We start from the raw sequence: 72,089 nt of genomic DNA, 5'->3' as shown, positions 1-72,089 counted from the left end.
ATACAATGTATTTACTTGCATTATTAGCAATAAAATATTTTTATATAAAAACTATATTTTCTATAAAAAACTATTTAAATTCTCAACATTAAACTCAAAATTTAACAATTATTCTGTTAGTTTAATTGGTGGCCAACAGTGTGTGGCTTATTTGTAACACTCTGTTACAACTAACCCCAATGTGTCGTGTTTTCCACAAAACTAGCAGGCAGGCAGAGTGTTTCTTACATCTTTTAAAATGGTTCCATCTTTTAGCCTAGAAGATAGTAATCGCAACAAAGTAAGATTTTACGTTCTTACTTTCACCGTTTTTTTTTATTTTTTATAAAAAATATTGACTGTTTCTCAACAAATTTTTCTGAACTTTTTCCATAACTGGCAGGAAGACGTCTGATGACACCTCGGTGAAAACCTTGGAAGCATGCCATGGTTAACCCTGAGTAAATACAATAAAATTTTGTGTTACATTTTACCCAGCCCTCCCATAGTTGGCAGTTCATTTCGCTGTAACAATTCCTGATTAATAAGGAACTTGTCCCAATCACCAGCGATCCTATTCTTGTGGATTGCTGGTAAAATCACAGCTTACTAAAGAGCTACAAATCTGCTGTTAGATGGACTATAGATCCAGTCATGCACCACACACACACATCTGTTTCGGATCACAACTGATAACACTCACACAGTTGGGAGCCACTCAAAGACTGATAACAAGGAATGTAGCTTGTAGCGGTAGTTCTACTAGGAATACCTAATGCCACATTACTCATCACAATCAGTTCCAAGCAATAGCCACAAGACACAAGGAATACCTAATGCCATGTCACTGATCATAATCAGTTCCAACCAATAGCCAAGAGACACAAGGAATATAAGCTGTCTATTCATTTCATTCATTTGATTGCAGGCACCGACGCAGACGTTCACCCACCGTCCTTCCCACCACCACCAGGTTGGCACTGTCCAGGTGGGAAGGCTCCGCGCCTGCCTTCGTCCTCAGCAGACGTAATTGGATCTAAAAGCTCCCAAACCAAGCTACGGTTGGGGTCTTCGCCAAAGAATCTATCCTATGCTCCAGATCCTATGCTTTGTCACATAATACTCATCAATATAAGTAATTCAGTATCATAATAATCTCCCTGGTCTTTCTGGTACACCTATTTAAACCGCACACAAGTGTATCAGTGCTGAGTCTTGTTTGATGCGTTTTCCTTGTCTTGCCATGTTTCTTTACGTTGCTCGCTGTCTGCCTTTTGACAATCCACCATTTTTATGACCACAAGTCTGGATTGCCTATTTAAATCTGCTTGCCCCTGACCATTCTCTGCATAATAAACTTACATTTGGATCCACACCTCCCTTGTCAGCATCCCCTTTACATTACAGGGTTAAGCCGCATAAAAATTAATGAATGAATGTGTTATTATTTGCTTAATTATTTTGACAAATTTAATAAGATTGAACCTAAAACACTTTGTAACAAATATGGCAGCTTACCATTCATCCGCCCACCAGAGGGAGCTCTCTCCCGAATATTGACTGGGTACTTCCCCTGTGGTATTTTCTGGTAGCCACCATATATAAGCACGCAACTTATGTCTGTTCTTTGCGAAGCATTGCCAGTTTCACTGCCTACTAGGCAATTTCCTACTACTGCCTCCATGTCTTCACCTACGGCTCCCTCACACACTTGATGTCCCCAAAGAAATCCCAAAAATTGTGTTGTTTTAGCTTATATTAAATACATAATTTGAACAAGCAGCAAAATCTATAATTTTTTTCAGTGCAAATGTTAATCTTTAAATATTTGCACTTTCAGGAAACCCTCATAGTCATTCAAATAATAGCAGTGAACATCAACATTTAATATAATTTAACTAGTTAAGTTGCTGAGAAAAACCCACTCTTGCATTGCATTGCTCCCTTACACTTGCTTTACAAACCTGTTGTTCTACCTCCTGTTGTTGTTGTTGTTGTTATTGTTGTTGCTACACTCCAAATCCCATCATAGCCCATCTGCTCTATTACCCTCCATTTGGATGTCCATCTTGGTCCTCCATTTAGAATCTCCGTTTTCTAGCAAAATGGGTTTGTTGTCTTGTGCCGTAGCCGGTCTGAGTAATTATACTTAGCAGCGCATGGCTCGCTGGTTGCACTTCACATGCAATCGGGGACCTCTAAGCCTTGCAGACCATGTGATGGAAAACTTCTGCAAGGGCACAAACAGGAAGCAAATATTACTGTGCGCCTGAGCCGCTGCCAACATGAGCAAGAACTTAATTTGGGCTGTAAAATCTACTTGTCGGTATAAGCTGCTTTCTCGCTTCTCGGCTCAGGCTTGCATTGTATGCTTTTTTTTTAAAAGGCAGGCAGGCAGGCGAGCAAAAAAAAAAAAAAAAAAGGAATCTTTGAAATAACAAATTACTTTGAAAAGCTCAAATAGCAGTTCAATTAGAAGTGGAGTGCCAGGTAGTCCTGCTGTGTAATTGGGCACCATCTCTTTACGTGAGTCAGCAATTTATGGCAGTCTCACAACTAACGATTTACTGCTATCCCTCACAGCGGGCGCAGACACGAGCCGAACGAGAGCGAGGTAGTCTGTGACCGGCGGATAAGCACTACCTTAAATTCGGCCATTGCTACATTGGAAGTGAGAAGCCCAAATTCAATCTTATTTCGCCCGCGCATTGGTGTTTAATGATGTGGTGTAAAAATAAATGAATCAATACTCCTGCCCGCATGTCTCTGTTCCCACCAGAGTAAACAGTTAGGGAATAATTGAATGAGTGCCTCTCAGACTGAGACAAATGACTCTCATCTGTGACTGATTGTACTTACCAGCCCCTGCTCCTTCTCTTCTTTCGTTTGCTGCCCCGTTCCCTGTCCTCTGACTAATGTTAAAATTCAAATCAGCATTATTGGCAGCCGAACAAATAATTCGGTGCCAAATGTTTTGGATTCGCTCTCTTCCGAGACGAGCTGCAGAAATGAAGCATTGCTTGAAGAGAACATAATTATTGCTACTCATTTTTATTAATTTGGCCCTTGAGAAAGTTTTTGAAGATATTTCATGTCTAGCTAAAACCGTGTTGACTTCTCCCACAGGGTTTTGGTTAATTAGCATTAATCCATGTGTAGCCAGGGTCAATCCCGGTGCTTTAAGAAAGGCTGCAAAAAATGGACAGAATAAAGAAGCTCCTGTTATTTTTTTTGCTATCCCTGCGGATTTAAGCTCTGGCAAACGGAAAACCTCCTGCTGTATACATAGTTTGGGGGCACCAACCGAAAACAAATTGCCAGTGGAGAAGGAAAAATAGACTTAATACAAAATGTGTCTTCTTAAATAATACTGCTTCTGCAGTAGATGCATCTTCAGCCGGCAGAATAAAATATATGAATGCTGATTGACAACAGCAATGTTTGTAGCCTGCAAGATTCAAACTTATTCATTAATTTTCCTCGGCTTAGTCACTTATTTATCAGGGGTCACCACAGCAGAATGAACCACCAACTATTCCAACATATGTTTTGCGCTGCAGATGCCCTTTCAGCCACAACCCAGTACTGGAAAACACGCATAAACTATCACTTTCACACACATTCATGCACTACCAATTTAGTTATTCTAATTTACCTATAGCACGTGTTGTTAGGAATCCCACACGAACATTGAGAGAACAAGCTAATTCTTTATAGGAATGCCAACTGGTCCAGCAAGGACTCGAACTAGTGACCTTTTTGTGCTAACCACTGAGCCACTGTGCCGTCCCAAGTTTGAAACTATTTTTAGTAAAAAATAAAAAAAGAGACAATGAGATTATTTTCTTATGGGGTCAGTAAGGTTTTGTTTTTAAAGAAAATATGATCATTTCATTCAACAAATAGACTTTTGGCATAATGTTTTATTGTCATATTAAAAAAATAAACTAAGCTAATATTTATCTCTATCAACGAATCAAGTAATCTGCTGTCAACCCCTGAAGCATTACATTTATGAACTGAACAAATCATTACATATGAATAAAAATACTTTAGAAATATATATATATATATATATATATATATATATATATATATATATATATATATATATATATATATATATATATATATATATATAAATATATATATATATACAAAGATATAGTTCACCTAAAAAAAAAAAAATATATATATATATATATATATATATATATATATATATATATATATATATACATTTTTTTTAAATATATATATATATATATATATATATATATATATATATATATATATATATATATATATATATATTTTTTTTTTTTTTAAATATATATATATATATACATACGTATATATAAAATATATATATTTTTTTAAATATATATATTTACTGACCATTTTCACACAAATTTTATAATTATTAATTTCATACTTTGAGGTTATTTTTTTCTGTTGAGCACAAAAACTTATTCAAAAATCTTGGAAATCAACTAGGATAGGGTATATGCAAAAGCATGCTAACGGGACTTTTAATTTGCCTTAAACCTGGGTTAACTGCTTTCGGTGAACTGTATGCCAATGCAAAAAACGGCGCGTATAAGGTCTGTTTTCTTTAGAAATTATCAATCTCCACATGCTGAGTGATATCCGATATAAAGTGGGTCTCAGATTGTACAAGAAGCACTGCATTAAAGTACATTTCCCCCCGCCATGTCTTTATTATTTGAGCATTTATTTTACTCCAGTACATTCAATGGAGCTTCTGCGCTAACATGCCGATTCTGACGGGCGTGTGTGACTAAACGGCTTTTTGTCTTGTTTTACGCTTGATCAACTAAATGAATGCCAAAGTCTGTTTAACTGATTGTATTTTGATCACATTACAACATCGATGCTGTAAAAGGAATCATATAAAATGGAAAAAAAACTGACAATAACAGGTCACCAGAAGTTCATCAGCATGGGAAGAACACTAGCTCTGCATATACACTATAAACATCCAGACTATATATTTTTCTATAAAAAATGCTATGAGCATAATACCATGCAAGTCAGTGGCTACTGGTGTCCAACTTTTTTATAATCTTCTTTTATGTTAGATAATATAACAGAAACTAGAACAAATGGAGGATGAGGAAATTATGACAGAATTTTTATTTCTTTATTTCTTTAAACTGATATTTTTTAAGCAACGGTTAAGATGAACTCAGCAACACGGTGGCGCAGTGGCGGTTCATTCCACTGTGGCAACCCCTGATTAATAAAGGGACTAAGCCGAAAAGAAAGTAAATCAAGATAAACTCAAGGTAAAGTAAAAACCCTTTATTATTGCTCTACATATCCATTCATAGAATATGGATATACAAACACTATAGATGTACAAAAGAGAGCTTTTCTGCTTGTTCTCTCATTCATTTTCTTCTTTTCGGCTTAGTCCCTTTATTAATCAGTGGTCGCCACAGCAGAAAGAACTGCCAAATTATCCATAATATGTTTTATGCACCAGATGCCCTTCCAGGCACAACCCATCACTAGGAAGCATCCATAAACACTCTTTTAAACACATACACTACTGACAATTTAGTTTATTTAATTCATCTGTTCAGCATGTCTTTGGACTTTGGAGGAAACCGGAGCACCGGGAGGAAACCCACATGAACACGAGGAGAACATGCAAACTCCACGCAGAAATGCCAACTGACCAGCCGGACCAGCAGCCTTCTTGCTGTTAGGTGATTGTGCTACCCATTGCTCCACCGTGATGCCCCTTTTCTGCTTGCTCATTATGGAAATCCCTTTTTATTTGGCGACTACTTTGTGCCTGCCCTGCTTTTGACTGGAGAAAATGTCATCACAGACTTTCCTTGAAAGGGATTTTGTTATTAGTCTTTAAATCTGGAGCCAGAATTACAAGACAAATTAGACCCCAATCCTATAAAAATGCAAATGAGAGTGGAAAGTTCTGTGGGTGGGTAAACTGTAAACATAACTGTGGTTTTTTATTGCAATTTTTTATTACCAATGCCTTTGGCCCTGTTTTCACCTTTCACTTTGTTTCAACTAATATTTACGGTGGTCGAGAGAGCTTAACGTGCTGCAATTAAAAAAAAAGAGAAAATATTTTCATCACTTTGACAGCACACGTACTAAAAATCGTCACAACACAAACACAATTATCACACAATGCAAACAGTTGATAAAATATGCTGCATTTCTTTACAACACAGCAGAAATTTACCAAGGTGACTGTAAAACGTGACGGACCAAGCTATTTAGGTTATGGTTATTTAGTCTAATAAATACAAAAGACATGGGGGTCCCACTTTATATTAAGTGGCCTTAACTAATATATACTTACATAGGAATTAATAGTTTGTTACAATGTACTTATTGTGTAAATACATGTATTTACTGTGTACTTATGCTTGATTAAATACATGTATGTAATTACATCTGTAATTAACTTTTGTAATTACATTTGTAAATACACTGTTGACCATCCCTTACACCTTAACCCACCCTTAAACCTACCCATACCACCAAACCTGTCCATAACCCAACCTCTATACCAACTCAAAAGCACCACAAGTGTTCTCAAATACATTATAAACACAGTAAGTACATTGTATTTATTTTTCTGATGTAAGTACATAGTAGTTAAGGACACTTAATATAAAGTGGGACCGACATGGGAATCAGGATATTAAAATAAACAAAAAAGTCACCTTTCAAAGATCACCTTCACTGAGCAATCATCACAGCACAGCAGAGTCTATCACATTTGTGGGTCACCTTGAAACAGTTTCATTGTGTTTCGTTCTTTGTGCGGGCTTTTTAATGTGCATGCGTTAACAGATGAAGATTTATTCTCAATTTGCTGGTGTTTTTTTGTAATTGCATGTGTTTGCCTTAACTGCAGCATGTTAAGCTTTGTCGGCCACCATAAGTATTATCTTTTAGTGATCTGATTACAAGTGATCAGGTGACATTATCGCATACATCTTGAATTAACATGTGGTCTTAGGTGTCACTTGAGGCCACTTTTGTCCAGATTTCATCAAGACCTTCCCCATTATATCTTCATGCTGTTCGTCATTTTTGCAGGAGCACTCAGTGCAACACATACAGTAAGTGTGCAGAATGAACTGAGTACTGAGTGCAGAATGAACACACCCATGTTATGTAGTTTACGAGAGAACCAAAGGGAAGACGTGTGAAAAAAAATTAATGTAGTTGCTGCGAACTGTGATTTTTATGGTAATTCATGTGTTGTGATGTTTAATAACATTTTTACATTTTTAATACTTTGTTTTAGTTTTCTTACTCAAATAACATTAATATTTTTGGTCAGAAGACGAGTAGTAGGTATAGTTGTTTAAATTCAATCACATAAACATTACCAATATCAAATCAATCAAATTATATGCTTCTTTAACTTTGTTTTAAGACTGCCCACAGCACTGAATATTCCCTTATGTGTTTGCTAAATGGTAATGTCATTCCCCAATATTAGTGGGCGGTATAAACTGCACTACTCTGTTACGGTGTGGTGGGCCTCAAAACTGCTGGAATTTGAATCCTAGATTAATGTCAGAAAAAAAAAAGAAATAAAGAAAAGTTTTGTTTTTGTAACCCCTTTTATTACAGTGGACTCACAATACTTACACACATTTCTGTCCCAACATTTGATTTGATTTTGTATATTGAAACGAAGTGAAAACAAAGGTGATTTTTTTCAGCCCATCAGAAAAAATGAAGGTTTTAAGGATTAAGGACCTTACGTCCTTGCATGTATAGAATCAAATTGTCCACAAGAACATAGGTAATTTTAGAACTACACTTTTTTTCCTGTGAGGTTCACTGTTTGTCCACACAAAAGCGGAGTATGGGGTGACTGAAACCTAAACTTTCTGAAAACTCTGGGTCAGGGTGAAGATTTTCCAGAACGTGGAAGATGCAAGTAAACTTTTGCAGTAAACGTATCACATATTCTACATTGTTTAACTTCTGGACCATAATCCACTTCTGTTCTCATCTTAGAATTGACTTGTATGGATTTTACTCAAAAAAATACTTAGGGCCCTATCATACACGCGGCGCAATGTGGCGCAAGATACGACGCAATTGTTATTTGCTACTTTCAGCTCGGCGCAAGAGTCGAATGCATTTGCGCTCATATGTGCTCCCATAGGCGTTGTGGTCTAAAAAAGCAGGCGTGTTTTGGCACGTTGCTATTTTGAGAAACTATAATAGCCTGTTCTTTAGACCAGAACAAAGCCGGTCTATTGTCTGGCGCAGATGGCGCCTGGCTTATACACAGTTTGATACACACAAGATGTAGAGCAATACGCAAATATAATATATATATATAAAATAAGGATATTTTTATATAGGATATAAATATAAAGGATTAAAATATTACAAAACATATTATTTTTTAGCCTACATGAATTTAAAAACCACTGCCTTCCAACTACTTTCTTCATCTCGGGGGGCTTTTTCAGTTCATTCAATTTGCTTTTGTATAATGTTATTATTATTAGCAATATTATTTATTATATCTATATTTATATTTGTTTTAGTGAAAACAAGCTTAGATTTGTCCACCTGTCAGGTTTTAGACCATATTCGGCATAGCATATGTATTTGGATATAAGTCAGGTTTTTCAACACACTTCGTTAATAATGTTCATTTAATCGTTTGTTGGAAATTAGAACTGAATTTAGAAATATTTTTTAAAACAAATCTTTGCGCTTAACAAACGAAATTAATTATTTATAGATTAATTGATGTCTGTGCGCACAAGGTTTCCCTATCCATGAGAGCAAAGTGAAACTAGATTATGATATGCCTTATCTCTCATGCTCGTGCAGTAGATGCTCTGTTTAACTGTTTTCTTGGCAGTGAAATGCTCAGTTTTTCCACTTCCACTTACTTTATGTCATCTAAATAGCAAATGCGCTCATGGCGCAACGCAACTGGCTCTTAAAGGGAATGGGAGATGAGACTCTGATTGGTTTATTCTCAAAACACACCTATAACTCATTAAGAAAATAAACTCAACCCTTTTGGACCATGTGCCATGGCAAAAACGCATTCTGACACGCCCTGAAAGCATTTGTGCCCTGCGTTTTGCGCTTTGCGCATGGACCGTCAAATTAGAGCCCTTGATTGCCCATTTGGTGTGAACCCAGCATAAAAGAGTCATTATCTCCCCCTGTTTGTACGGCTTGCCCTTAACACACAGTGCCTTTTGCCATTTTTATGTGGACAGAGATTTTTTTTTTAAAAAAGCCAAACAAGGAAAACTTGTGGACATGGCCTTAGATGACTTATACAAATTCAATAAACAAATCTCCACCGTGATTGGTTCTAGTTGTCATGAGCTCAGTACACTTGCTAAAATTAAACACTTTCTCACTCATAATACTTTGGAGATGACCAAATCACATAACATATTTATTATTGCAACTCTTTTTATTGTGGTATCACCAATATAGAGAAAATTGGATATTTCGCACAAGGCTAACATTTAAAGATTCAGACTTGTGATCAAAAGGCCACAGGTTTGAATCCCGACACTGGCAGGAATTGTAGATTGGGGGAGTGAAGAACAAGTGCTCTCACGACTCTCATTACCACAACTGAGATGATTCAGCAAGGCACAGATCCCCCAACTGCTCCCTAATTGCCACAGTAATGGCTGCCCACTGATGTGGGTGTGTTTACAATGTGTGTGTGTGTGCACTTGGATAGGTTAAATACAGAGCATACAGTACATTTTGAGTATGGGTCATCGTACTTGGCCACATGTCACGACTTTCACAGAACTCAAATTACTCATCTTCATTTCCACACTGTGGCTAGATTAATTTCAGAATCAACCACTCTAGCCTGACTATTTTTTAGTTGCTTTTAAAAACTTGTTTTCATTGCCCGATTAGTAATTGTCGATAATAATAATAACAATAATATTTACAATATTGTATATATATGTATTACATATATGTATATATATATGTAAGGAATTATTATTATTATTATTATTATTATCTACAATTACTAATCGGGCAATGAAAACAAGTTTTTAAAAGCAACTAAAAAAATAGTTAGGCTAGGGGGTTTTGATTCTGAAATTAATCTAGCTCACTGAGCAGTTTAGAGTCCCTGTCACTATACTGGGGCATTAGGACCCACACAGACCACAGGTTGAGCGACCCCTGCTAGCAAGCTAGCTTTCCTATGTGGTAGATAAACCATCCTGGGAGGGGCTGAAAGGAGACAACAATAAATGCAGTGTTAATGTTTGTGAAAGGTGCTTCAGACTACCCAATTGCCTGATTGAATGATGTTCCATTGCCCAGGCTTCTGTAAACTTTATTCAGGTCATATAATAAAAGATTGAATTTATCTAATGCCACTGACTGATTTTTTGAGCACAGGGAGGACTTGGGGAAAGTCTATGACTTCAGATGCAGCTCTCCATTCAACACATGACCAGTCATAAATAAAGGAGAAAGCAGAAACTTGACTACCTCTGGTCATGCCAAAATGCAACCCTAATGCTGAGTTCAGACGGCATGATTTTCCAAGTAGTCACATCACAGATGTTTTCACACTGTATGATTATCTGGGTTAGCATTTTGTCGCTGCTGTGTTCACATTGCAAGATGGGGCGGCAGGGGGATTCACACTGCATGACATTACAATAGGATTGATGGAAACTTTGTCTTGGTCCACAAACTATGTTGCACATCCAAACACGTGAGTAGTGACATGAAAACAATGTGAGGGTATGTAGTAAATCTTTTAGCCTTTAGTGGGTACTTATTTTGCTCTTTTAGCTTTTGAAGGGAAATAGTTATTTCTCTCTGACCTTTTTCTTTTTTTGACCTGATTGTGGCATTGCCAACATCGGCTCATTTTGAAAATGTAGACCTATATATACATTTCTGCATTGCAAAAAATAATTTTCTTACTTAGATTATTTTTGTCTTGTTTTTAGTCCAAATATCTACAAATTCTTAAATCAAGAAGCATTTTCTAGACAAGCAAAACATATTGTCTTGTTTTAAGAAATAATATGCCAAAATGAAGTTAGTTTTTTCTCAAATCAAGCAAAATAATCTGCCAAAGGGGTAAGCAAAATAATCTTGTTTTTCGATTTGTGGTAAAATTATTTTGCTTACCTAATTGGCAGATTATTTAGCTTGATTTAAGGAAAAACTCGCTTCATTTCGGCATATTATTTCTTAAAACAAGACAATATGTTTTGCTTGTCTAGAAAATGCTTCTTGATTTAAGAACTTTTAGATATTTGGACTAGAAACAAGACAAAAAATCTAAGTAAGAAAAGCATTTTTTTGCAGTGTGGAAATCCCGAAATATGTAGCCAGAAGTTTGTATGGCTGCATTTCGTCTTTAAAAAACTGCCACAGGGAAATATCATGCTTTTTACACTTACTAGCTGATCTCCATATAGACGGCTTTCCCACTGTTACCAGTTTGTCCAGTAGCTTGCCACATATGTCGCTAGACTTGAGACACAGAGAGAAGTTGAACCCTACAACGGGGTTCAGAGTTTGAGTCTGGTTAAGAACGGTTCCAAAAAACAGGTATGACAAAAACAAAAGCCAAAAAATAAAATAAACAAGTAAAAAACAGGGTGAGAATGTGGTAAAACTGTGGTAATAATCAGGGGGGTTTTCTTTTTCTGGACTGCTCCTGATAACACTGTCAGTTGGGATTAGGGAAGTGGGTCAGTCGATCACTCAGTCAGTCAGTCAGTCATTCAGTCAGTGTACTCTGGTGGATTTGCTTGAGAACAGCAGGCACGGATGTCACTCGCGAGAGAAATATGAGATCTCAACAAGCATACACAGTGGCCTCTGGTGGATTCGTGAAAACAAAAACTGCAAAGAAACATAACGTCTGGGATGTATTTGGCACTCACCAGAAGTAGGAGCATGTTTTCAGAATGAGCCTGAGTTGGGTATTGTTCAGATCACACGTCAAACAGACAGGTGCTTCTGCCAATTTTAATATTTAACATTTCTTGTGTATATATGGACTAAAAAGAGCCCTTTCTCAACAGAAGCCGTGCTTGTTGATATTGTAGTCTATACCTTTGTAACTCCTTCCCAACTTCTAGCTGGCGTGGATGCTGCTCTCTCATTAGCTATAGGTAATCACTGATGTTAGTATCAATCTGAACACATTTTACATGATATGAATTGCCAACAGGTCTAGATATTTAGCCTACCAAATATCTCACGGGTTTTGACAACTCATTTGCAATTCTCTCAGATCGTGTCCTTGATAGTTCACACTGTTTGATTGGTACTGTACCAAATTACCTTTAAGGTAACGGTTCTCAATTACGATCTTCTGGCCCTTACCCCGTCCTTAACCAGTTAAACTTTGCTGTTATTTTGGGATTTACAGTTGGATTTTACCTACCCAAGTTTAGACGCTTCCCAAATCCACATGCAGAAGTTTACATGCAAAAATTTGGTATAATTTTTTAAGAAAACCCTTTGACGTTTCATAAAACACTATTGAAAGTGTTTACAATAACTGTATATGTTTTCTGTGTTATAATAAACACCTAAAAACTAGGCATTTTGTGTGTTTTTTTAATAAATTCAAATTTGAAAGTGTACCTTTCAGGTTCTAGCATGCTGTAATTAATTTTGGTGGTTCCTGCACATGTCTGTAATCATAGAAAAAAAGAAAAATGTCTCTACCATAATCTATGCAAAAGTTATTGCATTCCAACTGATGAGAGCTGCTATACAAGCCACAGGGACCGATCATTGTTTTCATATTTCATCATTCTTTTGTTTGATCAAACATAATTCACTATGTTTGGACCACGTCAGACATATAAAAGAATTACTTATGCACATCACCTCAAAAACAGAGGAGAAATGGCCCTGAAGTGCATAAGGTAAGAGATGACAACTGTCTGTGGTGTACAATATTATAAATAGTAAAATTATATTAATATCAACACCAACACTCTCGCAGATTCAGTCTTTGCCTAGCGACATAAAAAAGCGCACCACTCTTCTTTATTTCTTTTCAATAAAAAGGGCAGTGTGGTGAGCCTTGCAATTATGGAATATAAATGTGCGTTCCCTGTCATCTGCCCCTTACACTTTTTCCCATTCAAAACTATAGTGACATGAGTGACATGTCTTGTGTCTTGTCTATTCTATAGTTCTTATTGTTACCTGAGCAAGCAATGATTTGCCAGTGATTTTAGGCATTTTGTCACCTTAGAATTATAAGGTTCTATCTGACATTTTTGTCAAAATTGAGTTATTCAGATATACTTATATAAGACAACTTATTTACATTATGTGATTTGTTTGAAGTTGTTTACATTTTAAGACTTTTTATTTAAAAAACAAAAAAGGTTTATCTACAAAGTTGAACTCTAGCTATAAGGTTCTATCTGTGAGCCAATCAGCATTTTTAATGCACGCACGAGGACTAATCAGGATCAGTTTTCTTTGTCATTTCGCCGGACTGCTCCATTGACAGCGGGAAACACCAGGGCCCGGTTTTTCAAAAGTAATCCACTAGGATTTTGGATAAGGGATTGGATCAAATCTTGAAAATGGGTTTTTCAAAAGAAAAAAAACGGATTACGTAATCGGATTAGATCACGTAATCCAATCTTGGTTTTGATCCGGACCAAATCTTTGTTTGGGTTTTTCAGACCTTTTTTGTAGGATCTGGGTCACTTTGATCCAAAAAACCTGGATTAAACTGATCCCATCAGAAGGGTGGATTTAGCGTGGATTTTATGCCCAAAATGTAATGAAAACTTCAAAAATGTATTAAATAATATTATTTTTGGATCATGCAGTATCTTACAAAATATACTATTTATTGATAAGGTTTTAATTGTATTTGTTCATCTGTCAGGCTGTAGTGAGTATTGGCTTTAACGTATTCAGCCTTTCAGTAGGCCTACAGCAAAGTAGAAAGAGTTTGGCCTCATAAAATAATCCCCCAAACAGCTGTCAAAACTGACCAAAAACAATCAATTTTATTCTTTCACTAAATGATATATATATATATTCTTCACAATGGAAAATATTTTTCTTTTTAGAATATTTATTAGTGATGCATGCAATGATTACAGAATAACAAAAAAATGCAAAGAATGGCAATCGCTGATTTTTTAAAATCTCGTTCAACAATTGCAAAAAGAGACTGAAAGGGCAGAAGCACAGCTTCATCTGGCAGAGAAACAAGCTGCTCTCTCCACATCAGATGAGGAAGTCTGAACTTATTGTGGAGTTTTTGACATTCAGTCTTTTTTTATTTACATCTATATTTGAAACTTATTATAAATATCCTCAATGTACAGTGTTGTAGGTCTCAGATGAGCGGACTGCTTAAAGAGGATGGGGTGGGCTTTTTCTTGTTTTCATTATTTATTATTATTTTAATAATTATTAAATTTTCTTAGTTTTCATTTCAAATAAAAATAAAGATATATTGACCCCACGCTGGCTATTCTACTCTTTACATATCTATAGTTCTACATTGTGATGTCCTATCCTGTTTGAGTACTGGTTATCCAGATTTAGTGATCCTGAAAAGTTCCTATCCGGATCAGATTGATCCAATCCGATGTTGCTTTGAAAAACTGGCTCAAAAAGTAAGCTGGATTACGTGATCACGGATCGCAAAAACAGGATTACTAAATCCGGATCAATTTTATCCGGATTAAACCTTTTGAAAAACCGGGCCCAGGAAGACAAAAATCACACAAAATTAGAGTCTGCTAAATAATGCCGCACCACACAAAATTGAGGTGTGTGAAAAGGTAATGATTTAGTAGCATTTCTTGATATTGAGATTCATTCATTTTCTTTTCAGCTTAGTCTCTTTACTAATCTGGGGTCACAACCACCAACTTATCCAGCATATATTTTACGCAGCGGATGCCCTTAAAGCTGCCAACCATCACTGAAAAACACCCATACACACTCAATCACATACATACACTACGGCCAATTTTAACTTACCCAATTCACCTGTACCACATGTATTTGGACTTGTGGGGGAAACCGGAGCACCCGGAGGAAACCCACAGCAAAACGGAGAGTACATGCAAACTCCACACAGAAATGCCAACTGACCCAGCTGAGGCTCGAACCAGCGTTTTTCTTGCTGTAAGGCTATCGTGCTACCCACTGTGGCACCGCGTCTCAGACATTTAGATGAAATGTTACATTTTATATTGTTAAAAAAGAGATGAATATTAAAAATATATATATATACATTAAATGCGAAATATATTTATTTATTTACATATAGTCAGTGAAACACTTTTCATTGTTTATTAAACTTATTTGGTCATCGTCTGTTTCTTTTTAAGTCTTAAAATTTAATATTAAGCCTTAAAGGGCAATTACTTAATTTATTCATGGGGCATATAATTCAATAATTCATATAAAGCATAAAATGTCATAAATATTAGCATAATAGTTAGATAAAATTAACATCCGCACTGGAAAAAAAAAATAGCACAACCTTGTTAGCTTAATTTGAACAAGAAAAAATATTCATCCTAAAACATAAAATGTTATAGAAACCAATATGTAACTTTCTCAAGCATCAACATATTGTTACAACACCAATTTATATGTTTTTGGATTGCATTTCTTGAAAAATAATGCAGAAATGAATGATCTGATAGAACCTTATAATTCCAAGCAGAAAATGACTTTTCAGAATGAGAAGGTTCTATTGACATTTACCGTGTTTTTTTTACTCCAATTTGCAAGTGTAAAAGAACTTTGATCATTTGCATTTAGAGAACCCTTAGGGTCTCTGTCATGTTAAAGGGTCACGAAACACCAAAACACATTTTTTGAGCTGTTGACAGTCGCATATGTGTCCCACACTGCTAAAAACACTATTAGGACACCTATATTTCACTAAAAAGTGTAAATTGGTTGTTTTTGCGTTATTTCAAGCAAATTCGTACTTCCTGTTTGAAACAAATTTTTGAAGCTGCGTCACGGTCATGACATAATAGCGTGTATTCCAGCGTGCAGACTGGTCGTCTGTGCCAGAGTGAGTCTTATTACGTCTTACAGTGTGTTGCATTAATGCATGAGTAAGGCTTGGTTCAAACCAATCAGCGTGCTCTATTGTGCAACTTTATTAATATTTATTAGTGTCACCGCGTTTACGCCACAGAAACGCCACGTTGTGTTGGCAAAACAACCGTGAAGTGTTGCTTTTATAGTTTGCTGCCATTAAGTTTCGTTTTCATTTTCTTTCTGTGAGAGCTCAGCTGGATCACGTGTGGATTAACAGTGTACGCGACGCTCGACAACAATAACTTACGTGTCTAAGGAGGAACATTGTTTACCTGAGAGCTGTTCTCATCTGCAAACGCTGAAATTCGGATTCGTTTGTAACGTTAGTCTTCTCTTCATAAAGACGCGGCTCTAGTTGCTGGTGATTGTCCTGTCTCTACAGATTTGGTAAGTGAGCGACCAGTGCTCTCTGTTTATTCAGTTTGTTCGTATCGAATTAATTTAACTATTGCACTGAGTGCAAACATAGCACCGCATTTTGTGACCGGAATAACACACGCGGCTTTCTGACGCTACCTGCCGTGTGCATCTAAGTTTCCGGGAAATGCAGAGTTTTTTTTTCTCTCATTCGCCGTGCGCAATCAAACATTGCATGAAAAATACACGCTTAGAGCAGTTCCTCGAATCAAATATCGCGTTTGTCGCGAGGGGCATGAATGAATTCCCTGAATGAAAGAGCCAATCTGCAGTTAAAGTCCAACATTTAATAATTTGGCAAATAATTCGATTACAGATGTCCAGGTAGGTTAAACACCATCACTTTCTCATGTGTGTGTATTTTGACTGAAACTCGCGCGTGCCCAAATAGACACTCCCACACCATCCCACTTTAGTTCCTCCGACACTCCCCCCTAAACAGAGCTGGACACGCCCACTTTTCTGACTTTTTCCAAAGTAGAGGTGTGAAAACACCCTGCTGAAACGAGGGGGTTTCATGGCCCTTTAATGTATGAAAGAGAACTGTTACACACTTTGTTTGCTATATGGAATGCAAAAACTTTGAAGCTCAATATCTCAAAATCATTCAGAATGCAGATAGAACCTTATAATTTTAAGGTCTGCGATTTCTCAAAATCGGTGAGTCAAATTTGTGGCTAAAGGAACTCACCATAACCCTAAAATCTAACATTCAATTTTAAAAAGTTCCAACTTACAAATCTGAACTGAAAACAATCTGTCATCAACCTTGCTATTATTTTAACTACTAATATACATCTGTTAGACAGGGTGATGTTTGATCTTTGATTGCGAATGCCCCTCAATAGCTACTTTCACCTCAGCTACTGCAAGAGCTGTCATAAAATGATTGAAGGATAATAGGTAAATGTCAGTTAGAGGGAAGAGCTGCAAACGTTAATGCAAATACGAGGTCAGACGCTGCAGGCGTTCAGGAAAACGCAGTCTGTTGCCTTTAACTGCTTTAAGTGCATGGCGGTTGAAGAAGCAGCTTTGAAAGGCTAATTCCTGCTTCACACGGCCTCTACTCCTGCTGATTTCCGCTCGTAAAAGCGTCCCCCTGTTTTCTTATTGATGACTTTTCCCTTTTCTCATTCACTTTAATCGCATTACCATATGAAACAGAAGGCGCATAGCTATAAGCCGAAACATCCATATTTTATAACACCGTTTAATTAGGCTAACCTGTGTCCAGGCTAAGAGCGCCGTGCTGCAGAAGACCTACTTTCGCACAAATAAGAATGGGCATCATCAATAACATCTTGTGAGGACGAGAAAGGTGTAGTGTACAGATGGCGAATATAAAAACATTACGGCTTCCGGTGTGCTATGTTCAATTTATCTTATTAGCATGCAAGCGAGCGCCATGGCATTTACAAAGCAAACCTTATATTACGGAACGAGAGGTGTACCACGCACACCTTGGTTTCTTACCGCCGAAGCTGGCATGCATATTAATTACGGCATGCATATTTCACTGTGTGCTGAGTATTTTTCGCTATCTTCGCTACAATCTACTGTTTTCTTAGCAGTCACGGAAATGTGCATAGTAATTAAGGAGCATATGTCTGCTGCGCGCGTGTGTATGTGTGTGCGTGTGTGCTAGGAGAGGTAGAAGGCCAGCTGGGAGGTTAATTAAATATGCTGGTTCCTTGGAGGCAAAGTGGAACATTGCACACCTGCCTGGCTGATTTTGCACACCAACTTTCTCGGCGATTGGCGTGTAATGTGAGGCGCGGGTGTGTGTGGCAGCAAATCTCCACACCGTGTTACTCTAAAGCTGGGCTCTGTGTTTCATTTACTTGAATGTAATTAAAGCAAGAAGTGATTTCATTTCCGTGGGAGTCAAAATATTGACAGTAAGCGTGTAGTACTCGCACAGTATACACGGATGAACGATAATGACCCTGAGCAGGCGGAATGAATGAGATGCTTATCCCGTCGGGAGGCTGCCGGAAAGCTGCTTGTATTGTTCTGAACCGCCTCGGCAATCCCTGCAGTTCATGCTTTAGTAATACCTGTGTTCCAGTGTGCGACAATGAACCGTTACCTCAAGCTTCCACTTGAAGTCAAGGTGAGCACAGCGGGCGGAGAATGAGGCATCGTATTGTCTGAATGGAAAATGGTGATGGAATAAGGTTGCTTAGAAATATTGTAGTGAAGATTTGAATGGCTTGTTTTAGTTTGGCCAGCGTCCACTGCTCAGAATCCTTCTGTGTGAAAAAACAGCATGGACCAATCAAAGCTTGTTTTGTCTTGAATCATTTGGATCCATCCATCCATCCTTCCATCCATCCATCCATCCGTCCATCCATCCATCCATCCATCCATCCATCCATCCATCCATCGTTGTTTTCAATCATCATTCCATTCACAAACCCATCTATCTATCTATCTATCTATCTATCTATCTATCTATCTATCTATCTATCTATCTATCTATCTATCTATCTATCTATCTATCTATCTATCTATCTATTAAAACCATCCATCTTTCTTTCTATTATGTTTTTAATCATCCTTCCATTCACAAACTATCTATTTACCATTATGTTTTCTATCTTTTTTCCATTTACAAACCCACCCACCTGTCTGTCCGTCCATCCATCCATCCATCCATCCATCCATCCATCCATCCATCCATCCATCCATCCATCCGTCCATCTTTTTAACTCCTGTATCTTAACTTTTACTTATCTATCTATCTATCTATCTATCTATCTATCTATCTATCTATCTATCTATCTATCTATCTATCTATCTATCTATCTATCTATCTATCTATCTAAGCTGCTATCTCCTGTTTCTATTCATCCATCCATCCATCCATCCATCCATCCATCCATCCATCCATCCATCCATCCATCATCTATCTATCTATCTATCTATCTATCTATCTATCTATCTATCTATCTATCTATCTATCTATCTATCTATCTATCTATCTATCTATCTATCTATCTATCTATCTATCTATCTAGATAGCTATAGTTATGGTTTCTATTATCCGTCCATCCATCCGTCCATCCATCCATCCATCTATCTATTTACCATTATGTTTTCTATCTTTTTTCCATTTACAAACCCACCCACCTGTCTGTCCGTCCATCCATCCATCCATCCATCCATCCATCCATCCATCCATCCATCCATCCATCCGTCCATCTTTTTAACTCCTGTATCTTAACTTTTACTTATCTATCTATCTATCTATCTATCTATCTATCTATCTATCTATCTATCTATCTATCTATCTATCTATCTATCTATCTATCTATCTATCTATCTATCTATCTATCTATCTATCTATCTATCTATCTAAGCTGCTATCTCCTGTTTCTATTCATCCATCCATCCATCCATCCATCCATCCATCCATCCATCCATCCATCCATCCATCCATCATCTATCTATCTATCTATCTATCTATCTATCTATCTATCTATCTATCTATCTATCTATCTATCTATCTATCTATCTATCTATCTATCATTATGTTTTCTATCATCCTTTCATTCACAAACCCACCCATCCATCCGTCCATCTATCTATCCGTCTGTACTACTCACATTGGGTCTTATTTACTCAGTGTTCACGTACACAGAAAGCACACACTCATGGCAGCCTTCTAATCAATGGCACACTTGGCATTGTTTAAGGATTTGCAGAGAGCTGCATACGTTTGTCGAGACTGACGAAAGGTTTCAAGGGAATGGTTGTGCTGGAAAGATCTTACAGTATGCAGAGAAGGTTTGGAGAGTTTTATGCAAATAACTAACACTGCCCAGAAGGCATTTGTTTTGTGTGTTTAAAAAAAGGCAAATAGACATACAAACATAGAAGTGTTGGCTAAAACAAAGCTACATTTGGGCTGTCAGTAAAAATTGACACATCAATAAATAAACAAAGACAAATCTGTCTAATGTGTTTATTTGATGACTAGTCTATTTTTAGACTCTTGTCAGACTTTTCACAGATTTTTACCCAAAAATAAGCCCTGATTAAGCCAATTTTTTTTTTGATTTATTAGATGTCTTTTAAGCAAAAAAAATAAAGTATTAATAGATATGCACTCAGCTGCTCATTTAGAACTGTAATAATCAACATTAGATAGAGCTTAAGATCAGCTTTGCATCCCACATTTTGTTTGAGTGTCATGAATAATCTGTGCTAGGAATTGTAATGATTCTGTGGGGACAACAAAAGTATGAGGTGAAACTGTTGTGTGAGTGCAGTACATGATGGGATATGTAGTTTCTAAATATGACAGGGCGCATTATGTAGTGATCTGCGAGGGCTACATTACTAACAATCATAACAGGAATGAATAACACCCTCAGTTTTTTTTAAAAAACATTATATATATATATATATATATATATATATATATATATATATATATATATATATATATATATATATATATATATATATATTTACACACATGTTATTTTTTTCAATAACTATATACTAATATAATGAAGTTGTAGGAAATACAGTTGTGATTTGTTTCGTTTTTATTTCACATCATTATTTGGTTTTATATGAGCATTATATATATATATATATATATATATATATATATATATATATATATATATATATATATATATATATATATATTAGGGATAAATTAGGGATAATATATATATTAGGGATGTAACGGATGTAAATACCGTCATACCGCAATAGCAATTTGTTTCAATATTACCGTAGTCGCATGACTCGGAAAAACTATAGGTCTTCTGAGAAAATTTGCTCAGGCGAATGAAGCGAACGGGAGGTAGCGGAAACTACAATTCCCATCAGCCCAGGCGTGGCTATCATCCTTTGCGGTCTGTTGTCGCTACAGATCCAGTAATGCGGAAATGGAGTGTGCTGCTAGAAGCGGGGATGAAAAAGAGCTGGAAATGATCGAACCTAAAGCGGGTTTTAAATCGGATGTGTGGAAGTATTTCGGTTGGGGGTGTTGTTGTTGACGCCGCACGCATATTGAATAGCGATGTTGTTGCGTCGGGCAGGACAGAGGGTGTGTTGCGTCGCGAGGGCACTTTTGATCAGTTTGGAAGGGCACTTTCTATTCACGAATAAAAAGGGCATGTGCACTGCACAGGTTGAGCCCTATGTGTGCACTTGCCTGCAAGTTGGGGAATACGACTAATAACAGTCATGGGGACTGCAGAAACACAGCACACTGTTCAGATTGATGCAGACATTGACTTGTACCGCAAAGAGACCTCTATCTCACTCATGGCTTGTCCTCTCAAGTGGGGGAAAGACAATGCACAACGTTACCCACTGCTGTCAACCTGGGCCAAATCATATATCTGTCCCAGAAACCTCAGTCCCAAATGAGAGGTTTTTTTTTTCTGTTGTAGGGGACATTGTAAATGCCCAGGGATACCAGCTTTTACCAGATTATAGTTATATAATTTTTCTTAAAACCCATCTCTATCTAAGTGAGTGAGTGAGTGAGTGATTAAATGTTGAATGTGATGAGTTTTCAACAGTACTAAATTGAAACTTAATTTTTTTTACATGGTTTAATACATTATTGTTATTAAAACTGTAAAATTGAAGTTCCTATTTCAAAGCTTAGACAGATAGATGGCTAATTTGTATGTCATTGACAGTTTTGGCACTTTTTTGGGGTATTTTCATTAGTTTTGTTTTTCCTGTAAATGATTCAATAAATACCGTACCATGACATTCATACCGAGGTATTACCGTACCGTGAAATTCTGATACCGTTACATCCCTAATATATATATATATATATATATATATATATATATATATATATATATATATATATATATATATATATATAAAATAATTTTACACATGTTATTTTTTCAATAAATATATACTAATATAATAAAATTGTAGAAAATACAGTTGTGATTTATTTTATTTTAATTTCACATCATTATTTGGTTTTATATGAGCATTTTTTAAATTTTAAATAGCATTATTTTATTAGAAATCATTTACTTTGACCTTTTTTTTTGCTTTGATTGACATGTTAAATTAAAAGAACAACAGTGCCATTCCATATGCTTGCTCACTCATTCGTTAAGGATTAAATCGCCAACTCGTTCAGCAAAAAATCCTTGTTCTTAAGTGAGCATGTCCAATCTATATGCTCCTTCACAGCTCACCATCCAAGGCTATTTGCTCAATCTTGGATTAGCTGTAGTCAGCCTTTAAGGACACAGTATTACTTTAGAAGGACTTACAAGTCTTTGGCAGAATAATTTGCTCACGACCGAAACACCACTAGCACACACACAGACTGTCGATAATTCATATTTGCCATTTGACACACCAACATGCCAATAAAAAGCGGCAAATATGAAATTTTAATTAACCTCTAAAGGAGCAGCATGCAGTAGAGTCATTCAATCTCTGTGAACAGCATTAACCGCCATTAGGGATGGACGATATGTAGTGAATTAATATCAAGATTGTATTGATTGTGATAATGTTATTAATGATATTATTCTTGTCTAATGTTTAAAGTGATGACAAAACAGGTCACTTTTGCTTACATTTTAAAATTATAAAGCTGAACAGCATGAAATGCCATCAATCTACAGACATTTCCCAGTATTTCTCTGTTGCAGGATTTCACAATATAGTTTAACCCCGAAAAGCCATAGCAAAGCAAACACTCCTGGTTTCTGTGGTATAAATACAGCACTACAAAATACAAAATTAAGAGATCAACTTAGCATGTTACTTCCCTGATTAATGATGATTTGTTGAGCTGTAGTTTGAAACTTACATTGAGAAAACGCTGAGATTTTCTCCCTCTAAGAACTTATTATGCAGTCTCTATTGCCATATTGTGGCGGAATGTCAGTCGTCACTTTATTTAGTCTGAGAAGCAATATTTGTCAAACTGTAAATGTATATATATATATATATATATATATATATCATTCATTAATTTTCTTGATGGCTTAGTCCCTTTATTGATCCAGGGGCACCACAGCAGAATGAACAGCCAACTTATCCAGCAAGTTTTTACGCAGCGCATGCCCTCCCAGCCATCTCTGGGAAACATCCACACACACATTCACACACACACTTATACACTATAGACAATTTAGTCTACCCAATTCACCTGTACCACATGTCTCTGGACTGTTGGGAAAACCGTAGCACCCGGATGAAACCCACACGGACACAGAGAGAACATGCAAACTCCACACAGAAATGACAACTGCGCCGAGGCTCGAACCAGCGACCCAGCGACCTTATTGCTTTGAGACTACCGACAGAGACTGCACCACTGCTTCGTACAGTAAATTTGTTTGTATTACTATATTTGTTGCCACTATAATTACCACAGATTACCAGTACTTTAAGGTTTGAAAACAATGTATTACTTACTATAAAGTACTGTAGTATTTAATGTGGGAAATCATTAATAAAAAAGTGGGAAAATTTAGAAAATCAAAACTATTTAATAGCTGGAGTAAAATATGAATACAGTGTTATACATTTATTAAAATTTAAAAAGATTTTTATTACATATAAATATGTATTTTAGCTAGGGTTGGGTAGTGTAACCCGGTGCCATACTTTGGAACCGGTATGCATTTTAGAATCCGCAAGTCAGCAACTGTCCGCTGCACCCAGCCACGATTCATGACTGTTCATTTTTCTGCCGTGCCACAAAGCGCCATTGGAATAGTTTCATTTTAAATAACATGCGAATATGCACGTCTGGTGTGTGATACTATTAACTGTCATGTGCACGCTGTGCTTCCGCTCTGAGCAGTGCATCCGCTGTGTGAAGAAGTTTTAAGGGGTGCATCAAAGGCACACATAAGTATGCGTTTGTTCTTGTTGCTTATGGAAGGCAATCGCACAGTACAGCACATGCAGTGAGCGACTCCGTTCATCAACACGCATGATTGCGTTTATCTAATTTGCTTAAACTAGGCATTGTAAAGTATGGCTATATTTTACAAGCAAGGATTCTGACACACCAACATGCAGCAGATGCTTTGCAAAAGTTGTGTGTAAGGGGAAACACGTCAAACTTATGAAATGTGAAGGCTCATGGAATCAACTTAAAGGTGAGGAATGGACTATCTTTGACATCTTGTGAAATCATCTGGCACTTTCAGTGATGTTTACATGGACATCACTACACTGATTTCAATATGATTAAGACACTACTCTGCTCTAGAGTCTACCATGTAAAAAGTGATTTTTGATTATCTTAAAGGACCACAGACACAAGCTGCGGAGAAAACATTTATAGGCTGGTGACACAATGATCTTGATGGATCCATGTGATATATGATACATGTAATTGGGAATCATGAATAAAACATTGAAAAAGCAGCACATGTAAACACTAAATCATATTAATGTCTTATTTAGATTAAGGCAAATCATTAGCAGCATGTAAAAGTAGTCACAAGCCCCAAACCCAGAAAAAAAGGTGTTGCCTGATTTTGATGACAGCCTTTCCACAAGTTCACAGGTTAGTAGTAAACTAATGTAAGGGTAATAGCATAATGCAAATCTTGCATTCATAAGAAGAAAAATATTAATATAATAAAAGAAATATATTAATGCAATTCAAATGAATAAAATATGAATTGATGTTCACTTTAAACTTTAATATATACTTATATATATTGTTCAGTTATAATGATAAAAAATAAATAAATAAATAAACAAATATATATATAATTAATTTTGTGGCTAAAAAGTATACATTTTTAGTATACATTTTTATACATACGGTATCATTTTAAAAGTATCGATTTAGCACCGGTATCGGAAAAACCCCAAACGATACTCAACCCTAATTATAGCCTATATTAACTTGCGACTATTTCCTTTACTCTACCGAATCCATTATAAATGAAACCTGCCCAATTTATATCGTTTATATATCTCTGAAAAATGTTTTAGCAAGGCCAGCAAATAAATATCTGCTATATTGACTATGATCATCTATGATGACTGATAGAAAACTGTTCAGTCTATTATATTGAAGGGCGATTGGAAGCAACACCCTATTCGCCCATCTCAATCGCCATATCTGTGAAATAGTATACACTATTGTCTATTATGTACACCATTTATTAACAATATATATAAAAATATATTGATAACGAGGTCCGAGAAGACATTAATAAGGTTAACATCCGTCGTAACCATATATGGTATACCCCTGCCTAGATCATGTGTGCTAGATTGTGTGTCCTAAAATGTTTGGATTGTTTTGGATGAAGTTGGATTTATTTATTTTTTTATTTATTTGAAAATTATTGGATTTATCAGAGATTTTCACAGCGGAATAAACCCCCAACCACTCTGGCATGTGTTTTACTACTCCGGCACCAAATTTATCACTGTATTGACTATAAAATAGTATGATTTCCTCCACATTCTGTGATATGAAACAATATTAGGCCATAACAATGAGTGTTTTCAAACCTACGGCTGATGTTATGATGTGAATGTAAAACAACATTAAATCACTAAATCTGTAAATCAGGCTCATGGATGAACTGTACTGCACACATGCTTTTATAATAAATCTCTGACACACAGATTGTAGATTTTATTTTTATTATAAGGCAGATTTTTTACCAGTATACTGCGAAGGATAAGACCGTCTTCAATCCCTTGCCTCTATACACAATAAAAACAGCAAGGCCCGCAGAAATCTCGAGTTTGTGATGAAGACGGCGATAATGCGGAAACCCGCCGACGTCATTTGTTTGTCAAAAAACACAACAAGCTCGAGTGCCTCCGCAAAATCCCTCCAGAAAGAACAGCCTTGAGGGGTGAATCTGGATGTATAACATGAAAGGGAATGGCACGCACGTCTGCGCTGGAGTTGTCTGCGGTTGTTCAGTCACTTGCAGGCTCCAGTCTGACAGGAACGCTGGGCTTGTGAGCCGCCCGGGTCCCAGTGCGCGACTCCTCAGCCCGCAGCTGGAGATAGCGATCAGACATTTGACACGGCGCGGAACGGCTGGGTTTGCAGACTCCGATTTGGAGCCTCAATACTTAATGAGGATCTGGAGGAGGACGACCTCAATCTTTCACTCATCTGCAGCTAACAGATGCCTCCTATTTTTATTTCTGCTTCTCTAGCTTCTTTCAAGCCTTTGTAGCTCACAACAATACGCCTTGAAGCGCACAATCGCCAATAAACCATTTGCGCTGGTGTTATTTGTTGCCGTGAAGCCTTTTGCAGTGAGTCAGAGCAGCAAGGGAGCTTTGTATGTTTGCCAGCTTTCATATGTGCTCTTCAGGGAAAACGTGCTCTTCTGTTAAGACCTCAAGATGGCATTCACTCTGAACCATCATGTTGTCTGATATTTATACACAGAGGAAGCCACTCGCTTTATTTTCTTTTCGTGTTTGGATGATCGATGTAGATTTTGAGGCGATTTAAAATACGTTTTTATGAAAGGGCACGGTCCAGGTGTGATTTCAGAAACCCATTAAAATTATTTTAACAGATGCAGGCAGACTCTAAATGAATCATGCGCATTCATATCGATCAAAGATCTTTCTCTAGAGTGTAGGCGCTTTCATTCAGCTCATGCAGCAGCACATATTACGTCTCGGTCTGTGATTGCAACATCTTTGAAGGACTCAGAACAAAAATGTTCTGACTTCAAACTGGATGAAGACGCACCTGTTATATGCACAAAGTTACTATGATATAAAATAACTTCTCTCTTTTTTTATTGAGGCCTATCAAGTACTGCAGTGTTTTTATGGAACCATGATGACACATTTTCACAGTTATTAACGCTGTAAATATAGCAAAGTTCGGAACGGAAAATCACAGAGCTGGTTAATATCGATGTAAGGATGGGAATTTAAATTGGATTCCATTTCTTGAATCGCATACTTACATTCCACGTATGCACCCTGCACTTTGTTTATTTGGTTGCATGCTGTGTTATTAAAACATTTAGAGATTTTGCACTTTTAAATGAGTCCTCATGCTATTAATGTGGACTAGTGGAGATTTTTATGTATGGTATTCAGCAGCATAAGCAAAACTGGAACTTATGAAATTCAAATGATAGCCATCCCTATCTTTTTAGTTAAAGCCATGCATACACTTGCTATTAAAGGGCACATATGATGAAAATCATCTTTTGTAAGCTGTTTGGACAGAACTGTGTGTAGGTGAAGTGTGTCCACATTCATATTGGAGTGATGTAAAGACAATAAGACCCCTTTTTATTTTCCTAATGATAAAATAGGATCCAAATCCCTTTCATTTTGAGGCCTACCTCAATGTGTGAAGTGTGGTTTCTCTGCCCACCGAATTGATTGATATTTTTTACGTAAAGAAACAACCTCATCTTCATCATGATTTTGTGAATGTCTAAGTTTTCCCTCATCAGTGCAGAGTTTTACATCTCTGTTTATTCAGTGGGAAACACTGAAGCCTTTTCAAGATTATCACAGAATTGAGTTAAGTTTGGTGAAGGAAAGTCATGGTTTGGGGTTATATTCAGTATGGGGCATGCGAGAGATCTGCAGAGTGGATGGCAACATCAACAGCCTGAGGTATCAAGACATTTGTACTGCCATTACATTACAAACCACAGGAGAGGGCAAATTGTTCAGCAGGATAGCGCTCCTTCTCATACGTCAGCCTCCACATCAAAGTACCTGCAAGCAAATTGAGGATTGAGGATTTGCCAGCTCAGTCACCAGGCATGATCATATTTTATTTTGGTAAAATAAGCGCAATCTAGAGGCCTTTGCCTTCCATATAAGCCACTTCTGATACCAAATAATCAACTAGAAGTCAAGTTATTTGATGTTCCTAATACTTGGATAGGTGACAAGAGATTTGTCAAGTAGTATACTGTATAAAAACTATGTTTAGGATTTTTTCTTCTGTCAAATTGGTGCCCAATTGATTGTTGACCTTTAAGTCAACAGGAGGGTTAAACACTTGTTCTTGAACGTGTTCTGATCATAGACTGTACAATTTAAAAAATAATAGAGGTAGTGTCTGTGATGTTACCCATTGGTGTCTGAAGAGTATATTTGAAGATCAAAGTTAGACAGAAGATAAGATCAAGATGAGAAGAGAATACGATCAAAGTTGGACAGAGCCATTTTAGCAGCATGTCACTGTGGATGACTTCCAGATAATCAGGCAAGAACGTAGGTGCATCTAGAGCAGGGTTGTCCAAACTTGGTCCTGGAGGGCCAGTGTCCTGGAGAGTTTATCTCCAAACTTGCTTAAACACACGTCAGGAAGTTTATAGAAAATCTAGTAAGATCTTGTTTAGCTGGTTCAGGTGTGTTTGATTAGGGTTTGACCTAAACTCTCTAGGGCATCGGCTCTCCAGGACCAAGCTTGGACAACTGAAACACAAACACACTCAATAAGAAGCTGCTGCTTTACCTTTTGTTAACACTGTCTTGCAGTCTGCCCCTATGGTCAATGTTAATGAGCGCCAACAATAGCACTGAGTTCATTCCCAGCTCAAGGCCCTTTGCCGATCCTTCCCCCCTCTTTCTGCTACCCATGTATTCCTGTCTCAACTCCACTGTCCTATATAATAAAGGTCAAAAGCCCTTTAAATATATTTAAAAACACTGTCTTGCTAAAAACATTTTACTCTTATGCATGTACTTTTAGCATTATAAAATATTCTCTTTACTTTGGTTAAACTAGAGTGTTTCCCACTCACTTTCCCACATGGATGAAAAACTCCACACTGATGATGTTTGCGATGAAGATGAGGTTGTTTTTTCATGCAAAAAAAATTTTGAACAACTTTGATCTAGAGATACCTGAACTTTTTATTTTTTATTTTGGGGAGTAGGGGTGAAATGATTGACACTTTATTAAACATCCATATCACTTCCATATTCTGGGCACATCTGCTTGGGTGTTTGCTTTATTATCAATGTATTTACTGAGTTTGGTCTTTCAAAAACACTCTTTTAGGGCATTAAATCATTGGTTGCATTAATGTTAAGCATTATTCTTATGAGGTTTTAGTTTATTAGCGGAGAAAAATGCTTATTGAGCTATCACTTCCAAATGTAGTCTGTGTTAGTAAAATTAGCCTACAGCTAATCAGTCTGTTGGGTTCCAGCGTGCAGAAAGTTTAAAAGGAAGTTGCCAATTGTAAATTAATTATTTTCAATAAATCAAGATAAGAAATGATTAATACTAATCCCCAAAAGGTGCAATGGACTATAGAAAGCAATTTCAAATAAAAGCAACAACAAGGCAGAGATACCAAGTTCTGCAGCTGGAATTAGCCAAGGTGACATGGTCAGCAGAAGATACCTGTCACTCAAGTAGCCATGGTCTTAATTTTGCAGAATTTTAAGGCCTAATATAAAATAAATCGATAGGTTTTTAAAAAACCTCTCCCTCACCCTCTTTCAGATATCATAAAAGGCAATATTAGCTATTAACCAAAAACTATGTTTGTACCATGCTCTTCATATTTTTTCTGCTGTAGAGTTTAGCTTTTTAACAAATGTTTTCTATGGGACTGACTCAATTTTGAAGCCCCCATCTAGTGGCTAGTCAATAGATTGCAGTTTTTAGTCACTTCCAAGCAGACCCCTGTGAAACTGGTGTGGAGCATGAAAATAATAGGGAAGAGTATGCAAAATATGGACGCTAGTGTTCACAGGAGACACATCTGAATGTGTATTATTACCAGGTGGAAAGTGTAGTGTGTCTCCACTGACCACTTATGATCAGGTTAGTGGAAATGTCTGATAATAAGAGGAGGAAACAGGGACTCTCTTTTCTTCTGCCTATGATCAATATTTCAGTTTTTTTTTTCTCTATTTGGAACAATAAAAACAATTTTATTTGCTTTTGAGGCAAGTGGCAGTGGTGGATGAAGTACACAAACCAGATAAATGAGTATAGTACAAATACCCAAAATAAAAATAAAAAGAAGTACAAACTTTTTAAAAGCTTATTGCAAACAATGTCAAATATGACCTTGGGCAGCAAAATCAGTACGCTACATGGATATATTTTTATATAAGCCCAACCTTTGATCAGTGATGTGCATCAATAAGCACTTTATATAGAAAGCTTTAAAGGCAATATTCTCAGTGTTTAGATTTCTGTCAGGACAACTCTTGAAGAAATTTAGTATGACATAAAATAATTATATTATATTTAGGACTAAATATTATCATATTTAGTATGTATATGTTAGTGTTGAGGTGTTTGGTCTTCTATGGTGGCATAGAGCTGCTATGCTGCTGCTGCTGTTCCTGTGACTGTTATATCAGAGCAAGTTCCAGGGCTTGCTATTGCCAGTATATTCACAGCCATGGCGTATGAGTACATAACACATAATCTATGAACCCCATAGCAGATCTAAAAACAAGTGGAGTTAGGGTGGGGGAGGGAAACCCGCTGCATATTACAGCGTTGAGCAATACATTTTAAAATGTTGAGGACCAAGCTCATTAGCTGCCGAGGCAACATCGATCTCCTGCTTCATGTAGTTAAATAGCTGATTAGATGACCTATCAGCCTGCAATTACATAGTCCCAGCAGGCACAGGAAGTCAACACTACATCAGAATGTCATTTCACGTCATTATTGGACATCAAAATAACATTGTCCTCAAATGCTGGCGACCTAAATCTAACCTAATATTAATGTCTTATGATTAGGCCCACACGGAATCTGTGCGCGCAGAATTCCGCAGATTTTTCACAGATTTCCTGCAGAATTCCGCAGATTTCTGCAGATTTTAAGCCCATCATTAATTCTGTTTATTTACTTAAGTAAATGTTTAAATCTGAATTTATTCAGTTTTTATTCTGTAATTTATTACTTTTTATTTAATATATTAAGGTTTTAGTTATGATACTCCCCTGGATACTCCCAAAATAATTACCAAAATTTACCACAGAAATAGCAAAAAACGTCCGCAGATTCCGTCTGGCCCTGCTTATGATCTTGTGTGTCTGCTGGGGTGTTCCATGACTCCCTGCTCTGATGAGTCTCGATTTCTGCTGTGACATTTGGATGGTATGGTCAGAATTTGGTGTCAACAACATGAAAGCATGGATCCATCCTGCCTTGTATAAATGGTTCAGTCTGGTGGTGGTGGTGTAATAGTGTGGGGGATATTTTCTTGGCACACTTTGGGCTCATTAGTACCAATTAAGCATCGTGTCAACTCCACAGCCTACCAGAGTATTGTTGCTGACCATTTCCATGTGTACCCATCTTCTGATGACTACTTCTAGCAGGATAACACACCAGGACAATCACCAGATTTCAAGCCAATAAAGCACCTTTGGGATGTGGTGAAACGGGAGATTTGCATCATGGATGTGCAGCCGAAAATCTGCAGCAACTGCGTGATGCTATTATGTCAATATGGGCCAAAATCTCTGAGGCATATTTGCATTAATTTGTTGAATTTATGCCACAAAGGATTAAGGCAGTCCTGAAGCATGGGTCCAAACCAGTACTAATAAGGTGTACTTAACAAAGTGTGAAGCCGTTGAATGTACATGCCACTTTCAGATGATGTAAAAGTTGTTAATTTCAAAAGAATTTACCTTTTCGACATGTTTTGTGGCTCATGGTCACAAATAGGATTGTAGAAATTGATGCATTGGTTTGTTTTGTTTCTACAAATAACACATCATTTGTTTAATTTTATACTTACATCCACATGTAGGAGCAAGTTAAGTTACAGTTTCTCTTTTTAAAATGCATATTTGTTTCTTTCAGCATCAGGCTTACTATTCTAAATAGTAAGCATCTATTTGCTTGCAATTTTCCCTTGTATAGAAGACAGAAGATGCAAAAGTTGCCAAATCTTACCCCACTCTCCCCCAGGCTGTCTCCAGTCCTCTCTAAACCATAATACTCCTTGACCAGCTGCATTTACTTCTCAATGTTCAAACAACCCTATGTTTTTGCTTTAGCTGTCTGTTTGACAGAGCAGCAGAGGTTCAGTATTGAAGCTTTGACCCTCTCCCGGATCACTGACAAGAAAGAAAACCCAGCCGTTGAAGAAGAAGAAAAAAAAAGAGGTGAGGGGAAATGAAAAAGCCCAGTGTGAAATGTTTGGATATCTCATGGCTGAGTTGCTGCAATGCTGTCTGACTAATGAATCCCTGGCGTTTGAGTGACATCGTTGAAGCTCGTTCTTTCACGCCATGCCTTCGTCCTCCTCCTTCTATTTTCTCGCTCTCTCTCTGCCATCCATCGCCCCTCCCTACCATCCACTATTGTTAGTCTTTTTTTTTCCTCAAAGCGGACAAGTCAGCATAGACGGTAAACATAATTCATACACAGTAAACAGGGCTGTGTATTCGCTGTGATTCTCGATCACGGCCGTGCCACACGTTCACGAACTCATTGACTCTTTTGAGCGCACACACACACCAAGCTGATGAGAGATATAATAAATGATGACCTTTGACGGCTCTGTCTGAGCCCGCCATGGTAGCTGAATGATCAAGTTTGAAATCTCCATAGAAACTGCAGGCCGCCTCTGTTTCCTCCCACTCTTCAGCTGGCTTTTTTTCGGTGGCGTCTCTCTTCACCAGGCTAATGTTGTTCGGAAAGGCTAGAGCTGAGGTTTTATAGTGTGTACTGTTTTTTTTTTTCTCTCTTTTGCAATTATAAACACTGCACAATAGGTAATCAGGTTCATATTCTTGCGTTGAGAGTGTTGCTGTTTGTTTTTTTGCGTGTGCAGTGTTCCTGATGGAGACAATATAGGTGTTGAATTGCAGGAAATGAGGGGTGCGATGATTACCGAGCTTGCTGGCCCCACAGATACGTGCTTCTAGCATCCATCTCCTCCTTCTTGTATTTTCTCTATCCTGCAATCATTTCATCAGGCGCTTTTCTCCTCCGGGCCGCTCATCACTTCCTCTTCATCCTCCTAGCCATCCTTCGCCCTGCATTTGGCGGCAAACTGATGGGATGTTTTTTCTCTCTGTCTCTCTATATTTTGCTACTTTGATTGTCACGCTTGCCTCCATTTTGTTCTGTTTTCATTGGCACAAATGGCTTTTTTCTGCTCTCTGCCAAAAAGCTTGTGGGGTGAATCGCATGCAACAGCTTCGTTCTCAATCTTTGTCAAAAGTAAAATGAGAAATCAGCATTAACGTGGCACATTTTCCTAAGTGCAACCGTAAAAATAACTGCGTGGTGCACAGAGTAGAGTGGTTTGCGATTCATTAGAGTCACATACGTCAGAGCTAATATACTGAAATATATGTGATTTTTTCCAATTTGATTATATTGACAGACACCAGTGGCACCAGTAAGTGGGGGAAGTAAGGACGATTCAAAGGGCCCATGCATTTTGGGGGTCTCCAAAGATTTAATTAAAAGCCACGACCCCCTTTGCCTCCCCTGGCTTTTAACTTTTGTCTGCACTCACCCCTTCCTTCTTCCTGCTCTTCAATTTTGTCCTCAACACCTCCACCTCCTCTTCCATCCCCCCTCCCCGTTCTTCACTTTCGTGTGTGGTAACGTGGTAATGTGGTCAAATCTGAAAATGTGGTAAAAAATCAGGCTGCCACGGGGGCTTTTCTTTTTCTGGATTGCTTTTTAAAACACTATCGGTTGGGTTTAGGGATGTATAAGGGCTGAACAATCGGTACTCTTGAAAACACAATAGGTTGGGTTTGGAAGGAGGAGGGTTGGTCAGTCAATTGGTCAGTCAGCCAGTCAACAGTGGCCTCTGGTGAATTATGTGAGAACAACAGACCTGAATGACACTCGCAAAAGAAATTTGAGATCTCAAAAAGAATACACAGCAGCCTCTGGTGTATTTGTGAAAACAAAGGCTGCAAAAAAGTACCTCCTGGGATGTATTTGGCATGCTCCAGAAATGTATATAAGGGTACATTTTCAGAATGAGCCTGGATTGAATATAGTAGTTCATTATGTGAATTTGATTAAAAAGAAAACTTAAATAATCAATTGCGTATAGTCTGACAGCTGTACATTAAAAAATAGCACATTCGTCAGGGGTTTAAATGGACAAGGCTTTAATGCACTATTGCAAATCCCTTTGTCTTCAGTATCATACTAATAAATGTATGGATTTAGAATAATTTAATTTTTAAACCAATCAAATAACGGCCACATCATTCTGACCAATTAAAACATGGTCTCGTTCCAAATGATCACATTTTGCCTCAGTATCAAGTTAGTTGAGGTACAATATATCCAATAAAGAAACAAATAAATGCATTTGGAGTATGTCAAAAAGTCAGTTTACCATTTGTTTTTTGTTAATGTTGGCTAATGTTAACATACTGTAGAAGTTCTGGTAAATTGAAATTGAACTCTGTCAGTCCAGATTTCAGAGTTTAAGTTCAGTTTAGTTCAGTTCGGTGTGGTTTAATTTTCACTGCTGAAAGTCCAAAAACTGAAGAGCAAATCCATCAATTTGCAACTCCTGAAGTCCCAAACCAAGCAAGCAAGTGGCGGCAGTGTCGAGGAACAAACTTCACCAATTGACAAACGTTAAGGAAAAAAAAAAACCTTGAGAGAAACCAGGCTCAGTTGGGCACAACCATTTCTTCTCTAGCTAAATTTCTTGTGTGAAGCTGCAGTCTGACGCCGGAGGCTGGACAACACTGGACGTCCAAGGTGGAGAAACTACAGGTGTGAGTTGGTCACAGACGGGTGAGCAGGCTGGCCCACGGGATCAATGTGAAGACTCGTCACTGGCTCTTTCAGGAATCAATCTCATGCTCCCCACTCCTCCATCATTTGCTCAGGATACGGTCTGGTCCAGGATTATGGAGACTTTTAGAAGTCCTCTATGGTTGGCATCATTTCTTTGTATGTGTTGGTCTTTGAGAATCTCTATGGTTGGCATCATCTCTTCACAGGGCTTGGATCTCATCAATAAGCTTTAAATATCATTAATTCATTAATTTTCTTTTCAGCTTAGTCCCTTTATTAATCTGGGGTTGCCACAGCGGAACCACCAACTTAGAGTTTACTGTTTTGTAAATGTACTGCATGTCCGTTTTAGACACTGATACAAAATGGCAGCAATGATGTAAAAAATGACTACTTACTACTTAAAGTGATGATAATGATATCTTTTTAAATCATTAGATAATGATTAAAGAAGGAACTGAAAGTTGATATGCGTTAGACACCTTTATTGTAATTACCGTTATGACAATTAATGCATTTGTTCACATAATTGGTTAATGCTAAGTTGGAAATATAAATGATGACACATTTAATTCATTACAACAAGCTGTTACTTAATCTGTTAATCAGACTCTATATTGGTTGCTACAATATGTGGTAATCATTAATGGTTGATTTAGTTGTTTAAGACTCATGGCTAACTGTGCATTAGTCATGCATGAATTAATGTGTTTTGGTATGACCATTTTGTAAAATACCAGAGTATATTTCAGTGAAAATGATCTTCAAATTATTTAACTTTGCTTATCACAGAATTACAAACGTCGTACAGGTTTTGAAAGACATGAATGTGGGATAATTACAGAATTCTGAGAAAAATCCCGCAAAATGAAAACTGCAAAACTAATAATATGAAATGTTATTTTTATTTATTTATATTTTTTTTTTAGTTGAATATTCCATTTTCTAACCGGAATTCATCTTATTACAGTGTTAAAATGGGTTCATGGTGATTCTTCCATCTACTGTCAAATTTCTAAAAATGTTTCCTTTAGAAATGTGAGGTATGAATCAATCTGAGTGCCAGAGCTTTCATCACATCAAAGCATTTCACCTTTTGGGAGAGTTTCTCTTCTTCTTATGTCAAGAGTCCCTCATACATTTAAATTCATCCATTTGACAAGCACTGTTACTCTGAGAGACCTGTAGGTAAACATTTTATCTATTTCTGAGAAATCAAACCCATGGCCTTGGCTTTACTTGCATCACCCTGAACTGTTTGAGGAACCTAAAATAACACAAAATTGAAGTCTGCTGCTGTTTTATTAATATTTTAACCTTCACGACAAGAAGTGTTTTTTGTAGTCATGTCACTTCATTATATTTGCATGTCTTGTGTCCCCAAATCCTTTTTTTTAAATCTCAGTTCTGTTGGATTGATGGGAATGTTGTTGTCTTTGAAGGGACGATGAGGAACTTGAGAGTGAGGGAAAGCAGCAGGGTGAGGTTTTAGCATAAGCATATGCCTGCATTAAAAATTGAACCGGGAGCTGTTAAAATAACAAGGGAATGCCAGGATGTTTGATGGTAAGTAGGACAGAATGCTAAATCTTTTATTTTGTTCCAAGCTGATGTATGGCCACTAAGGGTCTCTGCCCTCCAGAATGAGTCTTCGTTTTACAGAGTCCTCTTACTCTCTCTTTCCTTCCCCATTTCTCTATCCACACACCCCAATCAGGAATCGGACAGGAGCTTCTCTGCCGCAGGTGTCCACAGTAACTCTAGCCGAGTTGCCAATGAACGTTAATGAATAATTAAAGAGCCATTCGTGATGTTGATTGAAATGCTTTTTGGGGGAAGTTTCTCAGAGTTTATGTGCTCAGTGGGAGCACTTCTGTATTCATGGAAATAGCATTCTGAGGTTCTACTACATTCTCAAGGAGGTACAGTGGCATATTCAGTTGTTTCAAATGCTGAAACTGGAAAATGAAGCTTTTCCAGGCTATTGCTAATCCCCTCCATCGCCCCCCTCTTCTCCTTCAGTGCGGTACAGGAAAGGTCAGGACGGAGAGATGGATTTAAAGCCTGTGATTGCAGCAGAAAGTCTTGTGTCCTTTCAGAAATTAGATTGAGCGGTTGTACATCTTCTGTCACCAGTGAGAGAGCCGACCTCGTCCACCTCTGCATCTTCCAGCAGAAAACCATAGGTCTGGTCAGGACAGTATCTGTGATGACAGATAGGAAAGAGCATGAAAACAGTGAGGTCTGATTGAAACCTATCTGGAAAAAAGCACTGGATAGTATGAGATAAAATGAACTATAGTGGTACGGACACCATTACATTCTAACAGTTTTCCCACATTTGTTTTGTATGGGAGTTTTTACGCCGGTCTATATTGGTCGATTGAATTGAACTCGAACTCAAGCTTGTGTCCCCATCTGGTGCAGATATGGGGAGGTGTGAATACAGCAATTTATACTCTCGACAAATAGTGGTCAAGCTGAACTCTGGTACAGTTTGAATATGATCAGACCTTGTTTTAGCACATTTACAGTAGTCCCTGCACCTTTTAAATTGTTTGATAGATTGAGTTGTGCACCAGTGGCGTCCAACTAGACAACTCCAGACTATGCTCTAGCTCTGATACAAGTTTCATTTGTGGATAATAGAAAAACATGGGTAACAATTTATTTTGATTGTCCATTTGAATATTAGCAAACTGTCTGCATAATATCTATTGATAACTGCTCCTTCAACTCACACTTAACTGACTATAAGAAACTTTGCAAGGACATGTCAACTCTAACCCCAACTCTAACCCCAACTTAACAGTCTACTTATAATCTAATGAGAATTAGTTGGCATGTAGATGCAATGTAACTTAAATTTAACAAACAAACCATCACAATAAAGTGTGACCAAATGTGTTGTGGTGTTTAGCTGTTAACTAGTCTACTGTTATAACTGAAATGTGTATAAATATTTCACAACCACTTCACACTCTATTTGCGATATGTGAACAGTCCGTCATTACTCCAAAATAAGTTTGTCAGTGGCGGTTCATAGGCCAGCACAGATGACGGTTGTGTAGGCCATTTCAGAACCCAAATAAGAAGACTCTTTCTAGCAGAATTCTTTACGTGTTGGTTGTTCTGCAGTCATCTTCAAGACGTCTATCAGAGTCTGCATGAGTTTACAAGGGTCTCTTTGAGCCTAACTAAGGCCCGTTTACACTAATGCATTTTTCATAAGTTTTGCTATGGTTACGCCATCCATCCACACTACGCCAGAGTTTTCAAGCGCCGAAAACGGAGCGTTTTGAAATCGCTGGAGAGGCCGTTTTCATTCTAAAATGCTGCTGCTCCATCTCAGTGTGGATGAGGGAAAACGGAGACATCTGAAAACAGAGGCGGGCTGCTGAGATTCGTTACCTGATTAGGGCTTTTGTATCATTGCGTATCCTTATTTGTCAAGCCCCGATCACATGACTATAACACATGGCTACCGGAAGACAGCAGACCAGCCTTTACTGTAAACAACAACATGGACACAGAAATGGGAGCGTTGTTTGCACTATTGTCTGTTTCAGGCGCCATTGTGTAGTTATTCATTTGTTACGTTTAGTAAAGACTCACCCTGATCGTCTGTCCACAAAAATACCTCTTGCATTCTTTGCCATTGCGTTCAATGTTCAACCGGCGTTTGTTGACTAACAATAACCAAATGCCGAGCGTGACACATGCTTTCTGTTTATACTAGAACGCGCATGCCCAGAGTGTGCGAATGGTCACGCTTTATACGTTTTTGGCGGCGTAGTGTGGACTGAGATATGTTCAGAAACGCTAGTTGAAACGCTAGTGTGGACGTGGATCGTTTTTGGTCTAAAACGCCGTTTTACAACAAAAACGCACTAGTGTAAACGGGGCCTAAGTGTCTTAGAGTCTACAAGAGTCCTATCTAAAAAACTAAAATCCTATCTAAAGAGCTAGGAACTAAAGTTTGTTTCATGTTTATAAGAGGACAATTGTTGGTGGGACCTGTTCTCCATGGCGGTTTCTCAATACCAACAACGCACAGTTCAGACTTGCCTAGTTCAGACTTGGAAGAATGAACTCCCGAGGTTGCGAGGACACAAGTGGGGTACTTTTTCAAATGGAACAGCAGTGTACTTTATAACGTCACTTACCTCACCATGGATTCATCGATCTCACGGCACATTAACAATACAATTATTGAATTATATAAAGCACGGCCCTGTAATTAATATTATATTGATATAACAAATCTACATTTTTGTTTTAAGAACATGTAAATATAAATCACTATAAATGTGAAGTGAAATGGGTTATTATACACAGACTCTTGTCTTTGATTATTAGATTTAATAAACTACAATGAACATTATACAAGTGTAAAGTACAAGACATACACAATAAAAAATATATATAACGTCAAGCAACTGCGTAAACACGACAAAATAAAATAAAGACAATTATAAAAGGTAACAAAATAATACTGCCAAAATAATACACCTGAGAACAAATAATAGATTTAAAAGACCAAAAACTGTCCGTTAAATATACACAAGATGTATTAAATATCATGTTTTAACTACAATGGAGTGATGAATGAGATCCAGCGGTACATCCGTGATGGACTGGCCAAAGTAAAGCTGCTCTTGGCGGGGGAGGGGATGACGAAGCTTGCGCTGGCAGGCTGGGGGTCAAAGTCCGCATAAGCTGAGGCACATCACCAAAGACGCGCTATCTTTGTGAATAAACTGCCGATTTGAATTTAAAAAAACTACATTCACGCCTGAATTAAACTTTTATTTTGTGACACAGTAAAGGAGTATTTTTAAAACTTTGCGGGTTTTCTCCTCATCCATTAGCGTTTGCTGGTTTAGCTGCAATGCATTCTGGGATACCTGAGCTTCGCAAGTTCGCACAAGTCACCTCTCGAAGCATCCTAGGCCAAAGGGGCATAGCAAGTACACATGTGGGAATTTTATCTGTACTTGGCAAGATGTGAGCTTTGAATTGTAACAGTACTTTGGCGACAATGCTGGATAAGTTGGTGGTTCATTCCGCTGTGGCGACCCCGGATTAACAAAGGGACTAAGCCGACAAGAAAATGAATGAATGGATCTGTCAAGCAGCTGCTTTGTTTTTTATTTATTTATTTAAAAAGCACATTAAAGCTGAGATACAACCTGAAAGACGACAATACAACACTTACTATCACAATTATCAGCACTTTTAACAGTTTATTTTACAGACTTATAATATGCAGCTGTTCTATTGGAATTTTCATTCCAAAATGGCCGCCATGCAATCTGGTGGCTCTTTCCCAAATCACACTAGAGTGTCGCCGCTTGGTGATTCTATGTTCTTTGAATGCATATGCTGATGTTATGTCTGTAATGTGTTCATATACTGTAATACAAGTAAGTTGGAACCATGAGATGTTTAATAATTACACAACATACATGCCGTTGCTCTTTCTGATGTTTATATTACCCGTAGTATTTCACCTAATTGGTTATTTGCGGTCGCAATCAGAGCGAAAATTCTGCTGAATCCTCATTATGCCAGTGCTGTAAGTAATCATTATAGATGGCTGATTTGTTGTGTTTACGTATCCAACCAAATATTACTTCAATTTTTATTGTTAGCTATACTGTCACACTGAGTACAGATTCATTCATTCATTTTCTTGTCGGCTTAGTCCCTTTATTAATCCGGGGTCGCTACAGTGGAATGAAATGCCAACTTATCCAGCAAGTTTTTACGCAGCGGATGCCCTTCCAGCCACAACCCATCTCTGGGAGACATCCACACTCACATTTACACGTACTCATACACTACGAACAATTAGGCCTACCCAATTCATGGGTACCGCATGTCTTTGGACTGTGGGGGAAACCGGAGCACCCGGAGAAAACCCACTTAAACGCAGGGAGAACATGCAAACTCAACACAGAAACGCCAACTGAGCCAAGGCTTGAACCAGCGACCTTCTTGCTGTGAAGCAACAGCACTACCTACTGCGCCACTGCTTCGCCCTGAGTACAGATAGTACTGTTTAATTTATTTAAGTTAAATATCCTTATTTGATGATAAATGCTATCGGTGCAGTGTATTGTGTCAGTCAATGCTAATGGAATTTAATTTCAGTTACTAATAATAATTTGTAATTGTTTCTATATTTCCTCCTTTCTTTGTTGACCATTATTCATACTACAGACATAAGCGGGTACATATATTGGAGAAAATAAATATCTAAATTTCAAGCCTTCTGCTCTCCTGATTCTCCTAACCGGAAGCTGGTCCATATTTGGCTGCCTTAACCAAACATAATTTATATGTTGTAAGTTTACTACAAGTAATATAGATAGGTGAAAGAACCCATCCAGATACAAGTTTCACCCACCCAAATCTAATCAACAAAAGATTTTCTTTGGCCTCAATGGTTTCCTTAAAGACAAAGGCATCGTTGTTGAGACCTTGTTTGCATCACTATAGAATCTACCAATGCTCAGGTTTAATGTCTCTCATACCTGGACTGTTTAGAGTTTTGAATGAAATTACATTTTTAAAAACCAAAGAATATAACTTGTATTGTTAATTTGGAACTGGATTACATACATTATTTCTCCACAGTTGCATGGCTTTCATTGTCCACCAGGCTGATTTTGGCATATGCATGGTTTACAATTTCAGTTCTCATCGATGTGTGAAAGCAAACAGCACTGAACTGCAAACTGAACTCAATTAAACTAAACTTCAACTGTGACATTTATACCAATCTCATCTGAATCAGTTTTATTTTAACTATGATTCACACCGGCATTATACCTCTACTGATTTTCTGGAATGTTCCACTATTTAAAATATGACTTAGGCTTTTAATTCTGGTTCATCAATCTATGTCAAGCTGCTTTGACACAATCTACACTGTTAAAGCACTATAAAAAAGGCAATGAACAAGATGAAGATGAAAATTGGCAACTAACTGGCTTTCCTGTTGGGAATAAACCTTAAGACTTTAATGGTATTACTGCGATAGTGAGACATTGAAGTGCCTTTATCAGCACTGTTTTCTTGTGTTCTCACCAAGGACGTAATCACATCTTTCAACTATGTAAGTTACTAGTAAAGAAATAGAATGATATAAGAAATTCTAGGTGTAGTATAGTTTTAACTACTTGCACACATTCACTTGTATTTAATATACTATTTTGGAAATGTGAAAGGGTTCTTGTCTTGTCATATTCAGTTAGGAATTACACAAATCACGTACTAACACGTCTTATCAGGTACTAACTTATCCAGCATATCGTCACCTTGGAATTATAAGGTTCTATCTGCGTTCTGAATGATTTTGAGATATTGCGCTTCAAAGTTTTTGCATTCCATATAGCAAACAGTATGTGCATAACATTTGTTTTTAAATAAAAACTCTTAAAATGTAAACAACATATAAAAGCATAACACATTGTAAATAAGTTGTCATTTAATATGTCAATACCTCAATTTTAACAAAAATGTTGGATAGAACCTTATAATTCTAAGGTGACGATAATTTTACGCAGTGGATGCCCTTCCAGCTGCAACCCATCACTGGGAAACATCCATACACTCTCATTCAAACACATACACTACAGACAAATTAGCTCATCCAATTCACCTATACCACATGTCTTTGGACTGCGAGGGAAACCGGAGCACCCGGAGGAAACCAAGACATGCAAACTCCACACAGAAATGCAAACTAAACCAGCTGAGGCTCAAACCAGCGACCTTCCTGCACCGAGGCGATTGTGCTACATAATGCACCACAGTGTTACCTATGCCTATGATTACAGTTTCAAATCCAAACAATGCAATTTGAAGTTGGGTAGTTGTATTACTGGATATCACTGTTATTATAGTACTATAGTAAAACGACCTTCGTAAATGAAGGGCTTGCTACTTTAGTCTTACCTCATGCTTTTTTAACATTAAAACTAATGCTTTGACTGGATTTCTGTTCCATTTCTGCGAACCGTAAACCCTCTGCCTTCTTCAAGTGTAATTGGTCTTTTAAATCATTTTGACATTGACAAGTGTTTTTAGACCACTGAGGCAGACCAGCCTGAAAATGTGACTTTTAAGCCATTGTGTCACTTTAACAGAGCACGACATAATGGAGTGCAGTAGATTAATGTAAGATTTGCAATTTGTAAATTCGTCGTTACTGGAAAACTTTTCCCTCTTAGTGCCTGGTTATGAACTTATGGTTTATAAGCACGTTACAATATTTACAGTAGAGTAAACTCTGATTATTTACTCACTCTCAGGTGGTTCAAAACCAAAGAAAGGGCAAATTCATCAGCAGGATCGTGCTCCTTTTCATTCTTTAGCCTCCACACCAAAGTTCCTAAAAAAAGGTCATGGTGCTCCAGGTTTGGCCAGCCCAGTCATCAGACATGAACATCATTGAGTGTGTCTGGTGTAAGATGAAGGAGAAGGCATTGAAGATGAATCCAAATCTTGATAAACTCTGGGAGTCCTGCAAGAATGCTTTCTTTGCCAATCCAGATAAATATAATAAGCTATTGAGTCATAGCAGAGATGTATGGATGCAGTCCTTCAAGCTCATGGGAGTCATACACAATATGACTTTTCCCACTGCACCATGACTTTATATTTTATACTATACATTATTTCAGTGACAAGACTTTTGTCTAAGTAAAGTCAGACCTTACTGTCCTAATTAAATAAATAAAAAAACAAGGCTTGATCATATTTCATTTTGGTAAAATAATCATAATCTAGAGGCCTGTGCCTTTCATAAAAACTTACTTCTGATACCAAACGATCAACCTGAAGTCAAGTTATATTTGTTGTTCCTAAATCTTGGGTAGGAGACAAGACCTTTGTCATATAGTGTATAGAAATCAATGGTCACCCTTTTTCAAAACACCACATTTTGTGTTCAAGAAAAAGAAAGCAGGACCTCAAACAGGTTTGTGAGAAGTGAATGGTGATTAAATGATGGCAAAATTTATATTTTTGGGTGAACTATTTCTTTATAGCAAAAATAGCAAGCTGGAGTGAAAGTTGTATTCTTTTATTACATTTACCATTGGATTTATTAATGAATTTATTGTTTTATGATTGATTGGACTCTTGTTCTTAATTATCTCATGTCTTTATTTATTAATCACAGGGTAGTGCAAGAGTCTTATTATACAAGAGTTTCAATTGCATTAAAATGGAATGTTCAGATTAGTAGGAGAGGGAAAGATGTGCAATTAACATGGCTGTCAGTAGTAGTGGACAAATTGTTAACACTTAGTCGAACAAGGCTATTGAAGCGCTGATTGAGTGTGTTGAACTCTGGCCTCAGTTGTGTAGAGGGGCAGTTGGTGCTATTGTTAGTACGTACCAGCGCTATCTAGAATGTTATGGACTATTTAAAATGTTTTCAATAATAACAACTTTTATTTGACTTAAATAACCATATTTATTTGTTCATATTACAAATTTCTATATAAATATTATAATAAACAGATTTCTAGATGTCAACATCACCCCCATATTTATGTTTCTCTTTGTGTCTCAGCTCCCTGTCAGAATCAAGTTCTATGATTGTTGAATTTATTTATTTATTATGTTAATAGTTTGAGTTGCTTTTTTGGCTGGAGTCAAATCATTTTTACAAGTTTAATAATAGTTAGCTGTAACTGTATTGTTGGCTGCAGCTTAATTTTTCTAATATAATATTAAACATTGTGTAACACCTGCTTCTGTTATTTTGTTTCCTGCCATATGTGCTTGGATCTGCTTTTTATAGTGGAACTTGATAAAATTGCCATTTCGATGTGGAGTTTGCATGTTCTCCCCATGTTTGCATGGATTTCATTCAGGTGCTCCGGTTTCCCCCACAAGTCCTAAGACATGAGGTATAGGTAAATTGGGTAAGCTAAATTGTTCATAGTGTATGTGTGGGAATGAGAGTGTATGGGTGTTTCCCAGTGATGGGTTGCAGCTGGAAGGGTTTGTTAGTCCTGTTTGTTAGTACTGAAGACGTGAACTGTTTCATTAACACTCTTTTCAATTTAATGAACTGGTTTGACCGGTTCACTTAGAAGATCCCGTTAAAAACAAATGATTCATTCGCGAATCGCCCGTCATCACTACAGACAGTGAGAAACAGAAACATTTATTAATTCATTTTCTTTGCGGCTTATTCCCTTTATTAATCCAGGGTCGCCACAGTGGAATGAACCGCCAACTTATCCAGCACGTTTAACGCAGCAGATGCCCTTCCAGCTGCAATCCATATTTGGGCAACATCCGTACACACCCATTCACACTCAACTAATGACAATTTTCAGCTTACCCAATTCACCTGTACCGCACAAGCGGCAATCTCCCACTCTCCCTCGGGAAGCCAATACGTAAGTAACTAAAACTGCCTTGAGGGGGCTGGCTCCAGGAAGTCCGGGGCTGCGTCCGAAACCGCATACTTCCATACTATATAGTACGCTAAAATCAGTATGCGAGCCGAGTAGTGTGTCCGAATTCATAGAATTCGAAAATCAGTATGCGAGAAGTACCCGGATGACTTACTACTTCCGGAGGAGATTCTAGAGTGCGCATCCCATGCATGCTGCGCTATCCCATGATGCCCCTCGAGCGAATTCATGAATGGGACTAAAGCGACGCAATTGACGCAGGTAGGTCACGTGACCATGACAAAATGGTGAATGTAGCATGTCCGAATTACATTCATACTTTTCACATTCATACTGTATAGAACGTAATTTTCTAACAGCCGAGTAGTACGTTTAAATTCAAATGCAGTCTCTACTGAGTAGTAGGCGCTTTCGGACACAGCCCAGGTCATTTCATACTGCAATGGGAAATTGGCCATTTTTATAGCTGATCAAAACATGCTCACAGCCTGGTACAAACGATGGTTTTGGTGCATATAGCCATGATTACCCTTCATGACAACAGAGAGGGGGGTGAAACTTATCCATTCCGTTTTTATTAAGTTATATTAAGTCTGCATAATTAAGGGCGTGGCCACATGAGTGACAGTTAGATCTCGCTGTCTTGTCACCTCAGCTGATTACGGCTAAATAGCCAATGAACTGAGCATATACATCATATTTTTGTGTTGTTAATGTTGTCAATTGCCTTTTGGGATTATTTCCTACAATTATCAGATGATGTGGCATGCTGTGTGCACTTAATTGTGCTCACGAATCATTCACGTGGCCTCTGTTTTTCTGGTGAGTGAAATTATATACTTATATACCATCTCTATAAATTATTTGTTTTATTTAAGGTCATTTATCATTTATAATGTTCTTTAGAGCTGTAATGCCCTCCAGAATCTGACAGTTTGATTAGCTGTAGGCTCTAGAACAGTCATCTGAAGCGTTGTCATACAGTAATATGTATGGATTTCATCAATAGTCTTGCATTTACTAACACAGACTATATCTGAAGTGTTTGGACGTATTTCGTGTTTTCCTCCTGTTGAAAAACGTCATAAGAACAATGTTTAGTGTCTCTGTGTATTACAGCAGTGTTTTTAAAAGTCTAAACACTTTATGGATATAATGTACAGCCAAGTACATGTGGTCAGAACACAAACGAGTCGCAGGTATTAACATATTAAACGCTTCTCCCAAAGTAAATTCTGTCTGCCAGGTCCAAGCAAAATGCCAGCAGGTGTCTGTAGCTCTGCTCACTCTCTGCCTCTTTGCCCTTGTTTGGTATTCTTTTAGCTTCATTTGTGCTCTTCAGAAATCTAAGGGTGACATCATGGATACTACTTCCATATATTTTGCAGTCAATGGTACTGCATGTCCTGGACTGTGCGGAAAACCGGAGCACCCGGAGGAAACCCACGCGAACGGAGGAAGAACATGAAAACTCCACACAGAAGTGACCCAACTGACCCAGCCGAAACTGGGTGAGGCGACAGCACTACCTACTGCGCCACTGCATCACCAGATACAGAAACAACTATTCATTTTGTTATTAAGCATTTTAAAGGTTTAAAACAGTTTTTTTTTGCCTTAATAAATTATTTCATGCTAGTACTCTTAGGCTTAATTGCGGTCTTTATCTCAATGGACATTGAATTTACTTACTAATAACACAAAACATACAAAAGGCATTACATGCTTTCATTAATCTTTATACAGCATGTATAGTTCTGGGCTCAGAACGTACTCAGAATATAATTTTTCCTACATTTTGTTTAAAGGAAAATGAAGGTGTACTTATATAGGTGGTTGTTAAATTCAGAGTTTCTCTATAAAAAAGGTGAAAAAACACCATGCAAATTCTGAAAGAAATCAAACTTCAGCCAAGTAAGGAAAAGTAATGCAAAAGCAACTTAAAAGTAATATAACGTATTACTTTCCATGAAAGTAATTGGAGGAGTAACTCAAAATAATGCAATGCAGTACTTTTCAAAAGTAACTTTCCCCAACACTGGTCATGAGGGTATTATAATTGTGTCGTGAATATTTTTCTGCAAACAAAATAAATTGGTCTTTACAAACATCACTATTATTTAATGACATTAAGTGAAATTTTAATGACAAATACATTTTTTACCCTTAAATTTGAGATCATGACATAATGAATAATGCTGTTAAAACATTCAATAACCCAATTATAATGGCCTCATGACAATCATGTTTTTGACAGATTTATGCCACTTTATGATGTCTTGATAATGTCAAGTTGTCACAACAATGACAAAGACAGGTCATGGTGTATTTGGTTATTTCACGTTTCCATAACAATGACATCTCAAACAAACGTGTCCTTTGCATTTAAAAACGACATAACTAAGCAAATGATACTTAATGGCAGTGGTGTACTGTAACTAATCATTTAGCTGCTAGATGTTAGTCAGATAACATTTCTATGTTCCTTCTATGTTGATCTCTGCTCTATGTTCATCTTAAAATGCTTATAATAAACCGATGTTTGTTTACCTTCAAGCTGTAGTTCAGTTGCTTGACGCATGTGCACGTGAAGAAGTGCTTTAGTGAGCACCAGCACTAACACATATTATGTACATCTCGGCATGCAAAAGTGTTTCTTCATATATTTTCATCAAAGTTGTTTAGCATTTACCGGTATTTTAGAACGGAGGTGTAAATGTTTTTTTTGTTTTGTTTTTTTTCCAGGAAAAATTCTGAAATGTTAAATACATTGTAGAAAATCTCCTAAATATTCATGACATATGTCATGTCATGTCATGATTATAATGGTTTTACGAACAGCCCCTTCAAGTAATTTATTACCAACTCATTTGCACAAGAATAAAAGTTGTATTGTTGGCCTTTCAGAAGTCATTTCAGTGAAGTGAAATCTACTATAATATCAGTAATTCTACCCTAGTTATCGCTTTGTACTTTTTTTCTGAGAGTGTAATTTATACATGGGCTTCTGCTTCTCTTTCATGGAAATAACCTGGGAATAATTGGGTTACAACGTACAGCGTAAAGTGCCTTTTAATCTGGCTTTTCAGTGGGACCAAACGTGAGTATCTTGTTTCCTCCAGACATCAGATCCTCTCCAGTGAATTTCCCCTAAGTTTTCTGCCCCCCAGCAAAATGTTTTCCCTCACTCGTCTTGTCTGCCCTCTCTATTCTCTTCCTGTGCCCTATCGCCTTTGTTCTTTCATTGCCCTTTCGCTGGATTTCATCTCCTCTCCTCCGTTCTACCTCTCAGCAGTCCCTCGATCCTGTTGGCCTCTAGCATGGGCGAGTAAACAGTGAGTGTGTAATTGCTCCCTGTGGCCTGGTGTTTTTGTTGTAATTGCTCTAACGATTGCAAACTGTGCTTCAACTGTCCCAGACCAACTGCTTGTCCAAGGTCACCTGAAGGCAAACACGGGAAGCAGAGCAATGGCCATGTCACACATACGTGACACAAAAATCTCCTAATGTCACATATACGGATGTGGCCACTTTCAAGCTCCATAGCACTCGCAGAACACTCTAAAAAGTGGTTTAAAAGTGTAAAAGTGGACTTTATTTTAAACCTGTGCCTTAAAAGCATCAAGTTGACTTTACTTTGTGAAGTTTATTTCTAAACTAATTTCGGGAGGAGTACGTGTTTATGATTGACCATGGCTGGTCCCACATTAGCTATCATATTATTTACCAATCAGACGAATCCAAAACACACATAAACAAGAGGATTTCCTTACCTTAGTTATCTTCATCTTGAAGAATCCATCCATCTTGACTACTTTTTCCTAGCATAATTCAGGGTGAGGCGGCAGTTGTCTTAGTTGTCAGCACTGTTGACTTACAGCATGAAGGTTGCTGGTTCAAGCCCCAGCTGGGCCAGTTGGCATTTCTGTGTGGAGTCTGCATGTTCTCCCTGTTTCCTCCGGGTGCTCCAGTTTCCCCCACAGTCCAAAGACATGCGCTATAAGTGAAGTGAACAGACTAAATTGGCCGTAATATATTAGAGCGAGGATAAGGACAGAATCTGCTGTGTAAAACATTTGCTGGAATAGTTAGGGGTTTATTCTACTGTGGCAACCCCTAAAAACAAAAGATTAAAGCTGCGGTCGCATTAGAGTTTGAAAATACAATATTCTGTCATGCGGCGATGCGAAAAAGGGCGGGATTAAACAAGCTTATTAGACATTTAAAAAAGCAAGCGATTGCTCCATGTTGTAAATGTCTGTCCACAGAGATCTATTTTGATCCTCAATGATCTCACGCAGTCAAGTGATGGTGCAGGTCAGATTTCATCAAGCTTGAACTTTGCACCACAGCAACCTGCGAAATTTGACGCATGACCCTACGTTTCCGGTCTGACGCATTCGCGTGCGTATGAATGGAAGTCTATGGGGAGAAAAGTCAAGTGTGACCACAGCTTAAGCCGAAGGAAAATTAACGAATGAATGAATGCAGGTGAGCTCTCGAGACCTACCTGAGCTCAGACTCCCCTTTCTCCCATTGAAACGGGAGGAAGCCCTGGGCTCGAGGATCTTCTGAGACTCCGGGACAGCATGCCAAACATGCTTTATTTAACAATCATCATCTAAGTGTGAACTCTTGAAAAAAAAGTGAGTAAAAAGAAAGCAACATAGGCTCATTGTGAATACATGATACCACCATATACATTTTTGGAGAGCTCGAATTATGTAGCCAGAGATATGTATGGCTGCATTTTATCTTTCAAACAAACGCTACGGGGAGGTATGATGCCGATGACGGTTTCTGTTTGTTTTCACAGTACAAGCTGACCACTTACTTTCGTGTGGACAGCTTTTCCTCTGTTACCAGATTTCACTGTCGCTCACCACTTACGCTGATGGACTTAAGCCTGATTTATACTTCTGCGTCAGGTGACCGGCGTAACCCACGGCGCATGCAATGCGCGTGGCTATGCATTTATACTTCTGCGCGCTGTCTCTGTTGGTCTGCATTAACACTTCCGAAATGCTAGTTGGCAGTGTAGTGTAAATTTTTTTCTCTGTGTCGAGTTTCTTCGCTGCTTTTTTGCGTTTCCTGAACACTTCCAGGATGTACAAGGGGGTAAACTCGCTCATTTTGAGGCAGGAACCGGCGGACGTGCAACAACTTTAACTATGAGGTAAACACAAAACAAAACTATCCATCCGGAGCTCCTTGACGGGACTCCACACTTGTAAACAATCGCACGCGCCATTCGCACGGCTCTCGGTCCCGCCCAGACTCGTCAGCGCTACCAAGCCGACCAATCACAGAGCTTGCGCTACGCGTCGTTGCGACGTGTAGTTACATTTTTTGAGAGGTGCACGTCAGTGACGCCGATGGCCACGGCGAAGGACTATGCGTCAGCGCCGTAACATATGCCGGCGTTTGACGCAGAAGTATAAATCAGCCTTTAGGAGGCAGAATTGACCACAATGACAGGGTTTGAGTCCAGTGAAGAACGGTTCCAGAAAGCGGGTAAGACAAAAACAAAAGGCAAAAACAAAACAAACAAGTAAATAACAGGGTGAGAACATGGTAAGATCTGAAAACATGTTAAAATCAGGCAACTTTTCTGAAAACACTTTCTTTTGAAAAATAATATTTGTAAGGTTTAGGTAAGGGAGTGTGTGAGGGGATCGGTTGGTCAGTCGGTCAGTCAGCGCTCTCTGGTGGATTTACACGAGAACGGCAGCCGCGAATGTCACTCTAGAGGGAAACTTGAGATCTCAAAAAGTGTACACAGCGACCGCTGGTGGATTTGTGAAAACAAAAACTGCAAAAAACATAGCTCCTGGGACTTTTCACACTCTCTAGAAATGTTTACAGGGGTAGGTATCCATTATGAATCTGGGTTGAAAGTGAGTTAACTTGATTGACTTAAGTTGACTTGATTGTGCACATAATTTATTTACTTACATTAACTAATGGGCCATTATATTAAAGTTTAACCCTTATTTTTTTAAAGTCAACTAAACACTTTAAAATAAATTTGTTCACTTTTTTAATTGAAGCAAACTAATAGCTTCTTACAGTGTAAAAGAAGACAGTAAAGATTAGCATGCAGCCATTGTAGAACAATGCTTATTCCATTTTGGGAAATATTAAAATCTTAACAGCTTAGCTTATAAATATTTTAATAGTAGAGTGCTATTGAATATTATTTAACTGACTTAAAGTGGCCCTATTATGCTTTTTCAAATTTTTACCATTGATGCACTGTGCTAAAGTCTAGATCAAAGTGCAGAACATGTAAAGTTTTTTGTCCCCTGCTGTAAATGGTTATCCAATCATAACAAACTAGGCCATCTGACCAATCAGAGCTCTGTAAACTTTCAGAAGGGAGGAGTTTAGAAAGAAATGAGAAGTTAGTCAATGTGTATTGTGAGAAAATGTAAGCATTTTTAGACTTTAAATGTATGTAAGACTTTTGTAGAAAACCTTCTAAATGTTTTTTATGGTATAATAGGGGCACTTAAACCCAGTAGTACTGATGATGCATTGCTATTGCAGCTGGTTCACTGGCACTTATGCTGGGTCATTGCTTTAGTGGGCATTAACAGTTGGCCTAAAAAAGGAAAATAATCAAAAGAAACAATTTCCGCTGTACATAATAGGCTCTGAAAGAAATTACTGTTTCATATCCCTTCCAAACCATTATGACCTTTATAAAACACAAATGAAGATATTTAGAAAAAAAGGATGTTGTTCAAACTATTGAAATCAGTATAACCTCAGAATAAAATGTACAAAACATTTACAAAGATACATTTGTGTAATAATTTATCTGTAAAGAATGTCTATCTATACCTTATTTTACATTTTAGTCCCTATTGACAGCATTCATTCTCTTTTAATCACTACTTTGATAGTGTTCAAAGTGGATTCTAGACTCTATTATTATAGTATGGACAAAAATTCTAAACATCACAATATCAGTTCAAAAATGGCCAACAGAGGCTCATTGTGAAAATGTACCTCTGTATACATTTCTGGAGAGTGCAAATTATGTAGCCAGAGGAACGTATAGCAGCATTTTATATATTTTTGTTGTTGTTATTGTTGTTGTTAACAACTGTTTATTGAGTTTTTCCGGAAACAATATAAAAAATAAAATAAATAAATAAATAAATAAATAAATAAATAAATAAATAAATAAACAAGAGCAAATTTAAAGCCCTCTCCTGCCCATCCCACCTCTGGTAGAATTCAAAAGATTAATAAAAAATGTAAAATAACAATTATTTATTTATTAATAAATAAATAAACAAATCAAATAATTTTATAAAGAAATTCTATAAAGACTTAAAAAAGAATGACACAACATCAAAAGCTTAATGCCATATACTGACAGTTTTTACATTAGGACCATGTATACAGAAAGTTGAGAGTTCCATTGAGAGAATGTCCAACAAATACACAGTCCAGGTTCGTCTGTCCATATAGCATTTTATCTTTAAAATGAACAATACAGGGTGGTATGATGTCACTGATGGCTGTTTCTTTTCGTGTTACTGGCAGAACGCTTAACTTGACGACTTTTCTGTTGTTTTCAGCAGTGGTGGAAAGAGTACTGAAAAGTCCTACTTGAGTAAAAGTACCATTACTTGCCTCAAAATTTAGTGCAAATAGAGTAAAAGGATCTGTAGTGAATATTACTCAAAGTATGAGTGAAAAGTAGCCCTTTTAAAAGTAATTGAGTTGTTTGTAGTGAGTATTATGCTGTAAAAAGCTGATGCATTTACATGAAATTTTTGGATGTGTGCAAAATGTAACATTCTGTAGTGCATTTAGTTATTGCCCAGCAAGCACACAGCATCATAAGACGTTAATATTAGGTTAAATTTAAATTATGACCAATTTAGATCAGGTGACCAAAATTCAAGGTCTAGCTAGCGTCTAAGGACAATGTTATTTAGTCAAATGATGTACAATGTCAAATGACATTGATATTAGGTTAATTTTAGGTTGTGTTGGAAAGCGACCAAAATCTAAAGTCAAGTCATAAACTTAAGTCATATTGACATCAATACTGACAGTTATTTGTCAGGTATGGCAACCAAAATCCAACATCTGATAGACGACATAGTAGTAACGTCCACACGTCAAGCTGTAACATTATTAGACGTTAATATTTGGTTGATTTTAGGTTGGAAGTTGGATATTGATGTCGGCCTGAAGTTGGGTTCAGACGTCACCCAGATTTTCATTTACAAACAAAATGCAACGTCCCAATGACTTTGGGGTACAACGTCAATCTGACCTCATGTTGACATCCTGTACCTGCTGGTTGTTTAAGGCCATTTCAGTCATCATGCAGTAAACAGCCGCCATCTTATCTTCAGTGACATGCATCTAAACGGTCTCTGGGTCAATGTGTGTAAAGATTTTGAACATCTTCTTGGACACTTTTAATGCTTCCAAACTCCAGTTATAAATTGACCATGTCTTGAGATATTTCGTTATGATGCAATTTACCTTCTATGTGCAATTTTATTGGTTAGGTATCACAGGACTAATGTTTCTAATCCCATAGACAAGAAAAAAGACAACTGCAGGTTGAAGGAAAATAGTGGAGTAAAAGTACCAATACTGCGCTAAAAATGTACTCAAGGGAAAGTAAAAGTACACATTTTTAAAGTGTACTTTCACTTCTACACCCCCTCACCTCAGCTCATGTTCAAACCAAACTGAGTTCGGCACGGTGTTTCTTATGGCAGGTTTTATCCTTCATACATGTTGAGAGAACGAGTTGATTGACTTGATAAGGGAATATGTCTTGATATAACCCACTCAGACGTGACTTAGTTAGGTGTGAAGTTATGTATGATCTTAATTGTTGCATTAGTCTGAATGTAAATCCCCTCGTCAGGCAGTGCTGGAGCAGCATGAGAGGACCACAGCGCATCAAACAAACAGTAATAACAAAGGAAAAACACACAACTGAAGACACTTAAATGCGTGTATTTGCAGCAGCTCTGTGATGCATGTCCACAACTTTGTGCATTGGATTAAATTAGGCTGTGCAGTCTCTAAGTTCAGTCCGTTACAATCATGGTGGCAACCCAGGCAGACACAGGCAGTCAGGCAGCGTAATAAACAAAGTGCGAAACAAAGAGTGAAACAAAGTGCATCAAATGATCAGAAATTAAAAGGGGCAAACAATAAATATATAGAATATAGAATAAATATATAATTTTACACTATACACACATCTGATACTTGTGTTTGCAGCGGCTGCACATCCACAACTCTACGCTTTGGGTTACATTAGGCTTTACAGTCTCTTTTTCTTTAATTGTTTGTGTTCAGCGGACGAAACTTAACCAACCCCATGACGCAGACACAGCGACATTCCAAGATGGCTGTACCCTAGGTCTAAAATCTATAGCAAAACATGCTGTTTTCTGCTAAATGGTTACATTAATCGAGTTTGTTTAATATATTTTCATTAAAGTGGAATCCAATGTAAATAATAAGGTAAACCTGACTGAGTGCTTCATTTCCCCTTTAAAACTACTTAGTGGATTACAATTCCTGAGAAAAACTACTCAGTTACAGTAGTTAGAGTATTAGTAATTTGTTACTTCACACCACTGGTTACCAGTTTGCTCAGTAGCTCACCACGTACGTCGGTGTACAGTACTTGAGACGCAGAGAGGAGTTGACCACAACGACAGGGTTTAAGTCTGGTGGAAAATGGTTTCAGAAAGCAGGCAAAACAAAAACAAATAACAAAAATAAATAAATAAATGAATGAATAAACAAGTAAATAACAGGTTGAGAATGTGATAATATCTGAAAACATGGTAAAAAATCAGGGCTATTTTTCTTTGCATTGCTTTTGAAAACACTGTCGGTTGGGTTAGGGAAAGGGAGTAATCAGGTCAATTGGTGCTTTTGAAAACACTGTTGGTTGGGTTTAGGGAAGCTGCTGGGTGGGATTATTGGTCAAATGGTCACTCAGTCAGTCAGTCGACAGTGGCCTCTGTTGGATTTATGTGAGAACTGCAGGCAAGAATGGCACTCACGAGAGAAATATGAGATTTGAAAAATCATACACAGCGACTCTGCAAAAACTGCAAAAAAAAACAAAAAAAAAAAACATTTTTCCTGTGACATATTTCGCACTGTTCAGAAATGTTTACAGGTGTACATAGAATGAGCCTGAGTTCATGCATTATGAACAATGATTTCTGGATTGGATCAATTTGCAAATGCCTTTGAAAGGCTCTCTACTTTAAGAAATAAACTTGTGAGGAGGATGAGCAAGACAACTCTGCCTGTACAGTTACTTTTAATTATTCTGTTTCTGCACCTGAATGATGTTTGACTATGGAAAACCATGAAGCAACGTTTACTTCACTTTAATCTTTGCTCTATTATATTTGTTTATGCTGGCAATTTTCTTCCTTCTTCTTTATTTTTTTATGCATGATTCACTTGCTTACAAAGTCCTCACAGTGAATCTAAAATAACGGTTTCTTTCAAAATAAAGCATTCAAGTCATCTTATGAAATTGTATTCACATCTCAATGTATAGTCGCAGAAAAATTGCTGCATTAGACATTATGAAAATTATCTGATGTGTATGATCTTTAATTCACACATTACCAGTAGATCACTCACAAACAAATCCACTCCCGTTGCATTTTTAAGGATTGTAAGATTGCATATAAGAAGGAATGCAGGAAGGTTTTTTTTCATTTCTCTCATTATCTTAATGAACATTTATACTTCAGGGTAAAAATGCCCCCTAAATAAACAGTCCACCTGATTTGCTTTAATGTCTAAACAGAGCCAGAGTGCTGTAAGCATAAAGTTCAGGAACAAAACACAAATGGCTCTGCATAATAAGTATATTTGTTTCCAGGCAACTTGCGTAATGAGATTATGTTGCTCTAATGCTGATGACAAGACTTTGATATCCGGTGATGAGGCTTAATTCACAATACACACAACACCCGGGAGCGCCTGAGGGTCACCTGTACCTTTGACAATCATTATTTTGAAACATGTTTGTTTGCTGAAGCCGTAAACCTCACAGGCAGGGCTTTTACATGGAGAGTTGTTATGCTTCGGGCAACCTGTGTTTGAGTTCCAGCTCAGGAACCTTCTCTAATCCCAGACTTTACCATAATTAAATTGTTTTCAAATGCCCTGCTCATTGTATCTGTTACATGTTTGATAAATTTAATAAATTCCAAAATCCTCATGTTGTGTTAATTACATTCACGTTGTAACGTACAAGAGCATACAACGGGGTGGAAGTTCCAAATGCAGCTTTGTGGAAGAATGGCCATACAGGCAAGGGGTCAACACAGGAGCAAACAACTACAGTATGTCACGGGTAATCCTCAAAGAGTAATTTGAAATCCGGGTCGAGGCAGGCACCAAACAGTCAAAAACTAGGAAACAGTCCAAGATCAGAAACACAACAGGGCAAAAACACAAAAATGCTCAGGAATGCACATAAGTGTAAAGTTATGGTCACACTGCACTTTTTGCCCCATTGACTTCCATTCATACGCATGCGAATGGGAGAGACTGGAAACGTAAGTTCATGTTTAAGTTTCGCAGTTCGCTTTGTTGCAAAGTTCAACCTTGGTGAACTCTGACCTGCACAATTGCATCCCGTGATTTCATGAGACCAATCAAAGATCAAAACATGACCTCTCTGTACAAAAATGTAAAATATGGGATATGCTCGCTTTGTTAATATATATGACTAATTTGTTATAGCTTTTGTTTGTTTTATTTAAGTTTATTTAGAGTTTATTGAATCCGATTTTTGTAATCCTTTGCAGTTCTCTGTGTGTGCGCTGCTATATCAGTTCAGTATGTTCATTTTGTTACATAACTGCCCCCTTGCTGGTCATGTCTTTCTTGTGTTAGACCATTTTGTGCAGTACCGCGCAACACTGCAGCATTGCGTGTGGTCACATTCCTTCACTCGCGCATTCTTAGTGGTCACATCTAATTTATCTGAGTACTAGATGAATTAAGGTGGCTAATTGAGTGTGTGTGTGTGTGTGAGAGAGAAGTGTACTCTAAGTTCTGGGTTCTGGATGAAAGCTGGATGAAAGGGCATCCACTGCATAAAACCTGCATAAAAATATATCTGCTGATAAATCAGGAACTAAGCCAAAGGAAAGTGAGTGAGCTTTTTGAGAAAGAGGTGAACTCTCTTTTCTGTCCATTTTTTGAAGAAAAGATAGAACAGAGCTTAACTGCTTGAATCAACTCTGAATTGCACATCAGACTCAGTGTGCAACGTTTATGTGTGTGGCAGACCTTTCAGATACGAATACAAATTAAAAGCCTACCTTTATCCACAAGTGGAAGTAGAATATGAGCAGTCCTCAAGCCATGTGAAGAAAACGCTTGCCATTTGGAGTGTGCATTATTACATCAAGCAGTCAATGAACAGACTGGGCGGTGTGTGAAACTTCCAGCATCCCTAACCCAACATATGCTGCTAACCAACCATGCAGGGAGACTAATTACAAAGTCCGGCATCCAGTTCCACTAGCAGACCTGTGGCTCTAAATGGTATTTGATCTTCCTCTACATGGCGCAGAATCCCTTCTGACAGCCTTTTATCACTCTATTGGAGGTAAAAAGCCTGGGAAATGGGCTCTCAGAGACAGAGCTGCAGCATCCCTCAACGAAGTGATGAAAATAAGTAACTGTCTGGGAGTGGGTGAGACTGAGACGTGAGTGGAATTTGTGAGTGACTGACAGAGATGGGTAACAGGGCCTCGGGGGGTCTCGCATGGCCCACCGCGGCGACGAATAAGGATGTGAGCGCTGAAGACTGCAGTGTGTGTGTGTATGTTTGGGATGTGGTGACAGCCTGGAGACCGCAGTGCCGTTCTCCCGGTTCTCCCCGTGACACCGGCTAGCTGTGATGAATGCAAAATTGATAGGGCTCATTGAAATTCACAGACGAGAGGAATCTCCATTGACTCGCTCAGCAGCGCCAGCAGCTTGTTTGGAGGAAATTAATTTAATAACAAGATCAGTAAGGCGTCGTGATTGTGGCCTCGCCCCAATTTACATATTAATGAATTTGTGCGCGAGGCATTTCTGGACGAGGAGTCACCACCTATTACCTTTCCGGCCCCTTGAGCTGTGTTTTGTTGGTTCGGCTAGGAAACAATCTTTAGCATGATGCATCGGAGGAATAATGGTGGGAAACACACCTTTCATTCTGGGAACGGAGTGTCAGATATGTGCCATGTAAGCACAACCCTGATGTAGCTTCTTGGTAATACGGCCGTTATGGTTGAAAATTCCAGCAGAGCTTGTAAAGTACTTGTCTTTTAATGTACATTTTGATGTATTATGTATGGGGTGTGCGTGGCGAATTGACACTTTGAGTCCATAGACATAATAAAGATTTATGTGACGGCTTGGGGGACAGCTGTATTCGCTACGCCTGCATTATTATGCAGCAGCAGAAATGCAAAAGGAATACGGGATGAATTCGGATGCCCCAGAGATTGGCCTCTATGAATTTGTATTTCTCTGCAAAGGCAAATTAGTTGTTGTGTTGTTTTTCGACTTTATCTCATTCGCCGTCTCTTTGAATTCCTCTCTCCTTATCTCTGCCTTTGGCTGCAGTGGTCCAGACTGTCTTCTTTTCTAATTTGCTCTCCAACAGGTCTCTCATTTATCTCCGGGTTTGTGTGAGAGGAAGGAGTCTCTTTCTGGTGAACTGTGACTGCTCCGAATCCTCCGGCAGAGAGAACAACTCAATCACACTGAAACACTGAGAGCTCTCACAAAGGCCGCTCATTTGTTTCGAAGCTTCAGACTTTTCCTGCAGACTGAAACTTCACTTTAAGTAATGTTAAAGGTCCCAAAGTATCAGGAGCTTCACGCTGTCTCATTTTCAGCACATCAAACCATATATTAGTGGGTACTGAAACTTGTAGAAAGCTCTTAAAAAAGAACAGTGTCCATTAAAAAATAACTGGCCAGTGAAGAAAAATTTTTAACTTTTAGACAAGTTTGTTTTTTCTTCAGATCAGATTGGCAAACTAAACACTTGTTGTGCATTAATTCATTGTAAATGTTATGATCACCAGCTACAACTACAGCTACAGACTACAAATCTGCCATTTATGGACTACAACATCCAATCATCACTCACAACCGGTTCCTGATCATGACTGATTGCATACACACAACTAAAGCTGTGGTCACATTAGAGTTTGAGAATGCGATATTCTGTTGTGTGGCGCTGCGAAAAGGGGCGGGATTAAACAAAATTTCTAGACATTAAAAAAGCTAGCAATTGCTCCATGTTTTAAATTTCTGTCCAGAGAGGTTGTGTTTTGATCCCCGATTGGTCTCACGCAGTCAAGTGATGCGATTTTGCAGGTCAGAGTTCACCAAGCTTAACATTTGCACCGCAGCAATCTGCGAAACTTGACGCATGACCCTGCGTTTCCAGTCTGATGCATTCGTGTGCGTATGAATGGAAGTCTATGGTAGGAAAAGCCCAGTGTGACCGCAGCTTTATACTTTTGATCATTGATTATTTGGGCTTTTTAAATCCCTCTGCTCCACACACATGTGCTGAGTATTGTTAAGCTGTTGCTGTCCTTATGCAAGTGGTTTTGCCTTGTTTCCAGTGTTTTTGACTTTGGACTGTTTATCATGTTTGATTCTTTGCTGTCTGCCCTGAACCTCTCGCCTGTTTTTGGATTACACTTCTGGATTGTCTACAATACTGTTTATTTGCTGGTGTTTGACCCCTGCCTGTCTGCAGCTTTACCATTTTTAAAACTTTCTTAACAGTAATTTGTGTATATGTTAGACAACATACAAACACAATATGTGTATGCTTTGTTAAATGTTATGTTGTTTTAAATCATGTTGTTATTGGATGCACCACTTATTTAAACCAATGGGAAACTCCTTTAAATCTTGCATTACACATGAAGTGCACAAAAAAAGTATGATCTGGGAATTAAAAACCTTAAATACATTGAAATTGGAATTTAACATTAATCTGATATTACTTAACATTTAATTAACAACTGATGATTGCGAAAACATTTACGAATGGAAATTTACATATCGTTCATAGTTTTTTTCTGAAAACAATATAAATATTACTGTGTTAGTTTTTCAACCAAAATACATTTATTTAACTACACTGTAAAACCCCAAATGTTAGGGTAACTCAAACCACTTAAAGGGTCACGAAACACCAAAACACATTTTTTGAGCTGTTGACAGTCATATATGTGTCCCACACTGCTAAAAACACTATTAAGACACCTATATTTCACTAAAAAGTGTAAATTGGTTGTTTTTGCGTTATTTCAAGCAAATTCGTACTTCCGGTTTGAAACAAATTTTTGAAGCTGCGTCACGGTCATGACATAATAGCATTGTATTCCAGCGTGCAGACTGGACGTCTGTGCCAGAGTGTGTCTTATTACATCTTACAGCCTGTTGCATTAATGCATGAGTAAAGTTTGGTTTAAACCAATCAGTGCGCTATATTGTGCAACTTCATTAATATTTATTACTGTCACAGTGTTTAGACGGCAGAGACGCCACGTTGTGTTGTCAAAACAAGCGTGAAGTGTTGTTTTTATAGTTTGCTGCAGTTAAGTTTTTGTTTTTTCATTTTCTCTCTGTGAGAGCGCAGACTCACGTGTGGATTAACAGTGTACATGACGCTCGACAACAATAACTTACGTGTCTAAGGAGGATTATTGTTTACCTGAGAGCTGTTCTCATCTGCAAATGCTGAGATCCGGATTCGCTTGTAGTCTCCTCTTAATAAAGACGCGGCTCTAGTTGCTGTGGATTGTCCTGTCTCTACAGATTTGGTAAGTGAGCGACCAGTGCTCTTTGTTTATTCAGTTCGTATTTTATTCGTATCGAACAAACTATTGCACCGAATGTAAACAAGTAAGCTTTACAACCAAACTATAACCTCATGTAGGATTTTGTGACCGGAATAACACACGCGGCTTTCTGACACTACCTGCCGAGTGCATCTAAGTTTCTGGGAAATGCAGAGGTTTTTTTTCTCTCATTCGCCGTGCGGTATCAAACATTGCATGAAAAATACACGCTTAGAGCAGTTCCTCAAATCAAATATCTCGTTTGTGGCGAGGGACATGAATGAATTCCCTGAATGAAAGAGCCAAACTGCAGTTAAAGTCCACCATTTAATAATTTGGCAAATAATTCGACTACAGATGTCCATGTAAACAGTCCCTTTCTCCTCTGTTGGGTGTGTGTTTTGACTCTGAAATTTAGCGCGCCCAAATAGACACTCCCACACCAAGCCTCTTTTCTTCCTCCGACACTCCCCCCTAAACAGAGCTGGACACGCCCACTTTTCTGACTTTTTCCAAAGTAGAGGTGTGAAAACACTCTGCTGAAACAAGGGGGTTTCATGGCCCTTTAAGTTCAAAAACTAAGCCCAAGAGTACTGTTAACTTAATCTATTTGAGTAAACAAAGCAATTTGAGCACAGCAAAACCCTAAACATGAAGAGAACTCAAACCAACTGAGTACTGTAAACCCCAATAAGTTAAGGCAACTCAAACTGTTTGAGGAAACCGATTGCTACAAACCATTTGAGTTTAAAAGCTAATATGAGTACTGTGAACTTTATTTAAGTTGAAGAAATAAGGTATTTAATGAACTCCTTACCTTCAACCCTGAGATCAAAACTCGTTTCAAATGAGTAGAATTATCTTTCAGTAAATTTTAAGTTTACTCTACTCATTTCACTTGATAAAGTTAACTGTTGGGTTTAACAGTGTGGCATAGAGATTGACATCTGAAATGAATTAATTTATTATTTTACCAAAATATAATGAATAAATAAATGTGTATTTTGCAGCCCAATCACTAAAGAAAAGTAACTATTTTATTTATTGTTAGAAAAGTGGCTAAACTGTACAAATTTATACAGCATTTATTCATTTGTTTTTTTCATTCATTCATTCATTCATTCATTCATTCATTCATTCATTCATTCATTCATTTATTCATTCATTCTTTTATTCATTTCCCCTTTGCATATTCCTTATTTATCAGTAGTTTGTCACAGTAAAAGGAACTGTCAACTACTTTGTCATGTGTTACGCAGTTTACACTACCTGACAAAAGTCTTGTTGTCTATCAAAAATTTAGAAACAAAAAATAGGTTGATCATTTGTAATAAGAAGTTGTTTATATGAAAGGCAAATGCCTCCAGATTACTCTTATTTAGACAAAAGTATTGACACTTAACAGAAATAATGTACAGTATAGAATATAAAGTCATGGTGCAGTGGAAAAATAATTCATATTGTGTATGACTCTCATGAGCTTGGAGCACTGCATTCATACATCTCACAATGATACAAATAATTTATTAATAAAGTCATCTAGAATGGCAAAGAAAATGTTCTTGCAGGACTTCCAGAGTTCATCAAGATTATTTGGATTCATCTTCAATGTCCCTTCTTTCATCTTGCCCCAGACATTCTCAATAATGTTCATGTCTGGTGACTGGGCTAGCCAATCCTGGAGCACCTTGACCAGGACCTTCTTTGCTTCCAGGAACTTTGATGTGGATGTTGAAGGAACACTATCACTGCAGAAAGAAGCACTAATTTTATATAATCTAAGAATATAAATTGTAGAAAAATTTTTTTTGAAAACCTGGACAACATGGTTCAATAATACGCTTGTCAGATCTGCACTGATGCATTACTAAATAATGAATAAAAAAGAAAGGATTATTTACTTGTCTTGCTAAATTGTCTGACAGGTGGTCATCCTGGGTTATTTTGTATTTACATTTTCAGCATCTGTTATACTTTCACAGAAAACCATTTTTTTATTTTTTTATTCGTTTTTTTTTTTATTTTTTGTCAGCTCTTAAGCATCATGGGACACCTGTTTACTGTATGCTGTATGTAGAAAGTGTCAGCAGTTAGCATACCTACATTTTTAGAGAATCAGAAAATCTGTCAATCAAAAAGTTTCCTTTGTCCCTGCTCATCAAAACACATCCTGTACATCACTATCAATAAAAACAAGGTTCTGTTTTACCACTTTTTGCTATGCAGTATATGAATAATACAATGTAAAGATCTGTAAAAGGGATGGTCTACTTCAATATCATATTTTAAACTTTAGCTGTGTGACCATAAACAAAATCTCTCAATGTAATACGCTCAATGTTCAATGCAAAGGGAGACATTCACAACACAGAAGCAGAAGCTGTGCAATATTTTTTATTTGTTAAAATGACATGCACAGTGTTGTAGCGAGGCTGTAAACAAGATTGTAAACAACGGTAAATGCTATTTGGCAGCTTAACAATTTAGCTAAATTAAAAATGCATATTTATTAGTCAAACTGCTGTAAACTAGCTGCAGTGTCTCTCTATGCAGTGTGTTTTCCTGCATTCTACATCTTAAATAACACAAAAGATATGTCTACATTTCATATTACTTTCACAAGCTTATTCCAAATATATGTAAAAGACATTTAATGCGTTGAGTTAAGTAAAAAAAAAATACAGGATAGCTCACAGAACTTGTGTTGCAGCAGAAAAAAGATCAAGATCCCATAATGCATAAAAAAAATAAAACCATGTGCATGTACAGAAAAACTGCTGATTTATGGATATTTTACAGTAATATGGTAATACAGTTTTGTGAACAGGCCTGTATCCAGCCTGGTGAACGGAGTGGTTCTTTTTCTTGAAAAAATTGACCTTTTTGCATTTATTTGCTCATTTCCTATTTAACTATGAGGTTTAAATACATTTTAGTGACATGTTAAGCACAGTTTTTTATTCAATTTAATTCAATTGACCTATATTTGTATAGCGCTTTTACAATGTAGATTGTGTCAAAGCAGCTTTACATAGAAGATCATAGAAAGTTGAAATAGTGTAGTTCAGTGTTCAGAGTTTAAGTTCAGTTCAGTTTAGCTCAGTTCAGTGTGGTTTAATAATCACTACTGAAAGTCCAAATACTGAAGAGCAAATCCATCAATGCACAGCTCTACAGATCCCAAACCATGCAAGCCAGTGGCAACAGCGGAAAAAAATAAAAACTTTACCAATTGGTGAAAGTGAAGAATTAAAAAAACCCAAGAGAAACCAGGCTCATTTGGGCACGAACATTTCTCCTCTGGCCAAACCTCTTGCGCAGAGCTGGAGTCTAGGTGCCGGAGGCTGGAAGCTGGACCTAAGCGAAGACTCGTCTGTTCCTGGCGCGTCACAGAAATCATGCTTTTCACTTCTCCATGACCACCACAGTAGCTGCTCAGGATACGGCCTGGTCCAGGATATGGAAACCTTGAGATTCTCTCATCTCTGGTCTTTGGCTCGAATCAGTGGCACTGCATAGTCTGAGGGCCTTGAGATGAGAATCCCCAATTGAAAATGGAGAATAAAGAAAATAATTAGGGTAGGTGCTGTACATAGTGTATATAAACGAGATGCAGAAATCTGCATGGAGCACATTCAAGTATCATTCCGCTAAGTGATGCACTGAGTGTATGCTTTAGTAAAAAGATAGGTCTTTAATCTAGTTTGGAATTGGGAGAGTGTGTCTAAGCCTCGGACATTATCAGGAAGGTTATTTCAGAGTTTAGGAACCATAAATGAGAAGGCTCGACCTCCTTTACTCAACTTTGCTTTTCTAGGTGCTACCAGAAGCCCTGAGTTTTGAGATCTTAAAGAGTGGGTTGGATTGTAGCGAGACAGAAGGTTGGTTAAATAAACAGGAGCTAGATTATTTAAAGCTTTATAGGTAAGAAGCAATATTTTGAATTTAAGACAGTTCAGACATCTCATCAGGTTTAGCTGAAATATATAATTGAGTATCTTCTGCATAGCAGTGAAAGCTGATCCCACGTCTTCTAATAATGTCTCCCAGGGGTGGCATAAATATTGTAAACAGCAATGGGCCTAAAACTGATCCTTGAGGCACCCCATACTATACTGGGCTGACTTCTGAAGGTTGTCCATTAATATTCACAAACTGGTAACGGTCAGCTAAGTATGGCTTAAACCAAGAGCCTGTCCCTGGACACCTGTGAATTTTAAGCAATTCATGAGGATATTGTGGTTGATGGTGTCAAATGCGGCCCTAAGATCGAGTAAAACTAATAGCGAGATGCACTCTTGATCAGCAGCTAAGAGTTAATGGTTGGTTATTATCACTAATGCGGTTTCTGTAGTGTGATGAAAACCTAAAACCTGACTGAAACACTTCAAAAACATTGATGGATTAGCTTGTCGGATGACCAAAATAACCACACTTTTTGATGCACAAAAAAACATTTCTATATATATAACCTAATTAATACATTTTTTTTAATACAAGTATATCACATAATATATCATTAAGGGAAAAGGAATCTGTTAAAGCTTTAAATTAAAAACTGATTTAAAGGGAATGTAAATTGTTATTTATTAGGCAAATACTGGCCAGCACATTCAACTTTCCTGTCAGAATTTGGCCACTTGAATAATAACGAAAAAAAAAAAGAAAAAAAATATATGTATATATAATAAATAAAATAATAACAACAATAATAATAATAATAATAATAATAATAATAATAATAATAATAATGTAGAGCTTTCAGATCTTTCTAGCCTCTCTTGTAAAATGAACATTTGAAAATTAATGATAAACAAACAATAGCCAAATTTGTTTTTCGAATTAACATTTTTTTATAAGCTTCAAAATTAACTTTTGGTGCTTTACACCTTTTTATTTGTTATTTATTCTTTCAAGAATAAGGTCCACGATTTTGAATAAAAGTTACTTGTAAAATGAATTTAACTGTTGTTAAATTCAGTAGGTCAGTAGTGAAAGATGACTTCACTTCTTCTCGTTCTTAAGGCTCGTTTTCCGTCGATGTTTAACGCCTCGTGACTAAACAAAGGGCGTCAATGTGATCATGCACATTAACGTGCAAAACGGCAGGCGCAAAAGCGTCATTTTTAAAAAATAAGCCTCATGCTGTTTTTTTGTTTTGACGAACCCCATCAAAACCTTCTCCACCAATCAGATTGGCACTTTTGTTTACGTGCTCAAGTGCAAAACTGTCCATGCGAGCGCACATTAAAGAAGATGCCTAGAGGCGATATGAACGTTTAGCTTATTGCACTGGTGAACAATTATCATGTCTTGATCGCTAGAGCTGGAGCTGCTGCTTGAACCATCCATGCTTGTTTGAGTCACCAGTAACTTTAAAGGGCCATGAAACCCCCTCGTTTCAGCAGGGTGTTTTCACACCTCTACTTTGGAAAAAGTCAGAAAAGTGGGCGTGTCCAGTGTAGGAGGAAGAAAAGTGGGATGGTGTAGGAGTGTCTATTTGGGCACGCGCGAGTTTCAAAATCAAAATACACACAGACACACACAGGAGAAAGTGATAGTGTTTAACCCACATGGACATCTGTAGTCGAATTATTTGCCAAATTATTAAATGGTGGACTTTAACTGCAGTTTGGCTCTTTCAATGAGTGAATTCAGTCATCTCCCTTGCGACAAACGAGATATTTGATTCGAGGAACTGCTCTAAGCGTGTATTTTTCATGCAATGTTTAATACCGCACGGCGAATGAGAGAAAAAAACCCTCAGCATTTCCCGGAAACTTAGATGCACACGGCAGGTAGCATCAGAAAGACGTTCTTCAGAAAGTGTGTTATTCCGGTCACTAAATGTGATAAAAACCCTACACGAGGTTAAAGTTTTGTTGTGATGTTTACACTCGGTGCAATAGTTTGTTCGATACGAATAAACTGAATAAACAAAGAGCACTGGTCGCTCACTTACCAAATCTATAGAGACAGGACAATCACCAGCAACAAGAGCCGCGTCTTTATTAAGAGGAGACTACAAGCGAATCTGGATCTCAGCGTTTGCAGATGAGAACAGCTCCCAGGTAAACAATAATCCTCCTTAGACACGTAAGTTATTGTTGTCGAGCGTCGCGTACACTGTTAATCCATTGCGTGAGTCTGAGCTCTCACAGAGAGAAAATTAAAACGAAACTTAACTGCAGCAAACTATAAAAGCAACACTTCACGCTTGTTTTGCCAACACAACGTGGCGTCTCTGCCATCTAAACACTGTGAAAGTAATGAATATTAATGAAGTTGCACAACAGAGCGCGCTGATTGGTTTGAACCAAGTCTTACTCATGCATTAATGCAACACACTGTAAGACGTCCAGTCTGCGCGCTGGAATACAACGCTATTATGTCATGACCGTGACGTAGCTTCAAAAATTTGTTTCAAACCGGAAGTACGAATTTGCTTGAAATAACGCAAAAATAACCAATATACACTTTTTAGTGAAATATAGGTGTCCTAATAGTGTTTTTAGCAGTGTGGGACACATATACGACTGTCAACAGCTCAAAAAATGTGTTTTGGTGTTTCATGACGCTTTAACAACAAGCGTGTGAACTCCCTCTCTTCTTCTTCTTCTGTGTTATAAGTGGGTGTCAGAAGCTTAAAGTTTTGTAGCGCCATCTAACGTCAAAAGAGTGATTTTGCATACTCTTCAGCTTGATGCCTTACGGACGCCATCTTGCGGAAAAACGTCTTTTAAAACGCTGACGATAAACGCAAACGAAAAGCATCCCAGTGTGTTGGAGCCTTTAAGTTTTCTTCGATGAGTTATTTTCACAATTTATGTTGGCATAGCATTCAAAATAGGATAAATGAGCTCATGTATGGGAAAAATTCTGGACCTTTATCAGTGAGGGGTGGGTCTGTCAAACCACTTGAACCATCCCCTGGCTACAGGTCTGTAAATAATACAATAAAACATATAATATCAATTAGAAATTGATTGGATCAAGAAAATTGTGTTAGAAGTGCAGCTGATGAGCTGAAAATAAAAATGACTTGCTTGCTTCAAGTTTTTTTTTCACAGAGCAAGTTAGAAAATCTTCCAATGACAAGTATGATTCTCTTTGGATTTATGTGTGAGCATGAATAATTCACAAGACCGGGAATATTTATGAAGATAGTACATCAGGCTGATTTATAACATTTTTTATTTTATTTTTTTACAAATGCCATACTGACAACGTCAACACTTGAAAACAAGTCTTCAAATTCTGCCTTGTCCTGACTCTTTCCCCATGTGAAAGTGTTGGTTAATCTGTTGAAAACATAGTGCTGTGCCCTGTTGTTGGTGTGGGTTAGTTTATGCCCGTCTCTCCAGCCCTCGCACACCTACGCACACTCCCACAACAGCACGAGCACAGATGGCACACTCAAGGGGCTCTGGGAGAAACCAGGCAGTCCATCACAAAACAGATTTCCCACTGAGAGAGAAGAGTATTAGAGAACAGGGTGTGGGAAATTCAATAGTCGACAGTATGGAGCCTGCTCGCAAATTTAATACAGCTGTTGCTCCGTTTGTGAGCGAGCGAAATATAGACGTAATGCTGTCTGAGACGGACACGGGCGGATTATAAATGTTCTATTTGTCCTGCTACTGGTTTAATCACACTTACTGCATGGCTTGGCTGAGCCGCTGGATTCCTATTATGGCTGCTTGGCTAGCGACGCTATTCTCGCACGATAACTATCAACCTCCATCCAGCACGATTTTCTTCTTCTTCCTTAGCCTGCTGCAGGGCTTAGGGCATTTTTATTCCACCTGATCTCACTCTGAACTTGTCTTCATCTTATTGAAACCGTTCAGAGTTGAGCCGGTCATCATAACCACCTGTCTGACCCGCAGACACCTGCCGCATCTTCTCAATGACGTCAAAGTGGATTTCACTGCAACCTTATATTATTAAAGCGGCCTGTAATGGCTTTATTGCTTTAGCGGAGTGCAGCGTGTCCAAGCAGAAGGGTTATAAAAGCCCCTTTCACACATACAGACCTTTCCGGAAAATTGCCGGCAATTTTCCGGAAAGGTTGTATGTGTGAACAGGTCCTTTTTGAAAATACCGGTAAATTCGTTCTGGCTATTTTCCGGAAAGAGAAGTTGTAACATTACCGGTAATTTGCCGGAATGCTGCGCTGTGTGAATGCAGAAGGAAGATTACCGTAATAAGCGCGTGCACGTCTAGAACGTGCTGACGTGAGACGCCTGCTTTAGCCAATCACAACATTCAGACGCGTTTACGTCCGCGCGGTTCATGAGAATAAAAGCCTTTGAATATTTTTCCAGACACATTTAGCTGCTAGAAGTTAGTCAGATCACGTTTATATGTTCTTCTTAATGCCAACTGTGTAAATAATCATCGATGAGATGCTTATGATAAGCCGTTGTTTGTTTACCTTCAAGCTTTGGGTGTGCCTGTGAAAACAGCCTGTGAGCGCCTGCACACGCACATATTATGAATCTCGACATGCGAAAGTGATCCTGCGAAAGTTGTTCACAATATTGAGCATCCACAGAGTTTGTAATTTATAGTCAAATGTTTACAAATACAAGCGCAGCCGTTCAAAGCTCATTTGTAGTGAATGATGTCAGAATTTACCGGTATTTTGGAATGGATGTGTGAATGCTCTTTTCCGGAAAATTTCCGTAACGTCCTCGCCTGTGTGAACAGCGCTTTTTTGAATTTACCGGTAAAGTCGTTCCGTAAATTTTCCGGATATTTACCGGTATCACTGTGTGAAAGGGGCTAAAGACAAATGACCTGTGGTTTGGCTGCAAAATATTTCTGCTTTATTGTCTTTCACAAATCGGCATGTAATGAAATTAGAGCTGGGAGCGCCAATCAATGCGAGTGAAAAAATGCAATTACGAGGGCAATTACGAAGTGGTGTCTCGTGGGAGATAAGAAAGAGAATGAAAACGTATTACAACCTGCTTTCCTCTTGTCTGTCCTCTTTACACCTCTCTCTCTCTCCCGCTCTCTCTGAGGGGGGTGGAAACAGCTGTCCAAACTTTCGAGAGCACCAGAATTAATATCAGCCTGGGCTGTCTCATGTGCTGTTGATAGGAGATTGAAGGGCAGATCCTCCAAACGGTGCTGCCACTTTATTGTTTGGTGTTTCAGAGAAAAACCTTGCACACACAGTCACAATACGGTGGTCTATTCAATCTGTGGGATCCCAGCAAAGTATCCCAGAATTGTTTTTTTTTTTTTTAAAGACCCCAATAAACTTTAAGTAATAATTTAGAAACTAACTGAAGGAACATCGTTTTAAATCCAAATCAGGCCAAGTTCATTGAGTTTGTTTGAGGAAGCTCGACAAAATGAAGCTTTCTGAGATGTTTGCTCTGGCTGGTAAACTCCTTTGAAGACCTTCTTTGACATGGGAATTCACTTTGTATAATTTACTCTATTCAAGTTCAAACGTCCTCAAGCAGAAACATAAACCCTAGAGAGCTGTTTTATTTAAGCTATATCATTCATGTTGAAAGCATCATTGACAGTTTTTAATGTTTTATAATGTAAGCTGCTTTACTCAAAGCAATGCGCTGTCAGGGGTGCAAATGTTTCACCTTTCAGGCTGTGTTTACACTAGTGAGTTTTCGTTTTAAAACACATACTTTTTGTTACAGATACACCTGGCATCAACAATGCTCTAGCATCTTCAAACTGTGAAAATGGAGTGTTTTAAAAACGCTAAAGACTCTGTTTCAGTTTTAAAGCTCTGGGGTTGCATTTCAGTATTCTGAAAATACCCCCTATACTCTCGTTCACATATTCCCTACACTGTAAAACTTGATAACTTAAGTTAACATAAGCCGTTTGAGGAAACTGATTGTGGCAATCCATTTAAGATTTGAAACCGAATTGTTTGATTACTGTAAACTTATATTTATTGAGTTATATACACATTTATCATTTGTGTTTATGTTGATAAAACGTTTAGAGTATTAGCAGTGTTGGTAAGGTTACTTTGGAAATGTAATAGATTACAGATTACAAATTACAATATTTAAAAATGTAATAAGTAGTCTAACTTTTTCGATTACTTTATAAAACTCTTTTTCTTTATAAAACGTTTTTTTTCTGAAACTTTATAACTCGCAAAAACGGAAATGCTTGTAGTTTCTGCCAACTCGACTCTACACCATAACTTTTCAATCCAGATGGATGGGGCAACCATTACTGCATCCAAAATGGTGAAAAGCCTTGGAGTAATGATTGATGACCAACTAAACTTCTCTGACCACATTTCTAGAACTGCTCGATCGTGCAGATTCGCACTCTATAACATCAGAAAGATCCGACCCTTCTTATCTCAACATGCAGCTCAACTCCTTGTTCAAGCTCTTGTTCTCTCCAAACTGGATTACTGCAACTCTCTACTAGCTGGGCTTCCAGCTAACTCTATCAAGCCTCTTCAACTGCTCCAGA

General features: G+C 37.7%; 1 long non-coding RNA gene across 2 annotated transcripts; it reads right to left on the bottom strand.

The window, feature by feature from the left end:
• Nucleotides 1–34,592: 34,592 nt before the first annotated feature.
• LOC141381301 (uncharacterized) lies at nt 34,593–58,591 on the bottom strand. Of its 2 annotated transcripts, XR_012401249.1 has the most exons (5): nt 58,068–58,591; nt 50,540–50,604; nt 50,216–50,339; nt 49,479–49,702; nt 35,727–37,464 (listed from the first exon to the last, which is right to left on the bottom strand). It is a non-coding gene; the product is annotated as an uncharacterized lncRNA (long non-coding RNA). The 2 variants fall into 2 exon arrangements; XR_012401250.1 differs by lacking the exon at nt 50,216–50,339 and having other exon boundaries at nt 34,593–37,464; nt 58,068–58,436.
• Between the last annotated feature and the right edge of the window lie 13,498 nt (nt 58,592–72,089).

This window comes from Danio rerio, chromosome 3 (assembly GCF_049306965.1).
Source record: "Danio rerio strain Tuebingen ecotype United States chromosome 3, GRCz12tu, whole genome shotgun sequence".
In the NCBI taxonomy this organism is placed as follows: Eukaryota; Metazoa; Chordata; class Actinopteri; order Cypriniformes; family Danionidae; genus Danio; species Danio rerio.
Note: the sequence above shows the minus strand (reverse complement) of the source record. Positions and strands in the feature narration are given on the sequence as shown.